The sequence below is a fragment of the Ipomoea nil genome, unplaced genomic scaffold (genome assembly GCF_001879475.1).
Source record: "Ipomoea nil cultivar Tokyo-kokei standard unplaced genomic scaffold, Asagao_1.1 scaffold2848, whole genome shotgun sequence".
Taxonomy (NCBI): domain Eukaryota; kingdom Viridiplantae; phylum Streptophyta; class Magnoliopsida; order Solanales; family Convolvulaceae; genus Ipomoea; species Ipomoea nil.
In genome coordinates this window covers 2,641,049-2,713,137 of record NW_017619276.1, presented here as the reverse complement: position 1 = coordinate 2,713,137, position 72,089 = coordinate 2,641,049, and the positions used below count along the sequence as shown (strand labels likewise).

The following is a 72,089-nucleotide window of genomic DNA, read 5'->3' as shown; positions in this document are numbered from 1 at the left end:
GCGGGTGGGGCCACGGGTGGATCTCCACTCGTGGGTCCACCCGCGGGTACACACCCACGAGTGACCATGTACCCCGCGGGTGGGGCGGCGGGAAGGCCTCTGCCTGCCATTCTGCCCGCGGGTACGCCCTGTACAACAAATAATCCCTTCGGGGATTTTCAACAACAAGTCCAAATTCATGTCCAAAACACCCAAAATCTCACACACAACAATAATATGACTTGAACCCAAGAAATAGCCAAGCAATGGCATTCAGGAACCCTAAGAACAAGCTCTAAACATGCATCACCACAAGACAATGCATCAAATCTCACAATTCAACACAAGAATCACAAGTAGAAGCCAAGAATCATCATATAAGTAAGAAAATATGTTTTGTAAAGCATGGGTTACCGCTGTAGCCTACTAACTTCTTCTTTTCACCCCTAGAAATCTCTTCCTAAAGCTCCTCTTCCACACCAACTTCATACACAAACCAAAAGACAACAAAGATTCTATCTTTAGAAAAAGACACCTAAAAGGAGGTTAAAAACACTAAAAGATCAAGGATCTTACCCTCCGCTATGCTCAAGATGAAGAAAGTAGGAATCTTGGAAGACAACTTGCAAGATTTGGGATGCCCAAATTCTAGCTTGGAGAAGAAGCTACACTTTTTAGAGAGAAGCTAGAGATTTTTGTGTTTAGATTGTAGAGTGGATGAAATGAGAGTGTATGGCTAGGTTAGCTTGAATCCCAAACTTTAGGTAAAAATATACTCCTACCCTTACTAAGGTTGGAATGGTAAAGGAACAAGGGCACAACCCAAGAAGCACAAGGTACAATCCTTTCACTTTAAGTAGCTAGTCAAAATCTAGTCCTTCAACTATCAAATTTCAGGATTTTTAGGAATAGATTAACAAAGAGGCTAGGATTAATTTTCTAATTAATCCTTGACTATAGTTTGGATTTACGGGGTGTCACATCCTCTCCCCCTAACAAGAAGCTTCGTCCCCGAAGCTTGGGTACGCCGAGTTCAAGCAAACGGGTAACAACGAATCAACCATGTGACAAAAGGAAGACAAGAATACCATTTAACCAAAACTTCAAGGATCCAAAAGGTGTAAAGTTTGCAAAAGTAAAGAAATGTAAAGTTTCGAAAAGTCACAAAAGAAATTCATTGAGCAACACAACCGTTAAGGCCAAGACAACGACAACTAGAAGCCTTCTAAACCACGCCTGAACTCAAATAACTGAATTCTAACTAGGAAAAACACTAAACTAACTATCCAAGCAACAAACTAACAAACAAGATAAACAAGAAAGAGCAACAAGAACAACCAACAAGCAACAACTACTAAACGGCAACGACAAACGAGAAAAGAAACGAGCTTACCCCCAACTCCGGACTAAAAGGACTCACTCTCCGACTCCTCGGCATCCTCGTCCGAGTCTTCCTCAGCTCCACCACGGCAAGAACCGGCCTCCATTTGGTCCAACCTCTGGTTGATAGCTACGAACTGAGTCCTCATGAAAGCGAAACCTTCCTCAATCATCCGGTTGTGTTGACCAAGAAGGGTGACCAAACGCTCCTCGTGTGTCATAACATCGTGCTCCTTTTTGGTTCTCACTTCCATTCTCCTTATGTTTTCTTCACTTTCAGAGTCGCTCTCCTCGACCTCCTCTACTTCTTTTACTCCTTCTTCCTCTTCCTTTTCTCCTTCATCTTCGTTCTCAACGTCTCCTCCCAAGCTCTGAACTGCGAGGTTCAACTTCCCAACATGAATCTCAAGCTCTTCAACCAACGAACTCCTCACGACAGGGTCTTTTCTGGCGACCTCTTCAAGAGTGATGTATTCACCATCATCCAGTTGGAACAGGTTGCAACTGCGGGGGTTTGTGGCATCCAGAACCATCTTGCCCATCGGCTTGGGCACACAACCATCAACACTCACTCCTTTCTTAGCAAAGATCCAGCTTAAAACCATGCCATAAGGCAAACTCTTGCGGTTATGGTCTCGACAGTAAACCATATGCTGCAACATCAACGCAGGCAGATTGAACTTCACCTTATTCTTCAGACAAAAAGCAAACGTGCACTCCAGCTTACCCAACAAACGACTCTTATAGTTATTGGGCAACAAGCAGTCAGAAACGAGCATGGCCAACATCTTTTGCTCGGCAGATAACCATTTCCTCTCCGGCCTCGTGGCCTGGGTGAACTCACTAGTTCTTCCCAACAGGTAACTCAGATAATTCTGATAGCTCATGTTGTTCATCTCAATCCAAGAGTCACCACTATACTGCGAGACTCCCGTGGTGGTTAAACTCAAAAGCTGAGCCAACCGTTTCTCGGTCAAGACAATCTTTACACCTCCCACCTTAGAGGTAACCTCCAACCTTCCACTATCTTTAGTCACACTCAGGTGACGACAGAACTCTTTCACCAAGCTTGGGTAAGTCTCGGTCCTAATGACGAGAAACCCATCCAACAACCCTTGGTAGTTCAACAACTCCAACAAGGAATCCGAAAAAGAGTCGGGATCAAAAGCTTTACCTTCCAAAACTAGGTAGTGGGCATCCACCCATTCCATTCTTCTTGCGAACTTAGACCTTCTAGGCATGATTCTGAGATGTCCAAAAAAACCCAAGGTAGACCCAACACCAAAGGTAGCCCCAACTTTCTCTTCTTCTTCTTCTTCTCTTCTTTCTCTTTTTCTTCCCTTCCTCGGCTTCTCGACGAATCCAACAGCAAGACACGACGGCGGCGGCTTCAGGCAGTGACAGATGGCTCACGGCGTCGAAGCTCGGTGACGACTGGTGTGCTCCGGCTACGACGGGTAGAGGTCAACGACGGGCAGGGGGTTCTTGGGTGCGACTTGCGGGGGGAGGGAAAAGAAGAGGAAGGGTTTGGGAATTTTGGGGGAAATTTGGGAAAAGAAGATTTTAATTTGGGGATTTTTGGGTAAGATGGAAATTATAGGTTAAAAGGAATTTAGGTGGGATAAGGTTCGAGAAATATAATTGATTTAGATGGTTCAAAGGTTGGGTTGGGAACTTGGACACCCAGGTTTGAAACTTTGTGGTTATGAATTAAACTCTTTTAGCTTTTTAGGCTTCACTTGAAGGGATTTCCTAATGGTTGACTATTATAAATTTTTAAGTTAACAAATTAGGCTTAGACGACCCGAAAGAATGAGGTTTGAATTAAAAGTATACTCGTAAAGCTTCGGGATTAGAACTAACATTAAACTACTCAGAAATAGCAAGCAAATCACAAGGAAAAACTCACTCGAAAGATACAAGAGGATCACACAGCAAAGGATAAGGAAAACACAAGAAAGGCACGCTCTCAAGGTAAAGGTAAGCTTAAGAAAGGTTACCTGCCGTCTCTTCCTCCACCAAACCCTCAGACTCGGCCTGAGACCGACCCATGACGAACACTCGGCCCGAAGGCTTCGCTCCAGCTACACCTCGACCGGAACTCCCTCCTGAGGGCCTACTAGGTCTCACACCGGATGGCAAGGCTCTCTGACTAGCTTGGAGAGGGCACACAAAAGCTTTGTGGCCTCTTTCCCCGCACTTGAAACATCGAAGCGCTTGTCCTTGGCAATCCTTCCCTACATGGTCCTTCCCACATCTCTTGCATGCAAACGTCCTCTCTTGAGCTCCACTCTCGACCCGAGTTGATCCTTGAAGCGGAGAGGGTGCGGGTCTTGCTTGGAAGTCTTGTCTCGGTTTCTTGAAACTGTGGGACCCACTTCCTTCATGTCTCTTCTTGGCGAACTCAAAAGACCCTCGCTGCAGCTGTTACACTCGATACAGATCGGTCGCGCTCAGATAAGCCTCCTTCAAGGTTCTTGGATTGCTCACGGTTAACGCCTTCAGGGCTTCATAGTTGAGCCCTGCCACAAACTTCTCCACCTTTGCTAGCTCGGTGGGGACCAGCTGTAACACCCAAAAATTTCGGAACTTTTAAAGCTTATATAATAAAGGTGAATTCTCATTAAATCTCGAAACCAAACAAAAGAGTGCGGGGTGCTATGCCACATCTGAGCTGGAGAGCTCAGATGCACAGGCTAAACTAACTAAATATCCTCAAAGCAATGTCAATACAAAATCATGGCACACAAGCCAAAAAGGGAAACTAACTAATCTACGCTTCGGATCTCTAGCGCGCTCCGGGCTCTACTCATCTGTGCCTGAAAGCCAAATATAGCTGTTCAGCGAATGATGCTGGTAACCCACTCCAACGCGTTGAAATACAATATAGGTAGATATATATATATATATAGATATATGAAAACCATTTTGAAGCAGGAAGATATATACTTAGGAGACTCTAGTTTTAAAACCAGGAATAGACTCGACAGATAGGGATAAGCACATTCAACAATGATAAACAGTTATATAGAAACAATATCATAAAGAACATGTATCTAAAGTCACAGTTCACTTTCAAATCATTCACATCATCATTCGATCATCATTCAAGTCACACAAGCACACTTTGGTGGCGCCACGGGACCAATTGCATGCCCCGAACATGAAGGTTAGTACATATAGTACTTAACACGGCCCCGCAGCACCCTACCTCATACCGCAGCATGAAGGGGTTGATCGCAACCAACCGTAAAGACCGTTGACGATTTCAACGGCGGATCACAGCCCTACACACCGCTGACGCGCTTAGTCGGCGGACTGTGATCCTCTTTAGGAGACTGCGACCCTACACACCGCTTGACGAACTCAGTCGGTGAGTCGTAGTAGATCAAAGCCCTACACACCGTCTGAGGGACTCATTCGGTGGGCGATGATCTTCGGAGACTACGACCCTACACACCGCTGGTCCATACACTCGGTGGATCGCAGCCGACCATAGCCCTACACACCGCCTGATCACTCATTCGGTGGGCTATGGCCTTCCTCGGGCTAATGGCCCTACACACCGCCTGGCGCGTCCAGTTGGTGGACCATAGCACACGAGGCCCATGTGGATCGCAGTCCAAGAAGTGAATCACTGACCGCAGCCAGGAAAATGAACCGCAACTCATAAGTAACCAATTTGACCGCAACCAACTTCTGAACCGCAGCTCAGGAACACCCAATTTGATCGCAACCAAATTGGGGAATCATGCATCACATAACACATAGTAGCACGTAATAGCACATTGGGAAGGGGGAGACGTATAAGTAAGCTTACGTGTGATCATTCACATACTAAGAATAGTCCTAAGGGGTTCATGCATCTTCCTCCTAGGCCAACGAGTTACCGATTAAACTAGCATGCAATACCTGAGACTCTTCTAACCTATGAATGGTACCCGAAACACCAAACCAGACTCAAGCACGACAAACGGGGTCTGTTGGGACACCACGGGGATTGGGGAACATCAAACGGGGAAGCCAAAGTCCCGGGGTGGGCGACGACTAGTGGGCAGCCGGTGGGTGGAGGACCACCCGCCGGCGACAGACTTCCCGGCAGTGGGTGCCTGGCGGGCAGTCGCCTGCCCGCCGGCTGCCCGCTGCCTGGTGGTGTCTCTTTGGGCAGCGGGTAGGTGGCGGGTCCCCCTACCCCACTGACTCTTTATCAAAATAAACGTCCCGGGATCCTTTGTGGAACCCGAAACCATGCTTAGACACTTTTAAACGCAAATAACGACACCACATAGGCAATTAACGGATCAAAAGCAACAATCACGTAGAACACGACCTATCATGATTTCTAAACATAATCAACACCCGAACATGTGAATTCCCACCCAAATATACCAAGAAAATCCCAATACGAAATTCATTATGCAACCTAGGGCTCTAATCATATTTAATTTAACAAGATCATAGTTTATCTTTAAAATCAAGAAACATCAAGACTTATCAAGAATATCACACAATCATCAAGATCCTTTTATCATCATCAAGATTATCAAGATCACACATAGAATCATCTCATCAATCATCAAGATCACATCATAATTATCATATCAAGACACAAGCATATAGAGGAAGCCAAAGAAGGGGATTATAGTAAAGAAAATAGGTTTTGTTGATACATGGGTTACCTCTTAGCCTTAATTAAATTCCTTGGCTATGAAGGATCTTTCTTTAAGATTTATTCTTTTTGATTTCTCCTATGGGAATTCTTGGGAATTCTTGTGTGGTGAAAGTTATTGTGGTGTGAGTTCTAGGTGCCTCCTATGTCTCTGTTTATATATCTAAGAGTCCCAATTAGGGTCTAAATGGTATGGGTTTGCTAATTCTATTTCCTATAGGACTAAGGGATTGGTTTTAGGGATAAGGGTCCATGGGCTTATGGTGGACTCTTCCTAATTAATTAATGAAATTTAATTCTTTCTTTTGGGTAATGATTAAATAATTAATTGGTTTAAAGGCCATAACACGGGGTGTTACACCAGCATCCTAGCGAAACGCGCAAGCTCTAAGAAGCGCTTGTGGTACTCCACCACAAATGACGACCCCTGCTGAAGATGTAAGAACTCCTCGTACATGGCGGCTCGGACGTGCAATGGATAAAACCTTTCCCTCATCATGTCCTTCAAGGCTGACCAGTCGAAACCAGGCTCTTCTTGACACGCGGGACCCTCGTGCACCCACCAGAGATCAGCCTCGTGACTGAAGTAGAAAGAAGCCAGCTCCACTCGGCGATCCTGAGGACAACCCACAATAGCGAAGATCTTATCGAGGGACCGGATCCACTCCTTGAGTATCACGGGATCCTCCTCTCCAGCGAACACTGGTGGCCTATGCCCCGAGACTAGACGTCCCACATCCCGATTCCCGGCAGGCGGCAGAGGAGGAGCGGGGTAGTTGTTGTGCAGAAGGGCTTCACTAAGGCTCTGCACATCTGCGTCAGATGCTGCAGGTTCTGAACAAGCTGCTCGTTGGTCGGTGTCTCGGGCGTACGGGCGCGATGACGAGGCGGAGCCATGACGAAACTTCTACAACAACAACACGGTTACGGAAGGCACAGGCAAACAATGCACCCTTACCCGACGCTAACTACGAGAACGCTAAAATGAAACAGAAGCAACAAAGCAAACATAACAAACGGTAAACAACACACAGCTCACCCCCGCGTCCTAAAAGTCCTAAGCCTTAAACACTTAGATACTTAAAGGTCATCCTATGCTCTCAAACCACACTTAACTTCTTAAAGTCCAAACTCTAACATCCTAGGGTCAAACCTAGGCTCTGATACCAACTGTAACACCCCCGATTTTACCTTTTTTTAAAACGTAAACGCAAGAGATAAACATCATAATCAACCATTAAACATTAAGCGGAAGCAAGTCTAAACGGGGATATTATGCCACATCTTAAAGTACTAAAGATGCATAGGCGGGAAAACTAAACAGTATAGACAAAACAAAAAGATTCAAGGCACATAGGCCGCTCAAAAGGTTCACATGCCATCAAAACAAAACGTCTAGGCAAGGTGACTAAGCTATCAATCGCTCCAAGTCTAGCGCTCTCGGGCATCTACTCAAAACCTGTAGAACAAGGAAAACATAACATGGGGATAACACCCGGTCAACAAACATTGCTGATAACCCATCAATACACGTTAAATAGCATATATAGATAAGTATAAGTCAAAACCATTTTGAAATGGAATAGAGTATATATATCATTTCAAAAGCCATAGAGAGAAGTAAACTTCAAGGACTCATTCACACTCTCAAAAGGAAAAGGGATCACCATCCTTACAACATTAACAAGACAAGAAACATGAAAGACAGCACAACTCAAGATGCATTATACTGATCACAAAGTAGAGTACATCAAGACATGCTCATAAGCAAAGAATCACATTCACACGGTGACAACTACATGTCACAAGTTGCATAGTTCCAACCTTATGGCTACCCACGGCCTTATTTCAGTTCCAACCATTACCTCCTAGTGCCACCCTGTACTTCTGAGTCCAACCTTATACCACCAGGACCCGTCGTCCCCCCTCCAACAACCTCCAACATACCACCTATATATCAGTACACGAGGGTACGATTCATTTCATTCACACAACCACCTACATGTGAGCAAAGCTCAAGTAAAACCCACCCACATTTAATCATAGTCACACAAGTCATCATCATTACCAAGAAGACTAAGGTTCCACAATAACCTTAATCAAGTATCAATCAAAGGGTACAACGATTAGATACGTACATATCATAGGAATCAATAAATAGATCACAACAAAGACATGAAACCATACTCAACAACGAAGGATCACAATCCGACACCAAGCGATGGTCAACACAAGTTGCCAATCCCAATAAGAAAGAACAAACCGCACATACTAGCATTTCAACATCAAACTAGCATGCTTATCAAACGGGTAAACCAAAATTAGTTCCATAGAACATTCAAGACTCACAATAGTCCAACGAATCACAAAGTCGGACCCTTAGCACGATTCAAGACACCAAATCCTATATGGATTCCTAACATACCGTTCTAGGCATACGAAACATCAAGAAGACTCACAAATAGCCCAATAAAACAATATCGAGATGTCAAAACATCAATACTGAGTCAAAAGAATCACGGGGAACAAATCCCCGCCATGAATCACCGACGTACCCCGCGGGTGGGGCCACGGGTGGACCTCCACCCGTGGGTCTACCCGCGGGTACACACCCTCGAGTGACCATGTACCCCCGGGTGGGGCGGCGGGTAGGCCTCTGCCCGCCGTTCCGCCCGCGGTTACGCCATGTACAACAAATAATCCCTTCGGGGATTTTCAACAACAAGTCCAAATTCAAGTCCAAAACACCCAAAATCTCACACACAACAACAATATGACTTGAACCCAAGAAATAGCCAAGCAATGGCATTCAAGAACCTTAAGAACAAGCTCAAAACATGCATCACCATATGACAATGCATCAAATCTCACAATTCAACACAAGAATCACAAGTAGAAGCCAAGAATCATCATCTAAGTAAGAAAATAGGTTTTGTAAAGCATCGGTTACCGTTGTAGCCTACTAACTTCTTCTTTTCACCCCTAGAAATCTCTTCCTAAAGCTCCTCTTCCACACCAGCTTCATACACAAACTAAAAGACAACAAAGATTCTATCTTTAGAAAAAGACACCTAAAAGGAGGTTAAAAACACTAAAAGATCAAGGATCTTACCCTTCCCTATGCTCAAGATGAAGAAGGTAGGAATCTTGGAAGACAACTTGCAAGATTTGGGATGCCCAAATTCTAGCTTGGAGAAGAAGCTACACTTTTTAGAGAGAAGCTAGAGATTTTTGTGTTTAGATTGTATAGTGGATGAAATCAGAGTGTATGGCTAGGTTAGCTTGAATCCCAAACTTTAGGTAAACAGACACTCCTACCCTTACTAAGGTTGGAAGGATAAGGGATCAAGGGCACAACCCAAGAAGCACAAGGTACAATCCTTTGACTTTAAGTGGCTAGTCAAAATCTAGTCCTTCGACTATCAAATTTCAGGATATTTAGGAATAGATTAACAAAGAGGCTAGGATTAATTTTCTAATTAATCCTTGATTATAGTTTGGATTTACGGGGCGTCAGCAGCCATGCCGCATCGTTTGGAGTTATCACCTCCTCTGTGCGAGGACGGCTGATTCTGCCTTTTCAGGCGAGCAATTTGTTGGGCGGTCATGTCACCGCGTTCAAAGTTATCACCTCCTCTATGCGAGGATGGCTAATTCCGCATTTTCAGGCGAAGAGTTTGGTGGGCGGTCGTGCCGCGGCGTTCGGAGTTATCACCTCCTCTATGCGAGGATAACTGATTTCGCCCTTTCAGGCGAGGAGTTTGGTGTGCGGTCATGTAACACCCCGTGTTACGGCCTCTAAACCAATTAATTATTTAATCATTTACCCAAAAGAAAGAATTAAATTTCATTAATTAATTAGGAAGGGTCCACCATAAGCCCATGAACCCTTATCCCTAAAACCAATCCCTTAGTCCTATAGGAAATAGAATTATCAAACCCATACCCTTTAGACCCCAATAGGGACTCTTAGATATATAAATAGGGACATAGGAGGCACCTAGAACTCACACCACAATAACTTTCGCCACACAAAAATTCCCATGAATTCCCATAGGAGAAATTAAGAAAGAAGAAATCTTAAAGAAAGACCCTTCATAGCCAAGGAATTTAATTAAGGCTAAGAGGTAACCCACGTCTCAACAAAACCTATTTTCCTTGTTATAATCTTCTTCTTTGGCTCCCTATTCTATACTTGTGTCTTGATGAAATCTTCTATGATAATTGTGATATGATCTTGATAATTGTTGTGGTGATTTTATGTGTGATGTTGGTGATCTTGATGATGATAAGAGGTTCTTGATAATTGTGTGATGTTCTTGATGAATCTTGATGTTCTTGATTTTTAAAGATAAAGCTTGATTTTGTGATTTAAATATGATTAGAGCCCTAGGTTGAATCATGAATTTCGTATTGGGATTTTCTTGGTATATTTGGGTGGGAATTCGCATGCTCGGGTGATAATTATGTTTAGATGTCATGTTAGGTTGTGTTCAACGTGAATATTGCTTTTGATCCGTTAATTGCGTACATGGTGTCGTTATTTACGTTTGAAAGTGTCTAAGCATGGTTTCGGGTTCCACAAAGGATCCCGGGGCGTTTATTTTGATAAAGAGTCAGTGGGGGGTAGGTGGGGGTAGGGGGACCCGCCACCTACCCGCTGCCCAAAGAAGCACCGCCGGCAGCGGGCAGCCGACTGCCCGCCGGGCACCCGCTGCCCGGAACTCTGTCGCCGGCAGGTGGCCTTCCACCCACCGGCTACCCGCTGGTCGTCACCCACTCCGGGACTTTGGCTTCCCCGTTTGATGTTCCCCAATCCCCGTGGTGTCCCAACGGACCCCGTTTGTCGTGCATGAGTCTAGTTTGATGTTTCGGGTGCCATTCGTAGGATAGAAGAGTCTTAGGAATTGCATGATAGTTGAATCAGTAACCCGTTGGCCTAGGTGGAAGATGCATGAACCCCTTAGGACTATTCTTAGGATGTGAATGATCACACGTAAGTTTATTTATACGTCTCCCCCTTCCCAATGTGCTAATACGTGCTATTATGTGTTATGTGATGCATGATACCCCAATTTGGTTGCGATCAAATTTGGTGTTCCTGAGCTGCGGTTCAGAAGTTGGCTGCGGTCAAATTGGTTACTTATGAGCTGCGTGTCATTTTCCTGGCTGCGGTCAGTGATTCACTTCTTGGGCTGCGGTCCACATGGGCCTCGTGTGCTATGGTCCACCGACTGGACGCGCCAGGCGGTGTGTAGGACCACTAGCCCGAGGAAGGCCATAGACCACCGAATGAGTGATCAGGCGGTGTGTAGGGCTATGGTCGGCTGCGATCCACCGAGTGTATGGGCCAGCGGTGTGTAGGGTCGTAGTCTCCGAAGATCATCGCCCACCGAATGGGTCCCTCAGGCAGCGTATAGGGCTTTGATCTACTACAACCCACCGACTGAGTTCGTCAAGCGGTGTGTAGGGTCGCAGTCCCCTAAAGAGGATCACAGTCCACCGACTGAGCGCGTTAGTGGTGTGTAGGGCTGTGATCCGCCGTTGAAATCGTCGACGGTCTATGTGACACCCCAAAAATCCACACTCCAATCCATAAATTAATTGAGTAATTAATTCTAATTCTTTTGAGGAATTGATTCTTAAAATCCTGATTTTTAATACTCAAGGACTAGTATTTGACTAGTCAATCTTTAAGTTGTGTTGTACCTTGTGCTTATAGAGGAGTTCCCTTGTTCCTTACACTTTCTAAGGGTTAGTAAGGGTAGCTTTGTCTTTTCACCAAGAGTTGGTATTGTATCCTAACCTAGAAGACTTCTTCATTTCATTCCTTACAATTCCTAGAAAAATATCTCTACCTTCTCTCTAGAATAGAAGTGTAGCTTATTCTCCAAGCCAAGTTGAGACCCTTGTCAGGATTCCAAGTTTTGCTTCCAAGATTCAACCTTTAACCTATTTGGGCATCTAGGAGGGTAAGATCTAAGCTTGTCTTGTGTTTTTGGTTCCATCTTAGTTGTCTTTTTCTTAAAGATAGGATCTTTATGATCTTTTGGATTGATCTTGAAGTGGGTTTGAGAAGTGATCCTAGTGGAGAGCTTGTTGTGGTGTAAAGTGAAGTCTTTTGGTCTTCAAGAGGTAACCCATGCTCTACAAAACCTATTTTGCTTACCTATATGTGATTTCTTGGATTCTACTTGTGTTTTGCTATGAAATGTGAGGGTTTATGCATTTATCTTGTGATATTACATATCTAGAGCTGGTATTTAGGGTTCCTTTATGCCATTGCTTGGCATTTTCCTTGGTTCAAGTCATTTTGTTGTGTTTGGTGAGATTTGGCATGTTTTGGACTTGAATTTGTGTTTGGAGAAGAAAATCCCCAAAGGGATTTGTTGTGGAACAGGAATGTTCCCGCGGGCGGAACGGCGGGTGGGGCACCACCCGCCGGCCTACCCGCGGGTACAGGCCTCGTGGGATGGTGTTCCCACGGGCAGAACCAAGGTTGGGGCACTACCCGTGGGTCCACCCGCGGGTGCACAGTGGTGTTTGGTTCGGGATTTGTTCCCCGTGATTCGTTGTCTTGGTATTTGATCTTTTGGCTTCCCGTTGTTCTTTTGTGGAACTATTTGAGTGTCTTCTTGATGTTTCGTAGGTCTAGAACTATATGGTAGGTATCCATGTAGGACTTTGGTGTCTTGAATCGTGCTAAGTGTTCAACATTGTGTTTCGTTGGACCAAGAGGTGTCTTGTGTGTTCCTCAGAACTATCTTGAGTTTCCCCGTTGTTAAGCATGCTAGTTTGTTGTCTTAATACTAGCATGTGTGTGGTTTGTACCTTCCGTTTGGTTGATGATAACTTGTGTTATTCATCGTTGTTGTCGTTGGGTTGTGACTCGTTCCTTGATTGAGTGTGTTTCATACCTTCGTTGCAATCCTTTGATTGATTCCTGTTGAGGTGTGGCGTGTGTGGCTCTACCTGGATTGCACGATTAGTGGTATGGGACACTAGTCACCAAGGTATTGCAGCGGTCCTCGTGGTGGTTGTGACGTGATTATGGAGTTGTGGCCTGAGTGATGGGTCCACGTGATTGGGGGATAACATGTGTTATCCGGGCATGTGTTGCCGTGATTGGTGGTGGTTCGTTGGTGGTTATAGGTGGGGAACGACGGTCCCGGGGGAATAAGGTTGGACTTGGGTGTACAGGGGATCCCGGAGGTAATGGTTGGAAAGAAGGTACAAGGTTGGGGGTAGCCATAAGGTTGGAACAGGGCATAAGGAAGGCATACCAACTCGCGATGGGAGATGTTGCGAGGGCTTGTAAAGCCGGTGTTGTGTGATCTTCTCTCATGACGTGTGTAGTCACGGAGGCTTGTGTTGTTTTGGCATGTGTTGCCGTTGGGTGAGTCTGTATCCTTGTGTGTGGTTAACCTTTGTGGTTTGGGATGTGTTCCCGTGTGGTCTTGAGAGTGATGAGTCTTGTGTTGACTGGTGATCTTGGTTTTTGACTTATATATATGTATTCCGTTTCGAAAATGGTTTTTATATCTTATATCTACCTATTTATGATACTTAACGGTATTGGTGGGTTACCAGCATTATTCGTTGATCGGGCGTCGCCCCAATGTTTATCTTTGTATCTTTCAGGTTGTGTTTAGCCGAGAGCGATGTCTAGAGCCTGTAGCTTAGCACCTTTGTGTTTTTGTGGCCTGTGCGCCAATGTTTTTAGACTGTTTTAGATTGATGTATTGGGATAGTATTATACACTTGCAGATTGTTGCCTTAGTGTTACCTAGTGTGGTATACGTGGCATAGCACCCCTTTTTGGATTTCTTTTATCCAGTTTCCGTTTATCTTCCGCTGTGCTAGTTTTGTTGTTAATCTGCTTATGTTAAGGCTTCAATTGGGCCTCGTTTTTGGGGGGTGTTACTGTAACACCCCGTGTTACGAATCCTAAAACCAACTGATTAATTAATTAATAACCCAGGAGAAAGAATAAATTATAATGATTAATTAGGAAAAAGGCCACCATAGCCCATGGGCCCAAATATATAAACCCAACCCCTAACCCCAATAGGATTAAACTCTAAATAAACCCTTGGATCTATAAATAGGGAACTTAGGGAGAACCTAGAACCCCCCACACGCCTAGACGCCCCACCACCCTAGGAGAGCTCCAAGAATTCCCTTAGAAGAAATCAAGAAAGCTCGAAGAAAGATCCTTCATAGCCAATGAATTAATTAAGGCTAAGAGGTAACCCATGTCTCAACAAAACCTATTTTCATAGCTATGATTTCCCCTTATGGTTCCCCCCCCCCCCCCCCCCCCCCCCGTATGATTGTGAATGGCGAATTACTATGATTATTATTGATGTTGATTTAATGATTCCATGGGGAATCTTGGTAATCTCGATATTGGGAGTTTCTTGATAATTGTGAGGATCTTGATGATTAATTGGGATTCTTGATGATTATGTGTTGTTCTTGATGATTATGATGTTCTTAATGATTAATTGGTATCCTTGATGATTATGTGTTGTTCCTACCGAATCTTGCAATTAGAAGGCGAATCGTATTCGTGTTGATATAAAAGTGATTAGAACCCTAGGTTGTACCGTATGCTTTGATTCTTGGATTATCGGGTGGGAAATCGCATGTTTGGGTGTTAATTACGTTCAGAAAAGCATGATAGGCCATGTGCCGTTCGTTTCCCGTATTTGATCCGTTAATTGTCTACTTGTTGTTGTTAATTGCGTTGTAAAGTGTCTAAGCATGGTTTCGGGTTCCACAACGGTTCCCGGGGCGAAAAGTGATGAAAAGAGTCAGTGGGGGGTAGGTGGGTGTAGGGGACCCGCCACCTACCCGCGGCATTCTCGGGCAGCTCCGGCAGCGAGCAGCCGGCGGGCGGGCAGCTGCCCGCCGAGCACCCGCTGCCCGGAACAGTGGCAGCCGGCGGGTGGACCCCCACCCACCGGCTACCCGCTGGAAATTACACTACCTCGGGCTCCCGGTTTCCCCGTTTGATGTTTCCCCGATCCCCGTGGTGTCCCAACGGACCCCGTTTGTCGTGCCTATGTCTAGTTTGATGTTTCGGGTACCGTTCGTAGGTTTATGAGTCTGTTATATCGCATGCTAGTTGAATTGGTATCCCGTTGACCTAGGTGAAAGAAGTATGAACCCCTTAGGGCTATCCTTAGTATGTGATGGATCACGCTTAGGTTTGTTATACGCTTTATCCCCCTTCCCGATGTGTAACGTGGGTTGCATGTGCTTGCTATGTGTTATGTGTGTGTGCTACCCCAATTCGGTTGCGATCGGATTGGTTATCCTGAGCTGCGGTTCAGAAGCTGGCTGCGGTCAGATTGGTATTCCTGGCTGCGGTCAGATGACATTCTCTTGGGCTGCGGTCCACCGTTTGGTTGCGATCAAACGTTTCTATACGAGCTGCGGTTCGTCCTTTATCCTGGCTGCGGTCAGATGACACTCTCTTGGGCTGCGGTCCACTGTTTGGTTGCGATCAAACATTATGATGAGCTGCGGTTCATCGGTCGGTTGCGATCGACCTCCCCGTGTTGCGATACGGGGCATGGTGCTGCGGGGCTGTGTCAGAGCTATATGCGCTGATCCTCATGTATGGGCATGCGATCAGTCCCGTGGCGCCAACAATGTGCGTTATGTGTGTGATATGGACGAGTTGTGACTATGAGTGCATTGGGATGTGACTATGGGTTTCATATTGGGGATTGTTTATGATGGGATTGTGATTACCGTTTATGCCTTGTCGTAACTGCTTTATCTATTGTGAAATGCTTATGCTTGCGATGTCTACTGCTGGTGTCTAGCCTTAACTGTTGAGTCATTCCCGGTTTTAAAAGCTAGAGTTCGTAGGATATATCTTCATGCTCATAATGGTTTTCGTATATCTATATATATCTCTATATGTATTGTATTTCAACGCGTTAGAGTGGGTTACCAGCATCTCTCGCTGAACAGATATATTTGGCTTTCAGGCACAGAAGAATAAGTCACTGGAGCGCGCTAGAACTCGGAACGTAGAAGTAGATAGTTCCCTTTTCGGCCAGCGTACCATATTATGCATTTACATTATTGAGGATATTAGTTAGTTAGCCTGTGCACCTGGGTTCTCTGGCTCAGGTGTGGCATAGCACCCCGTACACTTGTATTATGTTTTGGGATTTAATGAGATAATACCTTTATTTATAAGTTTTAAATGTCTTGAAAATCTGGGGTGTTACAGTTGGTATCAGAGCCTAAGTTTGACCCTAGGAAAAGACTCTTAAGACCGGACTTTAGGACATTAGGCTTGAACTCCAGGTATCTAGGAACATAGGCTTCAGGAATCGTAGGATGCGCAGTGAGATTGTGAAACCTACACATCACCCCCGCACTTCATCCCTCTCTAATATTAAAAAAAAAATCTCTTCCCCACTTATTATATCAAGGTGCAACACAAAATAACATCAACCTTTAATCACCAGGATGGCACCCAAGAAGAAACAGTCAGGAACGCCGAGACACCCCTCTCAAGAAATCTTGACTCAAACCCTACAACGGCTGACCCAAATTGCCCAGGCACTAAGTACTATCGTTCCCCGACCTCTGCCAACAGATGAGAACTTGGAAATCCACCACCAAGTCTCGGCACATCAACTACCCACCCTCTCGGGATACGAGGACCCCACAACCCTCGAGGAATGGATTGAGACATTCAACAAGGTGTTCAGGACGACCCAATGCCCCGAACGCCACCGGGTCAGGGTAGCCTCCTTCTACTTCAGGCACGAGGCCGACAGCTGGTGGGCCCGCGAGGGACCTATGTACGAACAAGACCCCGGATTCAACTGGGAGGGCTTAAAGACGCAGTTACGAGAACAGTTCTACCCCAACCACCTGAAAGCCGCCATGTGCGAGGAATTTCTCAATCTAAGACAGGGGACGGCCCCGGTCTCAGAATACTACCAACGATTCTGCTGACTGGCTCGCCTCGCCCCCGAGCTAGTACTCACCGAAGGGATCAAAGTCAGGAAATTCCTAACAGGCCTTAAGCCCGAACACCAGAGGGCCTTGGCCACCCAAGAACCGAAGACCCTCGGAGAGGCCTATGCCAAGGCATGTCAGCTACAACAGGTAGCGAACTCGCCTCCAGGGACGCAACTAGGGTATAAAAGGAAACCCGAAGGAAGTCGTCCAATTCTCGCCAAGGAACCTAAGAACCCCAAAACCGCCCCACTTGACCAAACCATCGCGCCGACTACCCGGGGAAGGATCCTCACCCTAAGCAAGGCCAGGATCGGAGATAGCAACATAGTCTCCGGAACCTTCCTAGTACACGCCACCCCAGCCATCATATTATTTGACTCAGGGGCTACCAACTCGTTTATAGCAACCGAGTTCGCCGCCCAGCTCGGCCTTAACGCCACCACCAAGGTCCGACTCCAAGTCAAGGTGGCCTCAGGCGAGGTCATAAAATGTGATCGCATACACGAGCATGTAATGATCACCATTCAGGGAGTGGAATTTCCCAGTAACCTGATCCAGTTTCAATTAGATGGGATGCAAGTAATCTTGGGCATGGATTGGCTAGGGAAGTTCCAAGCGCAAATCCTGTGCGGAGAGCAGAAAGTGGTCCTACGAGGGCCAAACGGTAAGAGGGTGTCGTACCGCAGTGCCCGCCAGGATCCCGGGATCAAGCTGATAAACATGATGAAAATTAAGAAGTATCTGGGCCAAGGAAACGAGGCCTTCTTATGCTCAGTCGAAGACCTCAACGCCAAAACACTCGAACCACAAGCTATCCCAGTGGTAAACGAGTTCACCGACGTCTTCCCAGACGAAATTCCCGGGGCACCCCCGGCCAGAGAAGTCGAGTTCACCATAGACCTCATACCGGGCGCCGCCCCGATCTCTAAACCACCCTACAGGCTAGCACCAAAGGAAATGAAGGAACTGAAAACACAACTCCAAGAACTGCTAGATAAAGGTTACATCCAACCCAGCACCTCCCCATGGGGAGCACCGGTACTATTCGTTAAGAAGAAGGGTGGGAGCATGCGCCTGTGCATCGACTACCGGGAACTCAACCAAGTTACTATAAAGAATAGGTACCCCCTTCCCCGAATAGATGACTTATTTGACCAACTCAAAGGGGTAGGAGTATTCTCAAAGATCGACCTAAGATCCGGGTATCACCAAATCCAAGTGGCCAAACCAGACATCCAGAAAACGGCCTTCCGGACACGTTACGGCCACTACGAGTTTACCGTAATGCCTTTCGGCCTCACTAACGCGCCTGCCATATTCATGGACCTCATGAATCGAGTATTCCGACCTCACCTGGATGACTTCGTCATTGTGTTCATTGACGACATCCTAGTCTACTCCCGAAATAAAAAAGAACATGAGAAGCACCTTCGCATATCTCTGCAAACCCTCAGGGAGAACCAACTCTACGCTAAATTCTCCAAGTGCGAATTCTGGCAAGACAGCGTAGCCTTCTTGGGCCACGTGATAACCAAAGAAGGGATTAGGGTGGACCCCGCTAAGGTTCGCGCCGTTCAAGAATGGACCACGCCGAACTCACTCTCGAAAGTCCGAAGCTTCCTAGGTCTAGTAGGCTACTACAGGAGGTTCGTACCCGACTTCACCAAGATATCCCAACCCCTCATTAAGCTCATGAAAAAGGAAACCCCCTTCCGTTGGGACAACGGCTGCATCTCGGCCTTCCAAGAATTAAAGGATAAACTAACCACTGCACCCGTGCTAACCATACCCTCCGGATCGGAAGGGTTTGAAGTCTACAGCCACGCATCCAAGAAGGGGTTAGGATGCGTACTAATGCAAAAGGGCAAGGTAATAGCTTATGCATCCAGGAAACTCAAAACCCACGAAGAGAATTACCCCACCCATGACCTCGAGCTAGCCGCTATCGTATTCGCACTGAAAATCTGGAGGCACTACCTGTATGGGGTACAATGCAAGATCTACACCGACCATAAGAGCCTGAAGTACATCTTTACTCAAAAAGACCTAAACATGAGACAACGAAGATGGCTGGAACTCATAAAGGACTACGACCTAGACATTCAATACCACGAGGGAAAAGCCAACGTGGTGGCGGATGCCCTAAGCCGAAAGACGAATCATTCCCTTAACACCACGTGGGTCCTACCGGACCATCTGTACAGGGACTTCCAAAGGCTACACTTGGAAATAATAGAGCAGGGACAAACTCGCCCCAATGCCTATCTACTCAACACACAGGTCGTGCCCACCCTCTTCGAGGAAATCAAATCGGGACAACAACAGGACCCGGAACTAGATAAAATCCGCCACGACCTAACCCGAGGGAAAGAGGGCCCCTTCGAAGCACACCCAGACGGCAGCCTCCGCTACAAGGGGAGGTGGTGTGTACCCTCAACGCACCCCCACTTGAAGCAGCGGATCTTGGAGGAAGGACACAACTCCCCTTACTCCGTCCACCCAGGCGGTGACAAATTATACCAAGACATAAAGAAATCGTTTTGGTGGCCGAATATGAAAAAGGAAATCGCAGACTTTGTGGCCAAGTGTCTGAATTGCCAAAGGGTAAAAGCCGAACGATGCAAACCCAAGGGACTCATACAACCCCTTGAAATACCACAAGGAAAATGGGATTCCATATCCATGGACTTCGTCGGAGGACTACCCCCAACGAAAACCGGTAAGGATAAAATCTGGGTCATAGTGGATCGACTAACCAAGACAGCGCGATTCATTGCCATGAAAGAAACATGGACGATGACGCAACTAGCCCAAGCGTACGTAAACCGGGTAGTGAAATACCACGGAGTTCCCCGAAACATTGTGTCCGACCGAGATTCCAGGTTCCTCTCGCAATTCTGGAAATCACTACAAGCGGCGTTAGGGACGCAACTAAAGCTAAGCACAGCCTTTCACCCCACCACAGACGGCCAAACTGAAAGAACCATCCAAACCCTCGAAGACATGCTAAGAGCCTGCACCCTCGACTTCCGAGGGACGTGGGAAGAACACCTAGACCTCATCGAGTTCTCATACAACAACAGCTACCACGCGAGCATTCGCATGGCACCCTACGAAGCACTATACGGTCAGAAATGTAGAACCCCCTTGTGTTGGGAGGAAATGGTCAACCCGGTAACACTGGGCCCCCAATACCTACAAGACACCATAGCCAAGGTTAAACACATCCGGGAAAGGATGAAGGCCGCCCAAGACCGCCAGAAGTCTTACGCCGACCTAAAGAGGAAACAAGCCGAATTCAACCTCGGGGACAAGGTTTGGCTAAGGATCTCACCCACCCGAGGGGTAATGAGGTTCGGAAGAAAAGGAAAACTCAGCCCCCGATTCATCGGCCCTTACGAAATCGTGGAGAGAATCGGAGAATTGGCCTACCGCCTCGCCTTACCTGTCGAGCTAGAACGAGTACACAACGTGTTCCACGTATCTCAGCTAAAGAAATACATACACGATCCAAGCCACGTACTCCAACACGAGACCGTAGACCTCGACGAGTCACTAGTGTACGAAGAGAAACCCGTAAGAATCCTGGACACCAAAACAAGAAATACCTGGAACCGAGTCATAGAAATGGTGAAGGTCCTCTGGACCAATCACGGGACCGAGGAAGCAACATGGGAACTTAAAGACACGATGAAGGAGCAGTATCCCGAGCTGTTCACTCCAGGTAACTAAGAGAAAACTTTCTTTTTTTCACTCGGGGGCCAAGCTTCGGGGACGAAGCTTCCTGTTAAGGGGGGGAGAATGTAACACCCCGTGTTACGAATCCTAAAACCAACTGATTAATTAATTAATAACCCAGGAGAAAGAATAAATTATAATGATTAATTAGGAAAAAGGCCACCATAGCCCATGGGCCCAAATATATAAACCCAACCCCTAACCCCAATAGGATTAAACTCTAAATAAACCCTTGGATCTATAAATAGGGAACTTAGGGAGCACCTAGAACCCCTCACACGCCTAGGAGCCCCACCACCCCAGGAGAGCTCCAAGAATTCCCTTAGAAGAAATCAAGAAAGCAAGAAAGCTCGAAGAAAGATCCTTCATAGCCAAGGAATTAATTAAGGCTAAGAGGTAACCCATGTCTCAACAAAACCTATTTTCATAGCTATGATTTCCCCTTAGGGTTTTCCCCCCCGTATGATTGTGAATGGCGAATTACTATGATTATTATTGATGTTGATTTAATGATTCCATGGGGAATCTTGGTAATCTCGATATTGGGAGTTTCTTGATAATTGTGAGGTTCTTGATGATTAATTGGGATTCTTGATGATTATGTGTTGTTCTTGATGATTATGATGTTCTTAATGATTAATTGGTATCCTTGATGATTATGTGTTGTTCCTACCGAATCTTGCAATTAGAAGGCGAATCGTATTCGTGTTGATATAAAAGTGATTAGAACCCTAGGTTGTACCGTATGCTTTGATTCTTGGATTATCGGGTGGGAAATCGCATGTTTGGGTGTTGATTACGTTTAGAAAAGCATGATAGGCCATGTGCCGTTCGTTTCCCGTATTTGATCCGTTAATTGTCTACTTGTTGTTGTTAATTGCGTTGTAAAGTGTCTAAGCATGGTTTCGGGTTCCACAACGGTTCCCGGGGCGAAAAGTGATGAAAAGAGTCAGTGGGGGGTAGGTGGGGGTAGGGGACCCGCCACCTACCCACGGCATTCTCGGGCAGCTCCGGCAGCGGGCAGCTGCCCGCCGGGCACCCGCTGCCCGGAACAATGGCAGCCGGCGGGCAGCCGGCGGGTGGACCCCCACCCACCGGCTACCCGCTGGAAATTACACTACCTCAGGCTCCCGGTTTCCCCGTTTGATGTTTCCCTGATCCCCGTGGTGTCCCAACGGACCCCGTTTGTCGTGCCTATGTCTAGTTTGATGTTTCCGGTACCGTTCGTAGGTTTATGAGTCTGTTATATCGCATGCTAGTTGAATTGGTATCCCGTTGACCTAGGTGAAAGAAGTATGAACCCCTTAGGGCTATCCTTAGTATGTGATGGATCACGCTTAGGTTTGTTATACGCTTTATCCCCCTTCCCGATGTGTAACGTGGGTTGCATGTGCTTGCTATGTGTTATGTGTGTGTGCTACCCCAATTTGGTTGCGATCAGATTGGTTATCCTGAGCTGCGGTTCAGAAGCTGGCTGCGGTCAGATTGGTATTCCTGGCTGCGGTCAGATGACATTCTCTTGGGCTGCGGTCCACCGTTTGGTTGCGATCAAACGTTTCTATACGAGCTGCGGTTCGTCCTTTATCCTGGCTGCGGTCAGATGACACTCTCTTGGGCTGCAGTCCACTGTTTGGTTGCGATCAAACATTATGATGAGCTGCGGTTCATCGGTCGGTTGTGATCGACCTCCCCGTGTTGCGATACGGGGCATGGTGCTGCGGGGCTGTGTCAGAGCTATATGCGCTGACCCTCATGTATGGGCATGCGATCGGTCCCGTGGCGCCAACAATGTGCGTTATGTGTGTGATATGGACGAGTTGTGACTATGAGTGCCTTGGGATGTGACTATGGGTTTCATATTGGGGATTGTTTATGATGGGATTGTGATTACCGTTTATGCCTTGTCGTAACTGCTTTATCTATTGTGAAATGCTTATGCTTGCGATGTCTACTGCTGGTGTCTAGCCTTAACTGTTGAGTCATTCCCGGTTTTAAAAGCTAGAGTTCGTAGGATATATCTTCATGCTCATAATTGTTTTCGTATATCTATATATATCTCTATATGTATTGTATTTCAACGCGTTAGAGTGGGTTACCAGCATCTCTCGATGAACAGATATATTTGGCTTTCAGGCACAGAAGAATAAGTCACTGGAGCGCGCTAGAACTCGGAACGTAGAAGTAGATAGTTCCCTTTTCGGCCTACGTGCCATATTATGCATTTACATTATTGAGGATATTAGTTAGTTAGCCTGTGCACCTGGGTTCTCTGGCTCAGGTGTGGCATAGCACCCCGTACACTTGTATTATGTTTTGGGATTTAATGAGATAATACCTTTATTTATAAGTTTTAAATGTCTTGAAAATCTGGGGTGTTAGAGTTACAGTCTATACGGTTGGTTGCGATCAACCCCTTCATGCTGCGGTATGAGGTAGGGTGCTGCGGGGCCGTGTTAGTACTATATGTACTAACCTTCATGTTCGGGGCATGCGATTGGTCCCGTGGCACCACTGAAGTTTGCTTGTGTGACTTGAATGATGATAGAATGATAATGTGAATGATTTGAAAGTGAACGGTGACCTTAGATACATGTTCTTTATGATATTGTCTCTATACAACTATTTATCATCGTTTAATGTGCTTATCCCTATCTGTCGAGTCTATCCCTGGTTTTAAAGCTAGAGTCTCCTAAGTATATATCTTCCTGTTTCAAAATGGTTTTCATATATATATATATATATATATATATATATATATATATATATATATATATATATATATATATATATATATATATATACCTATATTGTATTTCAACGCGTTGGAGTGGGTTACCAGCATCATTCGCTGAACAGATATATTTGACGTTCAGGCACATATGAGTAGACCCCGGAGCGCGCTAGAGATCCGAAGCGTAGATTAGTTAGTTTCCCTTTCGGCCTGCGTGCCATGATTATGTATTGACATTACTTTGAGGATGTCTAGTTAGTTTAGCCTGTGCATCTGAGTTCTCCAGCTCAGATGTGGCATAGCACCCCGCACTCTTATGTTTGGTTTTGGGATTTAATGAGAATTCACCTTTATTATATAAGTTTTAAAAGTTTCAAAATTTTGGGGTGTTACAGTTGGTATCAGAGCCTAAGTTTGAACCTAGGATAAGACTCTTAAGACCAGATTTTAGGACATTAGGCTTAAACTCTAGGAGTTCAGGAACATAGGATTTAGGAATCATAGGACGCGCGGTGAGAATGTGAGACCCCTAAACTTTCCCTCACCCTAATTCACACTTAATTTTAAAGAACTTCCCCTACACTCATAGCATCAAGGTAAGGATGCAAAATAATATCGGCCTGTAAAGCCCCAGGATGGCACCAACTAGGAAACAGGCAAAAGCACCAGGACTCCCCACACATGTATACTTTATTCAGAATCTGCAACATCTGGCCCAAGTTGCCCAGACATTAAGCAACATAGTCCTTCAACCATCACCACCAAACAGAAACTTGGAAATCCACCGCCAAATCTCGGAACACCGACCGCCTACCTTCTCAGGGGAAGAAAACCCCACAATTCTCGATGAATGGATCAGAACCTTTGACAAGATATTCAGAACAACAAGATGCCCGGAAAATCACCAAGTAGAAACATCCTCCTTCTACTTCAGGCATGAAGCCGACATCTGGTGGGTCCAGGAGAAACCCAGTTGCGAACGAAGCCTGGGATTCAACTGGGAGGCCCTAAAAACACGATTACGGGAACGAATCTACCCCAGTCACTTGAAAACGACCATATACGAAGAATTCCTCCATCTAAAACAAGGAGCAACCCCAATCGCAGAATACGAACGGCAGTTCCTCAAGCTAGCTTGCCTCACACCCGAACTGGTACCCACAGAGTCAATCAAAATCGAGAAATTTATAACGGGCCTCAACCTCGAAAACCAGGAAGCCCTAACCATACGAAAACCAAGAACTCTCGAAGAAGCCTATGCCAAGGCATCCCAACAACAACAAATACCGAGCAAGCCATAGAAACACACCTGGGACACAAAAGAAAAATCGAAGGAAACCACGCAAAACGCCCTCCGGAAACCAAAAACTGGCAGGGCCACCTCACCCCACAAAGCCATAACACTAGCCCCCACAAAGAAAGTGGGGACCACTCAAGGAAGGATCCTTACCATAAGCAAAGCCAAAATCGGAGATAGCAACATAGTCTCCGGAACCTTCCTCATACACACCACCCCTGCCACCGTACAATTTGACTCATGGGCTACCAACTCATTTATAGCAGCCGAATTCGCCGCACAACTCGGTCTAAACACCAACACAAGAGTACAACTGCAAGTTAAGGTGGCATCCAGCGAAATCATAAAATGTGACCGCATGTACAAGGATATAATGATCACCATCGAAGGAGTGGAATTCCCTAGCGACCTAATACAATTCAGACTAGATGGGATACAAGTGATCTTGGGTATGGACTGGCTAGGGAAATTTCAAGCACAAATCCTATGCGGTGAACAAAAAGTGGTCTTGCGGGGACCAAACGGCACACGGGTATCCTACCACGGAACCCACAAGAATCCGGAAATCAAATTAGTAAACATGATGAAAATGAAGAAATATCTGACCCAAGGGCACGAGGCCTTCCTATGCTCAGTCAAAGATCTCAACACCAAAATAGCCGAGCCCCAGACCATTCCAGTGGTAAACGAATTCACCGATGTCTTCCTAGACGAGATCCCCGGGGCACCCCAACCAGAGAAGTCGAATTCACCCTAGATTTGATGCCTGGCGCTGCCCCAATCTCGAAGCCACCCTATAGACTGGCGCCAAAAGAAATGAAGGAACTAAAAGCACAACTTCAGGAGTTACCAGATAAAGGATACATACGCCTCAGCACCTCACCATGGGGAGCACCAGTGTTATTCGTCAAGAAGAAGGACGGGAGCATGCGTCTATGCATCGACTACAGGGAACTAAATCAAGTCACAATAAAGAATAAGTATCCTCTTCCCCGAATTGATGACTTGTTCGACCAACTTAAAGGAGCAGGGGTGTTTTCAAAAATTGATTTAAGATCCGGGTACCATCAGTAAAAGTGGCCGACCTAGACATTCAGAAAACGACATTTCGAACCCGCTATGGCCACTACAAATTCATGGTAATGCCCTTCGAACTCACCAATACACCCGCTATATTCATGGACCTCATGAACCGAGTATTCCGGCCCCACCTAGATGACTTCGTCATCGTGTTCATCGACGACATCCTGTTCTACTCCCGAAATAAAGAGGAACATGAAAAGCACCTCCGCATGACCTTGCAAACCCTGAGGGAACACCAGCTATACGCCAAATTCTCCAAATGCGAATTTTGGAAGGACAACGTGGCCTTCTTGGGTCACGTGATAACCAAAGAGGGGATCAGGGTGGACCCAACCAAAATCTACGCCGTCAAAGAATGGCCCACACCAAAATCACTTTCAGAGGTCAGAAGCTTCCTAGGGTTAGCAGGCTATTATAGAAGATTCGTACCCGATTTTACCAAAATAGCCCAAACCCTCACTAAGCTCATGAAAAAGGAAACCCCCTTTCGATGGGACGTCAACTGCACACCTCAGCCTTCCAAGAATTGAAAGAAAAACTGACCACAGCACCCGTCCTAGCCCTTTCCTCTGGAGTGGAAGGATTCGAAGTTTTCAGCGACGTCTCCAAAAAGGGGCTAAGATGCGTACTAATGCAAAAGGGAAAAGTAATAGCATACCCATCCAGGCAACTCAAAGCCCACGAAGAAAACTACCCCACACACGACCTCGAGCTAGCTGTCATCGTATTCGCCCTGAAAATTTGGAGGCATTACCTATACGGAGTGCAATGCAAGATTTATACAGACCATAAAAGCCTAAAGTACATCTTCACCCAGAAGGATCTAAACATGCGACAACGAAGATAGTTGGAACTTATAAAAGATTATGACCTAGATATTCAGTACCACGAGGGGAAGGCTAACGTCGTGGCAGACGCCCTAAGCCGAAAGACTAACCACTCCCTCAACACCACCTGGATCCTGTCAGACGAGCTATGCAAGGACTTCCAAAGGTTGAATTTGGAGGTAGTAGAGCAAGGACAAACAAATTCTGAGATCCACCTATTCAATGTCAGAATCATACCCACACTACTCGAAGAAATCAAAGCCGGGCAGCAACAAGACCCAGAACTAGATAAAATACGGCTCGACCTAACTCAAGGAAAGGATGGACCATTCGAAATATGTGAAGATGGTAGCCTCCGCTATCAAGGAAGATGGTGCGTACCCACGATACACCCCCGCCTAAAACAATAAATCTTGGAAGAAGGGCACAACTCACCATACTCGGTGCACCCCGGAGGCGACAAATTATACTTAGATGTGAAAAAGATGTTTTGGTGGCCCAACATGAAAAAGGAAATCGCAAACTTTGTGAGCAAATGTCTAAACTGCCAAAGGGTAAAAGCCCAACGATGCAAGCCCAAAGGACTCGTACGACCCCTTGAGATACCACAAGGAAAATGGGACTCCATATCCATGGATTTCGTTGGAGGATTATCCACAACACCAACAAGTAAAGATAAAATCTGGGTAATAGTGGACCGGCTAACCAAGACAGCACGGTTCATTGCCATGAAAGAAATATGGACAATGACACAACTAGCCAAGGCCTACCTAAACCGAGTAGTGAAATACCACGGAGTCCCCCGAAACATTGTGTCCGATAGGGATCCCAGATTCCTCTCACAATTCTGGAAGTCACTACAAACAGCCATGGGGACACGACTGAACCTGAGCACTGCCTTCCACCCCACTACCGACGGTCAAACTGAGAGAACCATTCAAACTCTCGAGGACATGCTAAGAGCCTGCATGTTAGACTTCCAGGGGACATGGGAAGAACACCTAGACCTCATTGAATTCTCTTACAACAACAGCTATCACACGAGTATCCGCATGGCTCCCTACGAAGCACTGTACGGTCAAAAATGCAGAACACCCTTATGTTGGGAAGACATGGTGAGTCCAGTGGCACTGGGACCCCAATACCTACAAGACACCATAACTAAAGTCAAACACATACAAGAAAGAATGAAGGCCGCCCAAGACCGCAAAAAATCTTACGCCGACCTAGGAAGAAAGCAAGCCTAGTTCGCCACCGGGGAAAAGCTCTGGCTAAGAATCTCACCCACACGAGGGGTGATGAGGTTCGGAAGAAAGGGGAAACTCAGCCCCCGGTTCATCGGCCCCTACGAAATCATAGGAAAAGTCGGGAACCTGGCCTACCGCCTCGCCCTACCCGTCGAACTGGAGCGAGTACACAACGTATTCCACATATCCCAACTAAAGAAATATATACACGATCCAAGCCACGTGCTACAACCCGAGGCCGTGGACCTTGACGACGCACTAACTTACGAAGAGAAACCCGTAAGGATTCTGGACACCAAAACAAGAACCACTCGCTAGCGAACCATAGAAATGGTAAAAATCCTCTGGACCAAGCACGAGGCCGAAGAGGAAACATGGGAACTCAAAGACACAATTAAAGAACGCTACCCCGAACTCTTCACACAAGGTAACCAAGGCGAAAGCGTAGGATAAGGGAAGAGGTCAACTCAGCAAAAACCAAAGCTTCGGGGACGAAGCTTCCAGTTAAAGGGGGGGGGGGGGGGAGAGTGTAACACCCCGTGTTAAGGCCTCTAAACCAATTAATTATTTAATCATTTACCCAAAAGAAAGAATTAAATTTCATTAATTAATTAGGAAGGGTCCACCATAAGCCCATGGACCCTTATCCCTAAAACCAATCCCTTAGTCCTATAGGAAATAGAATTAGCAAACCCATACCATTTAGACCCCAATTGGGGCTCTTAGTTATATAAATAGGGACATAGGAGGCACCTAGAACTCACACCACAATAACTTTCGCCACACAAGAATTCCCAAGAATTCCCATAGGAGAAATCAAGAAAGAAGAAATCATAAAGAAAGACCCTTCATAGCCAAGGAATATAATTAAGGCTAAGAGGTAACCCATGTCTCAACAAAACCTATTTTCTTTGCTATAATCTTCTTCTTTGGCTCCCTATTCTATACTTGTGTCTTGATGTAATCTTCTATGATAATTGTGATATGATCTTGATAATTGTTGTGGTGATTTTATGTGGGATCTTGATGATGATAAGAGGTTCTTGATAATTGTGTGATGTTCTTGATGAATCTTGATGTTCTTGATTTTTAAAGATAAAGCATGATTTTGTGATTTAAATATAATTAGAGCCCTAGGTTGAATCATGAATTTCGTATTGGGATTTTCTTGGTATATTTGGGTGGGAATTTGCATGCTCAGGTGATAATTATGTTTAGAAGTCATGTTAGGTTGTGTTCTACGTAATTGTTGCTTTTGATCCGTTAATTGCCTACGTGGTGTCGTTATTTACGTTTGAAAGTGTCTAAGCATGGTTTCGAGTTCCACAAAGGATCCCGGGGCGTTTATTTTGATAAAGAGTCAGTGGGGGGTAGGTGGGGGTAGGGGGACCCGCCACCTACCCGCTGCCCAAAGAAGCACCGCCGGCAGCGGGCAGCCGGCGGGCAGGCGACTGCCCGCCGGGCACCCGCTGCTCGGAACTCTGTCGCCGGCGGGCAGCCTGCGGGTGGCCCTCCACCCACCGGCTACCCGCTGGTCGTCACCCACTCCGGGACTTTGGCTTCTCTGTTTAATGTTCCCCAATCACCGTGGTGTCCCAACGGACCCCGTTTGTCGTGCATGAGTCTAGTTTGATGTTTCGGGTGCTATTCGTAGGATAGAAGAGTCTTAGGAATTGCATGCTAGTTGAATCGATAACCCGTTGGCCTAGGTGGAAGATGTATGAACCCCTTAGGACTATTCTTAGGATGTGACTGATCACACGTAAGTTTATTTATAGGTCTACCCCTTCCCAATGTGCTAATACGTTCTACTATGTGTTATGTGATGCATGATACCCGAATTTGGTTGCAATCAAATTTGGTGTTCCTGAGCTGCGGTTCAGAAGTTGGCTACGGTCAAATTGGTTACTTATGAGCTGCGATTCATTTTCCTGGCTGCGGTCAGTGATTCACTTCTTGGGCTGCGGTCCACATGGGCCTCGTGTGCTATGGTCCACCGATTGGACGCGCCAGGCGGTGTGTAGGGCCACTAGCCCGAGGAAGGCCATAGCCCACCAAATTAGTGATCAGGCGGTGTGTAGGGCTATAGTCGGCTGCGATCCACCGAGTGTATGGGCCAGCGGTGTGTAGGGTCGTAGTCTCTGAAGATCATCGCCCACCGAATGAGTCCCTCAGGCAGTGTGTAGGGCTTTGATCTACTACGGCCCACCGACTGAGTTCGTCAAGCGGTGTGTAGGGTCGCAGTACCCTAAAGAGGATCACAGTCCACCGACTGAGCGCGTCAGCGGTGTGTAGGGCTGTGATCCGCCGTTGAAATTGTCAACGGTCTATACGGTTGGTCGCGATCAACCCCTTCATGTTGCGGTATGAGGTAGGGTGCTGTGGGGCCGTGTTAGTACTATATGTACTAACCTTCATGTTCGTAGCATGCGATTGGTCCCGTGGCGCTACTAAAGTGTGCTTGTGTGACTTGAATGATGATTGAATGATAATGTGAATGATTTGAAAGTGAACGGTGACCTTAGATACATGTTCTTTATGATATTGTCTCTATATAACTGTTTATCATCGTTTAATTTGCTTATCCCTATCTGTCGAGTCTATCCCTGGTTTTAAAGCTAGAGTCTCCTAAGTATATATCTTCCTGTTTCAAAATGGTTTTCATATATCTATATATATATATATATATACCTATATTGTATTTCAACGCGTTGGAGTGGGTTACCAGCATCATTCGTTGAACAGATATATTTGACTTTCAGGCACAGATGAGTAGACCCTGGAGCGCGCTAGAGATCGGAAGCGTAGATTAGTTAGTTTCCCTTTTGGCCTGCGTGCCATGATTATGTATTGACATTGCTTTGAGGATGTTTAGTTAGTTTAGCATGTGCATCTGAGTTCTCCCGCTCAGATGTGGCATAGCACCCCGCACTCTTATGTTTGGTTTTGGGATTTAATGAGAATTCACCTTTATTATATAAGTTTTAAAAGTTTCAAAATTTCGGGTGTTACAGGTCATGCCGCGGCGTTCGGAGTTATCACCTCCTCTGTGCGAGGATGGCTGATTTCGCCTTTTTAGGCGAAGAGTTTTGTGGGCGATAGTGCTGCGGAGTTCGAAGTTATCACTTCTTCTGTGCGAGGATGGCTGATTCCGCCTTTTCAGAAGAAGAGTTGGGTGGGCGGTCATGCCGCCGTGTTCGAAGTTATCACATCCTATATGCGAGGACATCTGATTCCTCCTTTTCAGGCGAGGAGTTTGGTGGGCGGTCATGTTGCGTTCGGAGTTATCACCTCGTCTGTGCAAGGACAGCTGATTCTGCCTTTTCAAGCGAGGAGTTTGGTTGCCGGTCATGCTTCCGCGTTCGGCGTTCACCTCCTTTGTGCGTGGATGGCTGATTCCGCCTTTTTAGGCTAGGAGTTGGGTGGGCGGTCCGCGTTCGAAGTTATCACATCCTATTGGATGACTGATTCCTCCTTTACAGGCGAGGAGTTTGGTGGGTGGTCATGCTGCGTTCGGAGTTATCACCTCCTCTGCGTAGGGACAGCTGATTCTGCCTTTTCAAGCGAGGAGTTTGGTGGGCGGTCATGCCGCCGCGTTCGGAGTTCACATCCTCTGTGCGAGGATGGTTGATTCTGCCTTTTCTGGCGAGGAGTTGGGTGCGCGGTCATGTCGCTGCGTTTGGAGTTATCACCTCCTCAGTGCGAGGATGGCTGATTTCGCCTTTTCTGGCGAGGAGTTGGGTGAGCGGTCATGCCGCTGCGTTTAGAGTTATCACCTACTCTATGCAAGGACGGCTGATTCCAACTTTTTTAGGCGAAGAGTTTGGTGGGTGTCCATGCCGCCGCGATCGAAGTTATCACCTCCTCTGTGCGGAGACGGCTGATTTCGCCTTTTCAGGCGAGGAGTTTGGTGGGCGATCATGCCGGGAGAAGACTTGAAGCCGTTTTGTCTCTCAAGGGCTCGTATGCAGTCAGCCTCGCTCAACTTAGGGACTCGGTTGCATGAAGTTTGCCCATTTCTCAAGGGCTCGCAGGTAGTCAGCCTCACCCACTGTGGGAGTTGGCTGTATTGGAGCTTGTTTGTCCCTCGAGGGCTCGTAGGCAGTCAGCCTTGCCGACTACGGGACTTGGCTGTATTGAAGTTTGTTGGTCTCTCAGGGGGCTCGTAGGCAGTCAGCCTCGCCCGCTGAGGGACTCTGCTGTTTTGGAGCTGTTTGTCTCTCGGGGGCTCATAGGTAATCAGCCTCGCCCACTGAGGAACTCGGCTGCACGAAGTTTGTTTGTCTCTTAGGGGCTCGTAGGCAGTCAGCCTCGCCCACTTAGGGACTTAGCTGTATTTGAGTTTGTTTGTCTCTCGGGGACTCGTAAGTAGTCAGCCTCACCCACTGAGGGACTCGACTGTATTGGAGCTTGCTTGTCTCTCGAGGGCTCGTAGGCAGTCAGCCTCGCCCACGGAGGGACTCAGCTGCACGAAGTTTGCTCGTTTCTCAGGGATTCGCAGGCAGTCAGCCTCGCCCACTAAGGGACTCGGCTATTTTTGATATTGTTTGTCTTTGAGGGGATCGCAGGCAGTCAGCCTCGCCCACTAAGGGACTCGGCTGTTTTGAAGATTGCTTGTCTCTCGGGGGCTCGTAGACAGTTAGCCTCGCCCACTGAAGGACTCGGCTGTTTTGAGGTTTGTTTGCCTCACGAGGGCTCGCAAGCTGTCAGTCTCGCCCACTAGGGGACTTCGATAACATCCGGATCCTTGGTTGCTCGAGGGCTAACAGGCAGTCAGCTCCGCCCATTGAAAATCCGAAGGCGGACAAATGAGGCACACAAAAAGGACTTAACAAAATAGAAGCGAAGGCCAAAAATCCCGACGGGCAGCGATTTATTTCAAAAAGCCTCGAAGGGAAGTCGGATTACATCATACAAAAAAGGGGGAACGAACAAAAATAGCTACTCTAAGTCTACCCGCTCTGATGGTCCAGTGGGGGCGTTCTCGGGAACAGCCACGGTGTGTGCTTGACGACGACGCTGCAATTGCCCAACCAGTTCCACCCCGTCCTCCTCTCCGTCCAGATCCAGCAGCACTGGCCCTTGGTTCCCTACCAAAGCATTGGGGTCATTGGCTAAGCCATCTTGGCTGCCTACCCTTCCGACCACCTGATGGTCTGGGACGGCCGCCCCCTATTCATGCGCAGGGGTAACAGGGTTCGAAGTCTCTTCATACAAAGCAGCCGGGAGTCCATAGCGATGTGGGCTGAAGTCGGCATACCTCCCGCCCAGGACGCCGTAGATCTCCTTCTGGATGTCCGCCATCCCGGCCTGGTAGTCCTCTGTCCCCGCATCTGCCAAGTAAGCGTGACCGGCCGCCGAAGCCAGCCACTCCAGGGCAATGCTTTCAGCGTTGGCCCTTGCGTGCTCATCCACCTGTAACACCCGCAATTTTCAACATAAATTAAAAACCATTATAGCTTGTGAAATAAAGGCAAGACTATCATTAATACCCAAACAGAGCGAAAGCTAAACAATCAGAGTTGGGGTGTTATGCCACATCTAAGCTAGAAAACCTAGATGCACATGATAAACTAACTAAACAAAGTATAATCTATAATCATTATCCGAATACAAGCATGGCTTACAGGCCGACTAACTAAGCTAATACTAACTAAGCCAGGAATCGCAGCTCCTTCTAGCGCGCTCTCGATCAACTAATCAGTACCTGAAAAACATACGGTATTACAACCGTTAGCGAATAATGCTAAGAAATCAACTCCCACACGTTGAGTACAATACATATAGATATAAGAAATCATTTTGAGACTTGGGAATACATAAATATAGTCCTAAACAACTCTAGCTTTAAAACCAGGAATAAGACTCAAGACAGGCTACAAACTTGCCACAACAAGACACATAAAGATCCTAGCATGCCACTACGACCACAAGACAAGACAACAATAAGACTCGATGACAACAAATAACACAAACACGTCCATGTTCAAACCTTATGTAACACCACAGATTTTCAAGACATTTAAAACTTATAAATAAAGGTATTATCTCATTAAATCCCAAAACATAATACAAGTGTACGGGGTGCTATGCCACACCTGAGCCAGAGAACCCAGGTGCACAGGCTAACTAACTAATATCCTCAATAATGTAAATGCATAATATGGCACGCAGGCCGAAAAGGGAACTATCTACTTCTACGTTCCGAGTTCTAGCGCGCTCCAGTGACTTATTCTTCTGTGCCTGAAAGCCAAATATATCTGTTCAGCGAGAGATGCTGGTAACCCACTCTAACGCGTTGAAATACAATACATATAGAGATATATATAGATATACGAAAACCATTATGAGCATGAAGATATATCCTACGAACTCTAGCTTTTAAAACCGGGAATGACTCAACAGTTAAGGCTAGACACCAGTAGTAGACATCGCAAGCATAAGCATTTCACAATAGATAAAGCAGTTACGACAAGGCATAAACGGTAATCACAATCCCATCATAAACAATCCCCAATATGAAACCCATAGTCACATCCCAAGGCACTCATAGTCACAACTCGTCCATATCACACACATAACGCACATTGTTGGCGCCACGGGACCGATCGCATGCCCATACATGAGGGTCAGCGCATATAGCTCTGACACAGCCCCGCAGCACCATGCCCCGTATCGCAACACGGGGAGGTCGATCGCAACCGACCGATGAACCGCAGCTCATCATAATGTTTGATCGCAACCAAACAGTGGACCGCAGCCCAAGAGAGTGTCATCTGACCGCAGCCAGGATAAAGGACGAACCGCAGCTCGTATAGAAACGTTTGATCGCAACCAAACGGTGGACCGCAGCCCAAGAGAATGTCATCTGACCGCAGCCAGGAATACCAATCTGACCGCAGCCAGCTTCTGAACCGCAGCTCAGGATAACCAATCCGATCGCAACCGAATTGGGGTAGCACACACACATAACACATAGCAAGCACATGCAACCCACGTTACACATCGGGAAGGGGGATAAAGCGTATAACAAACCTAAGCGTGATCCATCACATACTAAGGATAGCCCTAAGGGGTTCATACTTCTTTCACCTAGGTTAACGGGATACCAATTCAACTAGCATGCGATATAACAGACTCATAAACCTACAAACGGTACCCGAAACATCAAACTAGACATAGGCACGACAAACGGGGTCCGTTGGGACACCACGGGGATCGGGGAAACATCAAACGGGGAAACCGGGAGCCCGAGGTAGTGTAATTTCCAGCGGGTAGCCGGTGGGTGGGGGTCCAACCGCCGGCTGCCAGGCGGGCAGCTGCCCGCCCACCGGCTGCCCGCTGCCGGAGCTGCCCGAGAATGCCGCGGGTAAGTGGCGGGTCCCCTACCCCCACCTACCCCCCACTGACTCTTTTCATCACTTTTCGCCCCGGGAACCGTTGTGGAACCCGAAACCATGCTTAGACACTTTACAACGCAATTAACAACAACAAGTAGACAATTAACGGATCAAATACGGGAAACGAACGGCACATGGCCTATCATGCTTTTCTAAACGTAATCAACACCCAAACATGCGATTTCCCACCTGATAATCCAAGAATCAAAGCATACGGTACAACCTAGGGTTCTAATCACTTTTATATCAACACGAATACGATTCGCCTTCTAATTGCAAGATTCGGTAGGACCAACACATAATCATCAAGGATACCAATTAATCATTAAGAACATCATAATCATCAAGAACAACACATAATCATCAAGAATCCCAATTAATCATCAAGAACCTCACAATTATCAAGAAACTCCCAATATCGAGATTACCAAGATTCCCCATGGAATCATTAAATCAACATCAATAATAATCATAGTAATTCGCCATTCACAATCATACGGGGGGGAAACCCCTAAGGGGAAATCATAGCTATGAAAATAGGTTTTGTTGAGACATGGGTTACCTCTTAGCCTTAATTAATTCCTTGGCTATGAAGGATCTTTCTTCGAGCTTTCTTGCTTTCTTGATTTCTTCTAAGGGAATTCTTGGAGCTCTCCTGGGGTGGTGGGGCGTCTAGGCGTGTGGGGGGTTCTAGGTGCTCCCTAAGTTCCCTATTTATAGATCCAAGGGTTTATTTAGAGTTTAATCCTATTGGGGTTAGGGGTTGGGTTTATATATTTGGGCCCATGGGCTATGGTGGCCTTTTTCCTAATTAATCATTATAATTTATTCTTTCTCCTGGGTTATTAATTAATTAATCAGTTGGTTTTAGGATTCGTAACACGGGGTGTTACACCTTATACCAAGTTCCAATCTTTACACATCTCCAACCTTATAACAGTTTCAACTTGTACCTCCAGGCCACCCTACACACCACATCCTTATCCCTATGGGGCACCGCATGCCCCCGCCTACAAGACCTCCTACATAACCGTCGAACTCATAGCATCCGCGATGCCTTTAAATCACACACTGGTACCGCAGTACCATCACACACAAGCACGCGCAGTGCATCAACCACCAATCATAGTTTTTACCACAAATCTCATATCTTTTCTTTTCACCATGGACAACAACACACAAGCAAGACTTGACAATGACTCCACAAGGGGTAATCGGGGAAGGGCACATTATGCACATTGACTCTCAACAACAAGCGCCCTCAAGGCGACCACAAGACACATAAAGGCCACTATAGACCATACTTTGGCATCACACAATACAAGTATGGACCACATGCAAAGACACGACTCACGATTCACATTACGGTACACAAGACATCATGCTAGACCCAAAAACATCGACGAAGACACCTCGGGATACAGGGTACGACCCACGGAGACCGAACGACTCCGCACCGGTCCGTACCCGCGGGGGGTACGGCGGGAGGACAACCTCCCGCCGGCGGAACCACGTCGTTCCAATGGGTGGACTGGCGGGTGGCTGTCCACCCACCCGTCCTCCCGCTGGAACATTACCCTCTTTCCGACGGGTGGTCGAGTGGGTGTACGTCCCCTCACCGACTACCCGCTGGAACATGTTCCTTGGCCAATTTCCCATCCCGGGAATTTCTCCAATTTCACGCAAAATCAAGTCCCAACACGCCCAAACACATATCAACAATCGTAGGGATTCGAACGCATAGAATAAGCCAATAAACAACACAATCGATCCCTAAACGCAAACTCTAAACATGCCAAGACTCAAGGATAAACACATAATGATTCAAGAGCATCAAGAACCTCAAGAACATCAAGAAACCAATCATACAAAGCCCTAATTACAAGCCCTAAACCTTGAACAACACCCGAACATGCATAAACCCACCCAAGAATGGCAAGAACGTTACCAATAACAAGATTCACAATATAAATCCTAAGGACAATCTCTAAACATAATTAAATTCAATAACATGCCAACCATCACACAAGATCATCAAGATCATCAAGAATAACAAGAATCCACCACATAAATCCTAAAGACGAGCTCTAACAAGACATACATTCAAAATTACACTTTCAATCATTCAACGGAGCCAATTAATAAAAGATAGCAAGGAAAATAGGTTTTGTAAGACATGGGTTACCTGGTAACTTTAATTAAACTTCTTACAACTTCTAGGGTATTTTCCTCAAGGTGCTCCTCCTGTTAGTCTCTCCTAAGCTTGGTGACGGGGAATTCCATGTCTGATCCCTGGGACGGGATTTTCCCTTGAGTGTTCCTCCACCCCCCCCCCCCCCTCCTCCTCTGGTACTCGGGGGATTGTTTGAAGGCTGCCATGGTAGCTTCCCGGTCTTGTTGGAGTTCGGTCGTCAGCCGCTCGCTCTTGCGCTGCTTGGCTTCCAGGGCGGAAGCAGCCTGGCCGAGCTTCAGGTTCAGGTCATCCACCTGGGCAACATGGTTGACCCGGATGGTGTGTAAATCCTTGAGCTCGGTCATCATAACCCTCAGCCGATGGCGAAGAGCAAGCTGGCACATCAAGGCCTACGAGCAAAGCAGAATGTCAGAAAAGCCAAGTAGGAAAGAAGGCAGTCATGAGCTAAGCGTATGGAAGTATTTTTACCTGGTAGCTGCGATGAGCAACCCCGTCCAGTAGCAAGTCGGGATCTCTCCCTTCCACGGACTCGAGGTCCTTGGGGAAGATCACCTTGCCAAGCCACTCACCGACCGGGTAACTGATGGACAATTTTAAATAAAGTCCTCGCAACTGCACGAGTCAGTGTAGTGATAGTGTGCAAAGGCAATGGTCGATCCCACAAGGAATTGATATTATGCAATTTAATAACTTAAACTTAAGAATTAATTGACTTGATAATGTAAAGTACTGAATCAAATGCCAAGATAACTTCAAATGCAACGTAATACGAAAGAAAGTAAACGGATAAATCACCAAAAACAATAATATCAAATTAACAATCATAATGGATTAAACTAAATGAAAATAAATAGGTAACAAGACCGAACTTAAAATTAAAAGGCATGGTGTATATTCTATAACTCCCTCAAGTGGACTTAATAAGAATTAAATTGGCCAAATTGAACTCAATTAATCTCGACACAAAGCTGTAAGATAAATCATAATTAAATTGATATAAATCATAATTAAATTAAATTGATAACATTAAAACTCTTGTATCATGTTCTTAGCAAAAGGAAACTAGCAGCACATTCTAAAGAAAAGCTTCACAATTAGAGTCTTGTACTGTCATAAAACACAAGGCAAATTAAATATTGAAAAGCTAGATAGTAACCTAGAAAGTAGAAACACAAAGCAAATTGAAATCTTATGCCAAATTGCTTGATTAAGTATGCGATAATCCAAACTTTAGGTACTAAACATAGTCATTAGCATTTCAAACTTTCAGAATGAATTGGAATGGTGATTACAAATTACAAGATTGCAGCTCAAATTAAGGACAAAAGAAAAGACCAGAATAGCGATGTTGGCTACTAAAAATTAACGATGTTACCAACCAGTTTACTGTCCAGATGAATTGTTGTCGCCGAATAGAAGTTGAGGCTGCCGATCGGAATTAATTCACCATCAGAAATAGTTTCCGCCTCCGGAATTGGTCCGGAGTTAAATTGATGATCCTCTTCTCTATTATTGCATTTCTTTTTATACTGTTTAGCTTCAAACTGTTTCTCTGAGCTCCGGCTGATCAATCGGAATTCCCAATTGAATAGGTTAGTCCGCGCCGATCTGCGATCCGTCTATTTCTCTCCACCGACTGCTTTGTTGACGGACTCTTATTTGAGAATAGAGATCGGCTAAGCTACTAACCTAACATAATAATAATATAATAACAACAACAACAACAACAACAACAACAACAACAACAACAACAATAATAATAATAATAATAATAATAATAATAATAATAATAATAATAATAATAATAATAAACTTATTAGAAACCATATATAACTAATCTACATTTATTAAACTCCTATTGAACATGTACTACTAAAGTTATTAATATTATAATTAAATTAGGATCAATGAATTATTAAACTGACAGAATTCAAATAATAGACAAATTTAATAATTAAAACAACCTAAAATTGAATAACTCTCAAAGCTACTAATAATAACAATAATAAATAAAAATAAATATAAAATTAATTAATTATTTCAAATTAACTATAAAAAAATTATTAAAAATAACACTAAAAATAATGTGTATCAGTAACGACTACGGTGGATGCCCTCTGTCCCATTGGCCTCCGGGCCGACTAATATCCTTTTTGCGACCGGGGCCTCCACGTGTGTCTTCTTCTAATGTGCCAAAATATAGTGTAACTATTTATAGTGATTCAATCAATATAGTGTGTGAAATAAATTTATAACGAAAGTACATTCACTATCATTGAAATATTTTTTTTTAGAGAAACTATCATTGAAATATTGTGAAGAAAACTAACACTTAAATGCATGCATGAATATTCATACATTAGGAAACAATTCATACAAAAGAAACCAACGGCTCATACTTCTTACACTACCTTTAGGAAGTAAGAAACAACTTGATTTGCCTTTCAATTTTCAACATAATTTGAGTTGGTATTTATACGGAACATGAAATCGAATGGTATCATTGAGAAGTATAAGATCATCATATTTGTGATCAAGGGTTACATACAATATGAGGGTGATGATTATTTTGAGATACTTATTCTTGACAAATATAAATTACATTAGGATGATACTTGATCTTGCCACGTTGTAAAACTTGAAAGTTTATCAAATGGATGTAAAAATTAATTACTTTTTAAAATTGTGAATTACATAAAGACAGGGCCTTGCATGCGCGAGAAATAAAAATTTCTGTGATATACAATTCAAATTCCTTAAAAAGTTGAATTGTATTTATATTAGTATAAACTCACATTTCCAATACGAGACAAAGGGTACTTAAATTTTTTCTCAAACTTCATTTTTTCCAACTATTCCATTATTCATTTTGTGCGTATTATATATCAAATTCATCATCTCAACTAGGATAATATGAATCCACTTTGACTTAACCAAATCAAGAGTAGTAGTGGACCTCCACTCAAAATTATACTTCAAAATGATCACTTTAAATGTCATTTTGTGACAAAATTGTGCTTTTCTCTAATTTTATCAATATGAAACTTGGACACGATACTATTGTAATTAACCAAAGCATCATGGTAGACATCGTATAGTCAAATGAAAAAAAATATTTAACCTCTCAAATCCAAAAATAAATAAATAAATAAATAAAACATATATTATAATATACGTATGTATAGGGAATCCTTATCCATATATCCAATGCAATTTACTTCAATATGCATTGAATACAAATATGTTAGAGTTAATACCCAAAATAGTCCTCGACTATGGTGACTTTTCTCGATTTCGTCCTAAATGACTTTTGTGACACAATATAGTCCCAGACTTGTGTGTTTTTGCTCAGTTTAGTCCTCCGTTTACATTTTCATCCATTTATTGTTAAATCCAAGGATATTTTTGTAATTGAAGTAATCCATCCTTTAAGAGAAAAGGAAAAAACTTCAAAACTCCATGGCCAATGTTTATGAGGATTTGCATAAAGAATTGTGAGTGAAATATTGAACCGTCCATTGTTTGCATGTGAACCACAGATAGCTTTCCTTACGTTTGACAGATTTACATTAAAAAATTCAACAATCTTGACCATAATCCTTTCATCATAAATCAGTCTATGGCCAACAATGTTCAGAAACAATTTGGCAGCCCAACATTTTGCATCTAAGATATCCATCTGTGTACTTCTCAATTTCATAAAACGCCTAAGGGTAGATAAAATCGGATGAGAGAAACCTTCATAATATGAGTAAATTGAGTTTTTGTTCGGATATCAAATAGAGTTAAGAATTAGTTGCAGAATATTAGCCTAAAAAATCAAAAAAAAAAAATTATAAACCCTAGGAGGGGGAAGAAGCCAAAAGCTTTTGCTTAGCCAGAAATGGCTGTGGCTATTTACCCTCTCGCTAACTCCCTCCTCAGTGTTTCATGGGTTTTTGGATTGTTGTACTGAGCGGCGAGGGGACATTGGCCATGGAGTTTTGAAGCTTTTTCATTCTCTCTTGAAGGAAGGATTATTGCAATTACAAAAATATCTTTGAATTTAACAGCAAATGGATGGAAATGTAAACGGAGGACTAAACTGAGCAAAAACACACAATTCTGAGACTACATTGGGTCACAAAAGTCATTTAGGACGAAATCGAAAAAAACCACCATAGTCGAGGACGGTTTTGGGTATTAACTCTAATATGTTATTGAGAAGAGAAAAGAGTAAAAAAGAAAAATTTGAGAGAATATGTATCAGTATATATGGTGCACACCTAGAACAACTTTAGCCTTTTAAATTTTTTTTTTTTTTTTCGGGGGGGGGGGGGGTGGAGGCGTTCTATTTTCTTTGAAGCTAGAGTACAGTCGTCATTCATGGTCACATGTACATGTATTTGGAGATATATACTTTAATTTCCATAAAGAATAAAGAATATGCCCTTATTTTGTGAGTATTGGACAATATTACTTTGTAATTAGTTAAGTGTCAAATCATGAACAATCAGATCGATAATAAAACACGTTACGCTTGTGTCAAATAAAATTTGTTCAAATATGTATAATATTACTCATAAAGAACGTAACACATATATTTATAAAAAATAGTTATTCAAAAACAATATTCCTTGTTTTGTTTGCCATTCGGTAATATCGCGTTATGATTAGTTAATTGTTAGATCATGAAACTCCTTGACTAAACAAGAGTTCTACTACATAGACTCCCAAAATTCTACTTCCTCATTTATATTTCTTGAGGTGGCAAATTAAGATTGGTTATTTTCGGAAAATACTTGGTGTACTCCCATTTTAAACTCCCAACTTGTACTCCCTCTCACATGCTCTTGATATAGACATTTTTCTGTGGACCCACATAATGAAAATAACCAATCCTGATTTGCCACCTCATGGAGTATAAATGAGGGAGTACAATTTGGGAGTCTATGTAGTAGAACTCGGCTATATTACCTGTTGAAATTAATTCACAAGTTCTATACTTTACATTTATATCGTGGACCAGGTCCACATAGCATTCTGGACCCGGATAAAAAATACGTCGTTTTAATATTTAAGTTTTAACAGATTCTGTAGTTTCTCGTTTATCATATTTGAACAATAAACAATCATCATTAAAATTAAAATTTAAAACTACGTCATTTAGGACCAGTGTCACTATGGACCTGGTCCATGGTATAACGATTGTCTATACTTCGATTGGGCCATTTATACCTTAGTTTAATCAACCAATACATCAAATTACAAAATGACACCTCAATGTAGTCAAATATATGCAATTTTGTTTCTTCTACCAGTGTTAACACCAAGGACAAGTATGGACAACGCTAAATGTCCCTACATCGTTTATCACTCACAAACTTACCCTGATGTGGTACTATACGTATATACGTTTTAATAGGTTGAAATTTAAAATTAAAAAATGAAAAGATAATTAAAAAAAAAAAATTAAAATTGTTTGGTAAAATATTAGCCTATCACCTAATTTTGACTTATTTGACAAATATTAATTGTTTGTTTTGGTTAAAAAATCAACTCCAAAATGCTAAAATTCAAAAAGCTGCTCAAAACAACTTTTTCAATTAGTTTTTTGAGAAAAGAAATCAGGTGTTATGCCATGGAACCGTGTTCACCATGGTTGGTGAACACGGTTCCATACGACGCCGTTTTGAGTGAGTGGGACTAACGGTGCCCGTAAGTGGCACCGTTAACTCCCACCACTCATATTTTTTTTTTTTAAATTAAACGCGCCAATAGCGTTTGTAGTTCCCACTACACCATTTCACTTCCTCTCCACGCAACGTCCATCACTCTGCTCTCTGAACTCCACTCTCGAGCTCTCTTCTCTCACTTCGTCTTCCACAGCCATTTCCTTCGATCACTCTCAAACACTCTGCTCCACAGCCATTCCTCTCTGCTCTCGCATTTCTCGTTCTCGCATTTCTCATTCTCGCATCTCTCGAACAAAACTTCGCGTTCTCCCATAGCTATCAAAGGAGACAGCCTCTCCATCGCTCATTCTCAACGTTGATTCACTTGTCTTACAGGTATTTTGTATATGGTGTGTTTATGATTTAGGGTTTTTGTATTCCGTGTACATATTTTGAAATTTTAAAATGGGGTTTTGAATGTAATGTTATGAGCTTATGAATGTATATCTGTAGCATTATATATGTGTAGATTAACCATTATGAATTGATTCGTATATGGTTTTTACTGCTGTTTATTCACTTTCTATGCAAGCTTTGAATGTCCATAACGTTTATTCACTTATGTATTTTATGTCATGCAAATATGTATTTTATGTCATGCAAATATGTATTTTATGTCATGCAAATATGTATTTTCTGTGTGAGATTATGAATTTTCTATTGTGCCTATGAAATTACGGTTTTGCTGTTATGAACTTTCTTATATGTGGTTATGTATTTTCTGTTAGAGATTATGAATTTTCTCGTAGGAGAGTATGAATTCTGTATTGTGAGTTGTGAATTTTATGTTCTGTAGTTATGAATTTTCTGTGTTGCAGTTATGAACTTTCTGTTCTGGGGTTATGAATTTTCTGTTCTGAGGTTATGAATTTTCTTTGTGGGATATTATGAATTGCATGTTACTATACTATGAATTATATGTGACTGTTATTGATGGACAATATGGAATTATGGATTTTCTCATATGAGATTATGAATTCTACAATGTGAGTTGTGAATTTTCTGTTCTGTATTGTAGTTATGAACTTTCTGTTCTAAGGTTATGAATTTTCTGTTATGATATTATGAATTTTCTTTGTGATATTATGAATTTTATGTTACTATATTATCAATTATGTGTAACTGTTATTTTGATGGACAATATATTCTTTTCGGTAGAGCATGGCTGGATTTATTCGGCACTCCCCATCCCCCCTCTACTGAAATAATGAATATATTTTCCATCAATACATAATGACATAACAGAAAATACATAATGACATAATAAAAAATACATAATTGTATACTGTGAATTCATTATCTCATATTACAAAGTTCATAATCATATAACACAAAATACATAATGACATAACAGAAAATACATAATGACATAACAGAAAATACATAATTGTATACTGTGAATTCATTATCTCATATTACAAAGTTCATAATCATATAACACAAAATACATAATGACATAACAGAAAATACATAATGACATAACATAAAATCCAGAATTGTATAACTGTGAATTCATAATCTCATATTAAAAAATTCATAAATCATATAACAGAAAATACATAATGACATAACAGAAAATCCATAATGACATAACAGAAAATTCAGAATTATATAATGTAAATTCATAATAACATACCTTGTCCAGTAAACCTCAAATTCAGCTTCAGTCTCGGTGTATTTCAACACACAATTGAACATATCCAGAAAATCCTTATGATTCCTCAATGCCTTGATATGCTTCTTCGAATTCTCACCAATATGCCATATGCAAAGACGGTGGCGTGATGTAGGAAACACCATGGAAATGCCAGCAGCCATAGCTGAACATTGATCCGTCATGATAGTCTGTGGACACTTGTCATCCATGGATCTTAAAAACACTCTAAACAACCACGCAAATGACTCTATCCTCTCATTCATCAAAAAACCACAACCAAACATTACATTCATGCAATGATGGTTCATCCCTACAAAAGGACCACAAATCATATCATATTTGTTAGTGCGGTATGTTGTATCATGCACTAACAGATCACCAAACACCTCATAATCCCTTCTCATTTGACCATCCCTCCAAAAAAAACTACACAATCTTCCATCCAAATCAACTTCGAAATCAAAAAAGAAATCAGCCTCATTAGATTGCCTCCTCCTGAATATCTCAATCAAAGAATTGGAATCAGATCCATCCAAACACTTCAAACTCACAGAAGCCATCGAATTGTAAGCATCGCGGTTGGTAAAGCCAACCAATGGAGAACCCCCTGACTGATGTTTCAAAAACCTCATACCATCTGCCAATGCAACACCACTACTCTTCATGTCTTTTAAATATTCAAGCTGATTGTTTCCCACTCTTCTATGCGACCGAAGCAGATGACTCTTGCCAAATGAACATAACTCGTGATTGTGCTCTTTCAAGTGTTTTGTAACTGTCCACATCCCATCACCCCCCACATCAAATTGAACAAATGCACCACATCCAGTCCTCATATCAATCTTTGAATAAAGCTTAACACCACTGTTTGGTTTCTGCTTATACCCAGCCTTAGCACAGAAGAACCTCTTCATCTGAATTGACTTAGTAGATGCCTTATAACGTTGTTGGCCTTTCCTCACACTAAAACCAACTCTGTATGCATATCCATTATATAACTCAAAAGCTTCGTCAACATTTCTTACTACAACACCCACCAAGTCTTCATCAACTGCAATTGCAACAAAAATATAACCACACCTATACCAACTACTAAAATATGAATGTGGATTTCACCTATAATGAATATAATATGCTACACTATAGAATTCATAATCTCATGTGAGAACATTCATAATCACAAAGAATAAAATTCATATCATATAAGAAAGTTCATAACAAAGACCGGGTATCAATAACATTTGTGACATTATGAGCATTCAAAGTTGCATAGATACTCATGGCATGAAATGCATAAACTCATAACATAAAATTCATAACCTCATATGGAAAATTCATAATCTCATATAGAAAATTCATAATAACATAACGGAAAATTCATAACCTCAAAACTGTAAATTCATAACGTGAACAAATTATTAATACCAATCACAACATTCAATTTGCATATAATCACCATGAATCAGTACCTACACCTACCAGAAACAACATTCATGATACACCAACTAATAAAAAGAACCTGGACTTGAAGACGAGCCATCAATGTCAATGTTTAACTCTGCTTGATCATTGCTTATTGAATCACCAACGCAATCTTCATTCACTGAGTATATGCAAGCAGTGTAACATACCAGTTAATATGTTATGGACATAGTACTATTACATTATGAATATTCATATCACATGCATGAACAGAGTATCAAAATTCATAACTCTGTAACAGAAAATACATAATTGCATTATGTAAAATTCATAACAGAAACATGGAACTAATACACATTTACGGCCATTATGAACATTCAAACTGCATAGATACTGAACAAATACCAATAAAAATAACTAAATCTTCAACAATCCATGATCTCATAAATCAAACAAAATCAAACGCATAAAATCGAACGCAACCTGGAATCGCAGAAATCATATCGGTTGAATCTTCTCCTCGAACCGTCGTCTCCTCCATCGCGAATAGGAAAGAATCGCGAATGTCGGATCACAATTGCCTTCAGAGATTTGCGAATAGGAAAGAATCAAACGCAAAGAGTTGTCTGATCATAACTGCCTTCCTAACGCCGTTAATAGAACAATGTTTTTTTTTTTTTTTTTTTTTTAAAAACGACGCCAAAAACGACGTCGTTTGGAAGCGTGTTCACCAAGCATGGTGAGCACGTTTCCACGGCATAATTTACGAAAGAAATTATACCTAACAACTATCAGCTAATAACTAATTTATCAAACATCTTTCTACAATCAGCTAATATTATCAACTAGTTATACCCTCTAATTAATCCAATCAGCTAACAGCTAACAACCATTTACCAAAACAGGGCCCAAAACTTTTTTTTTTTCATAAAATTAAAAGTGTATTCTATAATGATTAAAAGATCATATAAGAATTGCTAACTACCTTGTGATCTGATGCCATCGTTGTTATCATTTCAAACGGAAAAATCTATCTTTCAATAGAATTAAACCTTTGGTGTTACACAAGACGTTACGCATAATACTAAAGCATCCAAACAAAGAATTAGAAGACCATATAGAAATTTTTTTACTTATTATATATTTCATGAACAGAATGTGTTGTTTGTTTCTTGAAAGGAAAATAAAAATAAAAAGTAGGGAAAAAGAGAATATTTCTTTTTCATCATGCAATAGCATTATTGGTATGATTGAGTCAGCTTTTGAATATAATGCATCCATCTTCAGTTTCCTCCCAAAAGGAAATATTTCTTGGAGTTAATCACCATTTTGGTCCCGGCATCAATTGTTTCTCAGCTGTCAATGTAGTCTCTATAGCTAGTTTTTAATTTCAACTAATTTGATCCTTGAATTGTTTAAAATTTTGTCAACTAAACCCTTTCAGGAACCAGAATGGTGATTTTTACATTTTTAAAATTCCATCAATTTGGTCCTGAAATGGTTTAATTGACAAAATTTTAAACAATTCTATAATATAATCGAATTGGTTGAAATTGAAAATTAGGAACTAAATTGACAATTGAGGAACCAAAATGTTGATTTTCCCCTATTTCTTACCGAAAATGAATTGTCATGAAAACGTGTAAGTTGCAACTGCACATCTTTTTTTTTTTTTTTTTGAAAGGACTGCACATCTTGTTGGTAGTATTATATTATTGACATTTTAACTGTATTTTTTGTCTTTGTTTTTTCTTTTTTTATGAATTTAATTGAATTGACATTGCAGTGTATACAAAATGAAACTGAATAATAGAGTTACTTTTAGCGAAACGACGCAAAAAGGGTGTCGTTTTTTTTCATTAAACAAAACGACATCATTTTGAAGCTCGGTGCATAATAGATTATGCATCACGGTGCACGATATAATTTGCCATTATTTGGTTAGTCGAGGTACCAATTGATGAGTCTAATTCATCTAATTATTAGGTTGGGCTAATTAATTTAAGGGCATTTGAAATTGTGATGTTTTGGCCTAGTTAGTAAGCAAGGGCAAATTACTAGACCATGATCCACATAATTGTGTGGATCATGAATATCAGGAACATTTTTAATATATGAAAAGTATATTATTTTTGTACTGAAGATACATTATTTTTATACTGAATAAAAAAAAATGTACCCTTAGTATATTAAAAATGTAATTTCAAAAAATATACCTTACGTACATAAATAATGTACCCTTAATATATTAAAAATGTACTTTTTATTTATGGTCCACACAATTGTGTGGACCATGGTCCATGTAATAATGATTGCTAAGCAAGCTTCATTCTCTAAAATTATTATTCTAAAAGGTGTTTTTATTTCTTTTAATTTACGAGGAAATATGTGAAATATTATTTTTTTTTTAGAAAAACGACACGTGTCAAATATGTGAAGATTTAACCCGCTAAACAAGTCACTTTGGATTTAATTGAACAATTTTACAAGTTTAGGAGATCTGAGTGAAGCTTATTTTTAGTTAATGGACCCAATTTCACTATCCGGTCGACTTATGGGGCCAATTTGACCCTTTTCCTTAATTTTATTATATAAATATATAATAAAAATTTTTATATGTGCATTGCACGCACACTGCACAGATAATTGGGTAATTATTTGCTCGAATTCAAGCAATGATAACATCAAAAATACAATTCATTTCATCAACTGCACTACATAATATTCGTTGTTATAATTTATATTTGTATATCGATCCAAATATTCTTAACGATTATAACAAATCTATTTTTGCCAAAAATAGCGCCTTTCAGTCACTATGCTAGGACTTGGGAGTAAAGGGATTGAGTCATGTTGGAAAAATAGCATTAAAATGGCATTTTAAGCCGGTTATTTTGTGGTACAATTATTAGTGGGGTCCATTTCCGATATGAGTCGGGTAAAAGTGAATTCCGATTCTTCATAGTGAGACGAAGAGATTGATATATTGTATGCTCAAAACGAAAAATGGGTGAATGAGATCTTGATTCTCAAAGTAGACCCATTGAGTTGGAAAAATGAAGGGAAAAAGATTAGCTTTTGTCCCACATTGGTTTGGGAAGTGGATTTGCACAACTATTTATATAAGGGTCTTTTATAGGCTTATTGAATTGTATAGCATAGAGGTTCTCTCTTGCAGGGGGGTGGGGGCAAATAAAATTCCAAACTGAGCTTGATAAGCCATTCAGGATTGACCTCGTGTATGTTGGCAACTTTCGGTATCATTTTTCCAACACAATAGCCACTTTTGAGTTGAGCTCGGTGAACCAATCGTTAGTTTGGTCTATCAGATTTATTCTGGACTGTTGTTACGGAATTAATTTTGTATTAATTCTAATTTTAAATTATGAATTAAATCTCTAATAATGGTTGTTGTTTCAGGTAACACCTACGTGGTTATGAATGCCATCATGAATGCTATTAAGTACTCCATCTCCTATAAAAGCTTGTGTAGTGTAACACCCCCATTTTTCAAAACTAGAATCTGAGGAAATTTTAATTTTTTTCCTTTTATTTAATTACAACATATTGTTTAAATTGCGGAAGCTAAAAACAAAACGAAGGCATTCATAACCACGTAGCTAATCGCACAAGCTAAAATCGATACTACTAAAAACAACCCAAAATTAATTATATTATAAAGCATTAAATACAATTGTCTAAAAATTAACTTCTAAATTTTTCTAAAATAATATAAACCTTCTAAACTTAAAATTAGGATGGTGAATCGCTCTCATGCTCCAGATACTCATGCAACAAGACCTGCAAAATAACTAAAGAGGGGACAAACTCAGCATACAACAGCGGGTAAGACTTACTCCACCCCGTAAAACATTTGCACATAGCACATAACACATAGGAGCATGTAATTGCACATAATATACCCCTTAAACATTTTACCTTCTCAACAAGGCCAATAATCTTTAACTTTAACCATTTAAAATATATATATTGAGGAAACCACACATTCAAGTTCAAGTACAAAAATATGCATAACAACTTCTAGCAAATCGACTAAGGCATTGCCTATCTCTAATCCAAAATCATTCCACAATTATTCTTTCCTGAAGATTCATCACATAACAATTACCTCAACATTTCAATATAACCACATCCTCAAAATATTTCATAACATCCTCATTACTCAAAATTTCTTTAAACCATAATATAATCACCAAAATAATTTCCAATAATAACTAAATAAAGTTTCCAAACTCTCAAAATAATAACCAAAGAGATAATTTCAATCTCTCAAAATGATCTCAAAATATATTACCAAAGAGAGAATTCCTACCTCTCAAATTATCTCTTTCCAAGAGAACATCTTCCGATAGTACATTTGAATTTCTCAGATCAACTACACTTGATATTTATAAATTGCCAAGAAGAAATGGGTACCAAATGGAGGATTTCAAATTCTCAAAAATAGATTTTCATAAACAGAGAGTTTTCTCAGTTCCCTAGTGAGTCAGCTTTTACGTCACTGCTCACTCCACGTCACTGCTCACTCTTCAAAATAACAGGGAAGTTAATATAAACCCCCTAGCGAGTCAGTATATTTCAACTGCTCACTTCACAAAACAGAGATCTTTCAGGCTCCCTAGTGAGTCAGTATATTCCAACTGCTCACTCCACAAAACAGAGTCCCTAGTGAGTCAGTATATTCCAACTGCTCACTCCACAAAAATACCAGATGGCACCATTTTTCATTGACAAAATATATATATCTATAACCTCAAAAGGTTCACCTCTTAAATTAAAAGCCTTTTTTACCAAAGTAACTCATTCGGTATTGTACCTATACATATAACCTTTATAACCGAATAACTCATTACACTAGTGGAAATTATGCAATTTTCGACCACCTGAAAGTGATCTTAAATCAAGTTGATACCAAAAGTGGTCGGACAAGACTTTTGACTTGATTTAAGATCACTTTCAGGTGGTCGGAAATTTCTTAATTTCCAGTAGTGTTATACCATACACCATACTCAGCATTTCATGATTACACGCCACACATATGTTTCTATACACAACATTATTTGATACCCTACTACTATTCTCACTACAGAACATAATATGCACGTATATACATACAGTGCACCAATTAAACATACATACGTATCTGCACACGCATACTATAGGATGCACAGCTTGTGAATTTATCTACAGTATAATATTCATATGCATATAAGTATTATAATATAGTCATGTATTATACATACCAAATACATATATACACAGCACACTAATATATCCCACGTTTATATATGCACAGTACATGTATCAATCTCAAATTCCAAATTTTCATCTTCAAAATATCACAAGTAATACAAATTCAATTCATGAGTCACATAGCAAATATAAAAAACAGCAAAACAAATTTTAAAAGGAAAATGTTTTCACATAAACACTTAGGAAAAGTCAATTTTTGATTTGAGGTAAAAGGATTTTGAGTGAACATAAATCTTACCTAGATTTTAAGTCAATCCTACGATCCCTCCTCTGTAAACTCTCCTTCAAATCGATAAGAAGATGTGTGAATTGACTATGATGATTGACGATGATTTTTCCCCAGTGAAGTCGAACGAGAAAAAGAGAAGTGAGTAGGCTGACGAAGAGGGGAAAGGTTTTGGAGTCGGCTGACCAACAATTAGTTTTTTTTTTTATCTTTCTTTCGTCTGCCATACTGCTGACTATATATATATATATATATATATATATATATATATATAGGGACAGAGCCAGAAATTCGGTTGAGGGGGGGGCCGAAACAGTACAGACGGATACAAAATTTTTTTTCAAAAAAAGCGAAACATTAAAACAAAAGAGATAATTTAAAAATAAATAAATAAACTACCTAAGAAATATAATTGTAAATATTGTTGGATATGGACGAAAAATAAAACACATCGAAACTTTATAAAAATATTCATAACAAAATATGAAACATAATTAATAAAATAATTTGAATAGAAAACACATTATAAATTACACATCTTATTATAGAGTGTGTGTAATATTAAAAAAGCTATTAAAAAGAATTGTAAAACAATGTTGATGCTAAAATTGGAATCCTTAACCTCATTATTACCAAAGATGTGCTCTACCACCTACTCTAACTCACTTCTTGTTAATATTTTATAATTGTTTTATACTAATACTAAAACATGTATTATATATACATATATACATACAAATACTATATATGGGGTGGGGTTGGGGTGAGTAGGGGGCAGCTGCCCACCCTGGCCCCCTCTCCCTCCGTCCCTATATATATATAGAATTACATTCAGGTGAAAACACATCTTAAAATACAAACCTGTGGACAATTTAGGGACGTTGGATTATGAGATTGGAGGGGTCTGATTGCTCCGCGTGGACATTTGGTTTTTACGGTAAGTTTGCTTGGTTTTTATTTTAAGTGGGTTATTTGTGGTATTTTGCCATAAGTTTGTAACCTAGTCAAAATAGTCTAGAGACTTCCACGCGCATCACACTTCATTATCGTCTGTCCGCTTCTCGCTCTCCATCCGTGCATTGTAGACACTGCCGATTGTCGCGTTGATTTCGCTGATTCGTCTATCGGTATTCACTTCCACGTAGCCATGGTAGTTGGTGGGGACCGCGGCGCAACTAAGAGGCGGGGACCACCGGTGGGAGCTGACGGCCGAGGTATGTGTTCCTTTTGCGTTTTCTGGTTTTTTTTTTTTTTTTTTTTGGTTTGTTTATTATGTTTTTTGTTGTTTTGTTCTTCTTTTGTTGGGGGTTTGTTTGTTTGTAGGCATGGCAGGGGTTTTGTGGGTGGTGGATTGGTGTGTTCGCCGGATTTTAACCGGAATTGGGGATCTAGGGTTTTTTATTTTTGGGGATTTGTTGCATGGTTTATAGGTTTAGTTATCTGTGTTTTGAATTTTTTTTTTTTTTTTTTTGTATTTGATTATTTCCCTACGTCTGTTTTCTCCATCCTTATCTAGTGTTTTTTTTTTATTTATTTATATGGTGCATTGAAGTAATTCATTGGTATGGGTGTAAATATTGTTCTTAGATGATGTTAGTCCTTTTTTCTTTGGTTTTTCTGATGCCGAGGCAACCGTATTCCTGTTGTGGAATTTTAGAGTATGTGTTTGTTGTTTTTTTTTTTTTTTTTTTTTTTCCCCAGTATGTAAATGGGTGTTCTTTTCTTTCGTTGTTTATTTGCTATTTCCATTTCCAGTTTTAGAGTAGAGTGTAAGCAGTAGGAGAGTTGTTGTTCTTGCATTCTCTGTTTTTTTTTTTTTTGAAGAAACTAAAATCCCATGTTTTTAGTTTTGGATTATATTGGTATATATTGATCTGTATGGTTTAGCTAAGAAATTAGAAGCAAAAACACTATACACCCCCTCAACAATGGCCAGCAAAATGTACAAAACCTTCTTATGCAACAGCACAACAGAGTGGGCATCTGTGATCATCACTGGGAATTGGCACTTACCATCAGATGGATCCTCATCTGTCACCACAGCCAACCCGGAAAATCGCAATCCCACGCGTTCTACTCGATGAATAGATGGTGGGGCTATTCATCCCTTGTAGAGAACCATTGTTCAGTAAGTTTTTCAATGTGGTAACTCTCTACTGTTGGATGAGAGCTGTACATATGTTTGATACCCTCGCTTCTTTTTCATATTGGAAATGTATTGTTGGGTTCTACTACTTTTTCATTTTTTATGCAGCCAATTAGCTATCTTCAATTTAAAAGTTAGCATCAACTTAAAACTCTCAGCCCACCTCACTTACCTTAGCAATGATTGCACGAGGCCATTTTTCATATTTGCTTTCAATGTGAAGCAGCACCACTTTGTTGTGTTTTTTTGCCACAAAATATTCAGCTCCGGACATTTGTCATATTGTTATATTGTTTAATCTCTTTCTCAACTCTTGGAAACCATTATAAGAATATATATTTGTTTTATATATGCACATGCACTGCAAATAGTGTTGTAACTGCTGATCTGAGGGTGAATGTGTTTCAATTCTGGATATATGGGTTCCACAAATTGAAAGAAAATATATAAAAACTACTGCTACTTTTTAAGCTACGTACTCATCATTGATTCTGCCAGACTATGTTCACAAATAATGAAAAAATGCCAAACTATATGCACAATGAAATGGGGACCTATGATTCTGGCAGATGGAATAAGATGTTTGAGTAAAAATGTGAAACATATGGTTTGATTTTTGAGCACTGTATTTTTTATTTTATTTTAAGTGTGGTAGTTGAATCTTACAACCAATGCAAATCCACCTTTTCCCCTTCCTAGCTTGGTTACCATTCTATCTATCTTCCGCAAGTGCGTGCAGTGCGAGGACCACAGGCTCACTGATGATGGTGAGACCAACCAACTGAAATGTTCTCTCTCCAGTATTATTTCAGTACCCGGCCGGCCGGCCAGAATATTGTGATAGATTCATGCCCATTGAAATAAAAGTAGAGGGAGCTGAGCTGAGCTAGGAAGCTAAGAAGGCTTAGTTAATAAACACGTGTGTGCACAGTTGCATTGAATTCTGTGCATGGATACAAACTAGATATATTTCACAAAAGAGACTAATTCAAAAATCTCTTATACGCTTAGTTTTTAATATGTGTGTGCATAACTAAAAAAATTCCAACCATGGATTAAAACTAAATAAATTTCACATAAGTGAGTAGGTCACTATTAGCTTATAGGCTTCGTAATTACAAACTTGTGTGCACAACTGACTATTGAACTATTAACTTGTAGGTTTAGTTAATAAACACGTGTGTGAACAGTTGCGTTGAATTATGTGCATGGATACTGAATAGGTAAATTTCATAAAAGAGACTAATTCAAAAATCTCTTATACGCTTAGTTTTTAAATACATGAGTGCACATTGGGTTTAATTATGTGCGTGCACAACTAAAAAATTCCAACCATGGGTTAAAACTAAATAAATTCCACATAAGTGAGTAGTTTACTATTAGCTTATAGGCTTCGTAATTACAAACATGTGTGCACAATGGCGTTATATAGTGTCCAAAGTTCTACTAAATAATTACCAACCATGGGTAGAGTTTAAAACAGACTAGTTCAATATTATCGTATACGCTTAATTTTTAAATACGTGGGTGCACATTTGTGTTAAATAATGTGCATAGCTCAACAAACTAAATAAATTATGTGTGTGCACAACTAAATAAATAAATTTAACAATACTGAGTAGTTCACTATTGGCTTATAGGCTTAGTAATAAAAAACGTGGGTGCACAATGGCGTAAAACAGTGTGCATGGCGCAACAAACTAACTTCCAACGATCGGTAAAATTCAAAAGTTTGACGAGTATTTAATTCAACTTCAAATGAAGTTAGTATTCGTATTGCTTTAAACCATAAGGGACTATTCGTCTGATAGGTCTATTTTGTCTGAACAATTCTGGCTGTCGTGGCCTGGCCTGAACATAACGCACCTCTTATTATTGTCCACTCCCGTAAATGGTATAGAGACAAGTCTGTATCTGCAGAGTCAATATTGTTTGGTTATTAGTGTACACATAAAATAGTAATAAAAGTCAAATTTTTTGTCCCACCGCGCTTATCAGTAAAAATTCAAAAAACTAAGGGATTCATCCATGCACATAAAATTACTTAGGTGTGCACCCAACAACGAAAGACTAAATAAGACCGCAATCATCAAAAGTAAGGCTCAATAACTCATATATATGCGTCCAGTATTACCTGCAGTGTCATCATTTTTTTTTAGAGTTAATAGTGCACACATATCTGGTACGTATAACACAAAGGTATATAATTAAGAACAGACTGTGTGACTATGTGTGTATTGTATATTGCGGTCAACTGTGCACACTTACAGTATAAAGCATGCACACATGTTACTACTATTTTAAATCTGCCCAGTTCTCCGATGCGCACACGATAATCTAAACTCGTGCACACACGCGGAATCTAAACAGACCAATAATTCAACCATTCAAAATAATAATTTTACCGTGGGTTGTAGGTCTGTTTTGCTTTGGTCTACTCCTACTATAATTACTATTCTTTAATTTAGGTTACATATCAAAATAATAATTTTACTGTAATTAGACTACCATTCAATTGTCTTAATTGCCCTTTTATTCTTAATTAAGGATCCTACTATATATTTTTCTTCTTAAATCTCAACCATTAATCTAATCTAATCTTATGGCCCATATTTGTCCACTAGTTTGTATTTTAAGGGGGTTTGCATGTGAATGCAACCCTATATATATATATATATATATATATATATATATATATATATATATATATATATATATATATATATATATATAGGGAAGGGATCAGGTGCATTTGTTGTTTCCCATGCGGTTGTACGGTTGATTAATGTGTGTGAGTGTTGTGCTTAATGTGCCTGAGATTTGTACTTAATGTACGTGATGTTAATATACGTGAGTTTTGTACTTAATGTGCCTGAGTATTGTGTTTAATGTGCGTGAGATTTGTGCTTAATGTGCGTGAGTATTTCAGAATTACGAGCTCAGAAGGAAGCAGAACAGAAACTCACGCACATTAACGCCCAAGCTTCTTGTTACTTCCCTTCAATTTGGCCATCGATTCTGGATTATCAGCTACCTTCAGTGCAGTTGAATGTTTATATAAATGACGCACTCACAGTAAAATTTGCACAGCTGCATCATCATAATTCTTAACCACAATAGCCCGCCTCCGCATCATCATCATCTGGGAGGGGCATCATCATCATCGGGGAGGGAGCAATGGCTACTGGGGATGGGGAAGAAGCTGAAATCCATATTTTCTGCTGCATTTTACACATTCACGCACATTAAGTACAAATCTCAGGCACATTAGACACAACACTCACGCACATTGAGTACAAATCTCACGCACATTAATAACCGCACAACCGCACGGGAACCTTTCACTATATATATATATATATATATATATATATATATATATATATATATATATATATATATATATATATATATGTATATATATATATGTTTAGTCAGTACACAGTAGCTTAGAGTATGGTATATATATATATATATATATATATATAGAGTTGCACTCGGGTGCGAACGGCTCGCCCAGGCGCGAAATAGGAATGGATTCTATTCGTCCACGTGTCCAGATCTAATGGATGAGAAACACTGATTTTTTAAAAAAATGCGGTGGCATTTTCGTAAATAATTGAACATCGAAGTGCAAGTAAAATGTATTACAAGTGCATGTAAAATGTATTATAGGTGCAAGTAAAAATTTACACTGAGCATCAATACTTAGTTGCACTTATAGTTCTAAGTAGTTGCATCTATAGTTCTAAGTAGTTGCACACATAGGTATAAGTAGTTGCATCTAGGTGTATGAATGTGTGCGAGTGGTTTTTAGGAGTATTACTACCCGCTGAACTCAGATCAATGAATGTTAACAAGACAAAATTACATGCACTCATAGGTGAAAGTAGGTGCACAGATAGTTATAAGTAGTTGCACCTATAGTTATAAATAGTTGCACAGATAGTTATAAGCACACCCAGGTACATGAATGGTTGCGGAAAGTGAATGCTAACAAGGCAAAATTACATGCACTTATAGGTGAAAATAGGTGCACTTATAAGAGATTTTACTTGCATTTCGATGTTCAATTATTTACGAAAATGCCACCGCTTTTTTTTTTTTTAAGTTATTAGATCTGGACACGTGTCACACGCTGATTCGTTCGCATTTCCTTCCTGGGCACTTATTCGCACCTGAGTGCGTCCATATATATATATATATATATATATATATATATATATATATATATATATATATATATTAAAACTTAATTTAACAAAGTTTAGCCGTACTGGACATAAACATATGTACTAAAACTTAAGGTTTTCTTTTTAATATAATAATAATATATTAGTTTTAGAATTTAAAGTCTAGTTACTACTTTATATTAGTATTGGTTTAGGAAGATATTAGAACGATCCCAAGTAATAAAATAAAATTTGGATACAAAGATTAAGTGATACAGTGCCTAAAAATATGAGATATTACACTCTACCACCCTTAAAAGATGCTTTGTCCCCGAAGCATAACCATAGAAAAATATTGGGTATTACATGTAGGGGCAGTAGGTTTTCAAGTAGTAAAAAAAGGTAGAAAGAAGAAACACAACACACGACAGAAATGACATTTTGTTCTCCAAAACTCTGCTCCTACTCCTTGAAATTGTGTTCTGCTTGTGCTCTTGTTCGCCGGGTTCTTCGTTTGGGTGCTCAAACGTTGAACCGTAGTATGTTTTATCCTGGGAAACCTAGGCTACAACGCTCCTAGAACTTTTGGGAGGTAGCAAATAAGGTTTTAAGGAAAGAGTGTTTTGCTCGACTCGTACTTACCCTCTTTCTTCATCTTCTTCTTTTGATTTTGAGATTATGCTTTTAAGCAACAAATCCTTTCTCCTTTCTTGTTGGTTGGAATTATAATCTGGAAGGATTATAAATTTCATTTTGGTTGATATATATATATATATATATATATATATATATATATATATATATATATATATATATATATATATATATATCAACCAATGAAAAGATGAGAGAGATTATTGCTATTGCAATCATAGTACATGAGCGACCATTTAGCATCGTAGAGGATGATGTGTTCATGTGGGCTTTTGAATATGCAAATCAAAATTTTAGAAAAATCACTCGTAAAACAACAAGAAGCGATTGTTTGCAATTGTATGAAGTTGAAAAGAATACTTTGAAAAAGATTTTGAGTAATGTTAGTAAGCTTAGCATTAGAATAGACGTACATGTGGAAGTCAAGTCACCAAGTAGTTGAATTTTTTTTTTAGTATTCTTTTTGAAATTAATCATGATTTTAATTTTTAGTATCTTTGTCGGACATAGCACGTTATGATAAAAAATAATAATAATAATAATTTGGCTCCAGTACATTAAAGAAAGAATGATCTATACGGATAAACCGAATCACAAATTCTGAGATCTCTTCAATCTCTACGAATAAAATTCAGAGGTCTCTTCATACTGAAAAGTGAAATCAATAAATGAAGTCATACACCACCTCAATGTCAAATCACAAAGACGTGAAAATTATCAGTAAAAAAAAAAATGGTTAAGGCGTCTGGCTACGCGTTCTTGGTGCACCTCGCGCACTAAGGAGTTCATTTGTTTTTTTTTTTTTGTGGGGCTCACTAATCAAAGTAAAAATCGGCCTCTCCCGCAAAGATTTAAAACATTCTCTCTCCTATTTCTCTCTCCTCCACATGTGTTTTGGAACCTGCAAAAATCATTGAAGAACTTCCTATTAGGGATGCTCTATTTTGTGTTAAGAAAATAATTGGACCGAATTGTAATTAGAGCAATCAAAGTGATATATAACTTCAATTACAAAAGTTTTAATTTCAAGGTCATTTAGATGAATTGTAATTAGAATGAATAAAGTGGTGGATCATTTTCAATTATGAAAATTTTAACCAGAAAGATAAAGGTACCGAGGAAGTGGCCTAATCGTTTCAATCTCATCAATATTGTTCTAACCGTTATAATTTTATTAATCTCTATAAGTGAGCATCAATGTTTTATTTTTATTTTTATTTTTTGCATTTAAAATCATGTTTTAGTCCCTCTATTGTAAAATAGTGTATTATTCTCTACGTCTCAAGTACTTGTGTGAAACAAATTAAATAGTTAGATTTCATTTAACTTATTTATAATTTAATTTTAGTAATATATAATTTAATTTAACATTATTAAACAAAATTAATATAGTTACAAACTACATCAAAAATTTTTGTTAAGCACAAAATACCGAATTTAAAAGTTATAAAAATTAGTTAAATAAAAAATAAAAAAATAAATTAATTTGGCCAATGAATGTTAATTATATACTATAAATTAATTTTTATTGCAGAAAAGCAAAACCTTGTAAGAGGTAAAGTTTATCCAATCTTTCCTATAGAGATAAGAAAATAAGATCAAAGTTGCCCTCGGACTTGATCTCACGACTGAAAGTGACAGTGTGGAGTTATAATTCCATTGGAAACATGAATGGAAAAAAGGTCCAGGATGATGGAAGGTAGATCTCTTGTGCGCACATAAAGACTAGGGTCTGATCGTGTAATTCACAATTTACTTTTGCTGTGACTCTAGGGGTGAGGTCCTGTATGTGAGCTCAAGATTAGTCCGACAAAACTGGATCACCTAAGTAAAAAAAAAAATAAAAAATAAAGAGATCAAAGTTGAGAGTGAGAGTCCGGGAGGTAAAAGATAATGTACAAGTAAAATGTGAGAGAGGGTCTTTATATTGCGCAAGAAAACAAATATAATATAAATTTAAGATAGAGTTAATTCACAAAATGGTCCTCTGACTATGACCTTTTCTCAAATTGGTTTCTTGACTTTTAATTGTACTCAAAGTTGTCCTCCGACAATTGAATTTTAAGCTAAAATAGTCCTCTGTTAGCTTTGGTGTTAAGTGGGTGTTAAAATGAAGAGCAAAAGGGATAATTTATATTGTTTTTTGTTTATACCTTCAAAAAAAAACATCATACTACATTTGATTCATGAAAAAAAAAAAAAGAAGAAGCCATAATCTTTAAAATTCACAGATCTTGGCTTAAGCAATCAATACAACTGTCACATTAAAAATCAACTATGTATAATGAACCAAGCCTCCTCCCATTAATCTTCATCATAACTATATCCCAACCTAGAGATCAAATAGTATGGATGATGAAAATGATTGGGATCTTGCTGTAGTAGTGAGAGGCTGAACCGCAATGGCAATTCAAGTTGCCAAGATGTTCATGAACATTTCAATGGTGGTTTTCCTAGCCAAGCCTATGACTCAATCCCTTACTCCCAAGTCCTAGCATAGTGACTGAAATGCGCTATTTCGGGCTAGAATAGATTTGTTATAATCTTTAAGAATATTTGGATTGATATACGAAAATAAATGGATTGTATCGATTATGTTTTCTTATGTTATCCTTGCTTGAATTCGAACAAATAATTACCCAATTATCCGTGCAGTGCGCGTGCAATGCACAGATAAAATTTTTTATTATATATTTAGATAATAAAATTAAGAAAAAGGGTCAAATTGGCGCCTCTAATTTGAACGGATAATGCAATTGGGTCCCCTAACTAAAAAAAGCTTCACTCAAATTCTCTAAACATGTAAAATTTTCAATTAAGTCTTAGTGACTTGTTTAACAGGTTAAGTCTTCACATATTTGACACTGTATTTTTTTAAAAAAAGTATTTCACATATTTCCTCGTAAATCAAAAGAAATAAAACGTGTGGCATCAATTGTGTGATGCAAGACACAAAATAACCAAACCTTAGAATATCCTCAAAAAAGAACCGTGGAAAATGACGCATTACTCTTTTTTTTTTTTTTGAAAACCAGAGAAACGAGATTTAAATTTCTTAAACCAGCATAGTCAGCAAGTACATAGGAGGAAATTAAACGTGGACGAGAAATAAAGAAATCATGCACCCCCTCCCCAGAATTACATAACACATATTTTGCTATGAAATGAGCTAGAACGTTCGCATCCCGCTTTACAAAAACAAAACGAGCCAAAGGTAGCTACATCAAATGCTTTCGAATTTTGTCTATAATCGCTCCAAAAGGGGTGAAATTTTGGCCTGCGAACACTGCATTTGTCACCATTTGTGCGTCAGTCTCTAGGACAACCCGAGAGCATCCTCTCCTCTTTATCCAACTCAAAGCCTCACGAGCACCAATGGCTTCAGCCTCCTTTACAGAATAGATTCATTCAATCATAGTGGTTGAAGCTCCCATAACCACTCCCTCTTTGTCACGTAGAATCCATCCATAACCCATGCGGTGGTGCTTAAAATCCATGGAGACATCAATATTTAACTTATAATAGCCTGGCGGTGGGGGCTCCAAGAAGCATCATGAATATGCGGTTGAACAGCATGTGGCGTGGCAGTGTGTGATGACTGGACAGCCTTTCAGTTTTGCACATAGGCGAAAGCCATGCGAACCATTGTTCTTTGATCCATACTTTGAGAGTTCCATACCATTGAATTTCGATTTTCCCATATAGCCCAACAAAGAGTTACCACCTTTTCAATCATGTGGTTAGGCAAGTAGTCCACATCTCCTCAATCCATAGCTGAAGTGTGCCAAGCGAGTACATAGACCACCCATGGTCTACTTCTTTCCAGCATAAATGTGCAAAGCTGCACTCAGTAAACAAATGGATCGCTGTCTCAGGTTCTACTGCACACAACAGACACAATGGATCGCAAGCTACCTGTTTTACAATCAATACATCTTTAGTTGGCCGCTTCAATGTGCACATGGCCCAAAAATACTATTTTATCTTCGGTGGTAGATGTAAATTCCAAACAGCAGCCCACGGTAACTTATGATCTTGTTCCAAGTTACCAAAGGCTAATCTAAAATGCACTTCTAACCGAATACAGCCCATTGCTCTCCCTTCCCCAATACGTCTTATCAGGCATAGAATCTGAAGGTAAAGGCAGGTTCATAACCAAAAGAGCATCACGGGGGTTAAAAATATCCCTTAGCATATTTGTGTCCCATTGTTTTGTATCCACACTGAAAAGGTTTCGAACTAATGGGGCATTTAAACAAACATGTTCAGGAGTCATAACATAAGGATTATTTGGATCAGGGAGCTATGCGTCACCCCAAACTTTCACTTTACCACCATCCCCTATCCTCCACCGTAAACCCTTCCGTACTAAATCTTGAGTTTCCCTAATGCTAGACCATACGAAGGATGGATTTGAGCCTAACCCCGCTTCTAGGAAAGAACTTTTTGGGAAATAATGAGCCTTAAACACCCTTATTACTAATGCATCCGGGTCATTTAAGAATTTCCACCCTTGTTTCCCCAACATAGCTAGGTTCATTTCTCTCACTCTTCTAAACCCCATTCCACCGTGTTGCTTGGGTTTGCATAAGTCACTCCAAGTACTCCACCGAATTCCTTTACCCCCTCTCCCTTAACAACCCCACCAGAAAGAATTCATTAAGCGCTCAATATCCTCACAAATCCTCTTACGCAATAAGAACACATTCATAGCATAATTTGGGATGCTTTGGAGAACTGTTTTTAAAAGAATTTCACGCCCAGCTCGAGACAAAAAGTGAGTCCCCTAATGCGTGATTCTAGCCTGAACCTTATCTTTTACGAACCCCAAAATCTCCTTTTTTCCGTCTCCCTACAAAACCCGGCAACCCCAGATACCTCCCCCTACCCTGCTGTTCGTGAAATCCCAGGTTCTCACAAACAACCTCCTTCTTCTCCCTATGCACATTATTTCCAAATATAATTGAAGTTTTAGCAAAATTGACCTGTTGCACACTCGCACTCCCATACTCCTTTAAGGTAGCTTTTAAGACTCTCGCTTCAAAACTGTTAGCCCTAAAAAAGAACAGACAGTCATCTGTGAAAAAAAGGTGAGAGATAAACGGCGCATTTCGCGCGACACAAACCCCATGGAACACCCCTTAACCCTCCAGAACTCTCAGCATGGAACTCAAGCTCTCAGCTACTATAATAAAGAGACACGGTGAAAGAGGATCCCCTTGCCTTAGCCTTCGCTCAGGAACAATCGGACCCCATTCCTTCCCATCAATCAAAACCTTATAGTGGGTAGTATAGACGCATTCTTTCATCCAACCAATCCATCGGGCACTAAATCCCATTTTTTCCAAAACCCGACACAGGAAACCCCATTCCACCCGATCAAAAGCCTTACTCATGCCAACTTTTAAAGCATAAGAGCCACCCCTAATCCCCCTGTTTCGGTTCAAAGCATGGGTAAACTCAAACGCAATCAGAACATTATCAATAATAGAACGACCCAGAATAAAGGAACTTTGAGCATTTGAGATAATAGAATCCAGCACCCCCCTAAACCTATTTGCCAAAAATTTTTGCAAGTATGCGATACAACACATTGCAGAGAGAATTGGGCGAAAGACTGACATCAACTCAGGGTGTTTTGTTTTAGGGATCATGACAATATGGTTTTCATTGATAAAAGCAGGTAACTGACCCGAGGAAATAAAATTTTGACAGAAATGATATACCTCGTGTCCCAGAATATCCCAGTGGCGTTGGAAAAAAGCTGGAGACAAACCGTCAGGGGCGGGAGATTTGTCGGGATGCATAGAGAACACCGCTGCCCGCGCCTCATCATGGGTTACCGGCTGCTCTAGAAGCTCATTCTGCTCCCTGGAAATGTTGTGATGAATACAGTCCACCACCGGCCTTATATCCCCTTCATGTCTCCTGAACAACTGTGTAAAATAGTCCATTGCCACACCCCCAATACCATCTTCATCTGTGACCAATACCCCTTCCGGATCTCTTAACTCCATAATCATATTTCGACGTCTTCTACCATTTATTGAGTTATGGAATAACCAGCTATTGCAAGCCCCCCACCCCTTGTACCACCATTCTTTTGCTCTCTGTTTTAGTCTTTGACAGTGAGAATTCTGGAGCATTAAATAATGGCGTTGTGCCTCACCAAACTCCCTCACCCCCTCAGGATCGATAGTCCCCCCTCAGTAGTCTCATCCGCTGTTTACATTGCTCAATCTCCCTCACCCCCTGCTTATCTGATCTCTACCCCAGTCCCATACCTATTTGCCGTAAGCAGCTAACCGTTCTAAAATCGGGCAGCCTTCCAGCGAATCCCAAGTCGTTTTAACCACCCTGTCATGTCAGGGCTATATGCGCTAACCCCTTGATATTGGCACTAGAGGTGTGGGTCATGTGAATGGCACTGCGGCACCATCTTGATATGTTGGTGGTTGATAAGTGGTTTGTCGGTGGGGGTATGTAGTTGCCGGAGGAATAAGGGGAGGCGATATAAGGGTGGCCTAGAGGTATAGGTTGGAACTGATATAAGGACGGAGGGGGGCTACAAGGTTGGAAGATGGATTGTGTGCTTTGTTGATTACTAGCTAACTGTCTTGAATGCCTTTGTTGTCTCTAATTGCTATTTATATGCTTATCTGTCTGTCGTGTCTTGCAACGTGTTCTTAGGACGCATGCTAGTCTTTTTGATTATTCTATAATGTCGAGTCTGTTAATGTATCTTGAGTCTTGATCTTGGATATAAACTAGAGTCTCGTAAGTATATATGTATTCCAGTTTCAAAATGAGTTTCTTATACCTACCTATATTTTACTTAACGCGTTGGAGTGGGTTACTAGCATTATTCGCTAACGGTTGTTACACCGAATGTTTTTCAGATGATGAGCATTAGCTGCGGAGCGCGCTAGTCAGAACCTTGGACTTTGCTTAGTTAACTCTAGTATAGTAGATGGCCTGCGTGCTTTGGGTTGTACTTGAATATTGACTTACAAATTAAATATGCATTGGTTAGTTTAGCCTCTGCCCTAGGTTCTCAAAGCTAGGTGTGACATAGCACCGCGACTCTTATGGATAGTTTTATGCCCTGTTTGGGATAATTAATGTTAGTTGCGTTATTTATATAAGCTTTAATTATTTTAAAAATTAGGGGTGTTACAGTTGGTATCAGAGACTAAGTTCGACCCTAGGATAAGGTCCTTAAGACAAGACTTTAGGACGTTAAGCTTGAACTCTAGGTGTTTAAGTTCTTAGTATATAAGAGTCTTAGGACACGTAGTGAGACTGTGAGTTTATTTATCGCTTTCTGTTAAGTTCCTTATACTTGGTCTTTGTTTTCTACGCTTGCTCCAAAGTTGTGATATCCTTGCATACTTTTACATGCTTTGTCACATATCATTCTTTGATTATTAATAATTTACCTTGACATGTTATTGATTCTGTTTCTTTATAAATGATGGACTTGATTATTTGCTTAAGCATGAAAGTTGGGTTATTTCCCTAATTAATTCATTCTTTATGGTCAAGATTGTTTAATTGGCTGTGCATTTAATCCAAATTAGTAGTTGTCAATCGACTTACGTAACAACTTGCTTGCGGTGCAAACTATCTTACTGATTTCGCTCATTTTAGGTCCTTAACCTTTAGTTGGGGTTTCATCACTAAAATAAACATTAATTATCAACCTTAAAAAAGTTACAATTCGGTTGTATCTTCGATCCTAAAAAGTAATCTCCTTGTTGTCATTTTTGTTTCTCAAATTCTTCCTCAATCCATACAAACAAGTATTTAGCAAAGATTTTGCGATAAGAGTAATGTATATATGAAGATTCATAGAGGGAGTTTGGAAAAAATTTACAAAATGTTAACTATGTCCTTTAATAATTTGGAAATTCAAAAAAAACGGTTAATGTTAACAAAATATAAGAAAATTTGTAATTTATGTCCCTCTATAATATGTCAATTATCAATGTCACTCTTGAATTATTAGTGTTGTAAATGTTGTCTTTCAATTTTTAAAATGGTACATATATTTCCCCTTAAATACTGTACGAGATGAAAATTGGAGGGCAACATTTACACTACTAATAATTCAGAAGTAACATTGATGGAATGATATAAATTACAATTTTCTCTAAAATATATAAGTAATGGATTGAAAATGACACTTTTAACATAATTAAAAGGGGAACATTGGTATACGATAATAATTTACGGACTAAATTTACAATTTAAGTATAATTAATGTACTAAAACTTTTGTTTTCAATAATTGATAAATCAATCAATACCCAAAAAAGCTGTCAAAATGTACCCACTACTATTCTATTCGAAGGTGTTCATATTCATTTTGAAAAAATCCCTAACTACTACACCCTAATTTATTACATTCAAACAAAACCTCTAACCAATTCATGTAGTCAGAATTAATGCTCCAAGCTTATCCATTTATAAATTGCATTTTAACTTGATATGGATTGTGTCAGCGTAAGGATGGAGCGGCGGCGCACGGTGGCATATAGTTTTTCTTTTTTTTTTTTTAAAAAAATATTTATAATTATTTACAAGATAGTATCTTATTTATATTTTCTTAAACGTTTTTGCCTCAAAGAATCTGAACCCTCACTACCAGTGTTCAAATATATGACTATCTATTTAAAATGATAAATGAGATGTCATTACATTACATGGTAGTTAGCCCGTGGCATATAGTTAGTGTCCTTTTCGTCTTGTTAATCTCAATTATTGATTTTGTCAAGTTTTCGACATTTGTTAATGATTTGACCTAGCAATGTCGTCTATGAAAGGTTAAACCTTTTCACGGGTTTTCCGTTTAGGCGTTTACTAATTTCTATCATTCATGCATTAAGAGGTCTCAGTCTACGCCAATAATGGAAAGTCAAATATTACATGATGATATCTCATTTTTAAATGGATTCGAATTTAAAGTGGTTATTGAATCATGAATATATATATATATATATATATATATATATATATATATATATATATATATATATATATATAGAGAGAGAGAGAGAGAGAGAGAGAGAGTAAAAATTTTGGTTCTTCATATTCCACTAATATGAACCCAATGTATTAAGTTTATGAATCAAATTTGTCCATCTCAATAACAAACCAATTGTTATATTATTACCCTTAAATTTAATGTTTACTAAATATATATTTAACCGGATGACCAAATATGGAACAAAAATAATAGTGAATGCACTATTTTATGGTCAAATTGAAAGTCGAGGAAAAAAATTGATAAATATGAAAAGTTAAGAGACCATTTATGATTCAATTGAAAGTCGATTATGAAAATTGATTAATATCGATATTCAAAGGACTATTCCTGAAATTAACTCTTTAATTTTATGTTCACATTTAATTAACATGTTCATTTTTAATTTGTAGGTTCAATTAATTATATTTTTTTACAATTCCATTTTTCGTGTAGTACAAGTCAAAAAGAACATATAATACACTAAAAATAAAATTATAGTAGTATACTAAAAACGAACATGCACCAATCTATCATATTTAGCAAGGTAAAAGTGGACTGATAGATCGAATGAAGCCGGCCATCAAAGCTCACCCCACACTTGATTGCAAGATCAGGTGGATTAGCCTAACGGGTTTAAACTGTTTTGACTGCTCTAATCTTCTTCCAAAAGGTTGAATCCACAATCCTAAGGGCCCTCACAACCCGACCCAACAGAGTATTTGAGAGGATGTAAATCATCGGTGACTGCTCTAATCTTGTTATAGCTAATCCCCGATATAAGTATTGATAGATAGAGCTCCCCGTAAAAATCTAAAAGTTTTTGTTTAACCCAATAAGGGTATTTGCCATAACATAGATGAACTAAAAAATATTATCACTTCAAAAATGTAATTAAATACTTGGTTTTCAAAAAAAAATGTAATTAAATACTCAATATGTGAAGTCCCAACTCCCAAGGTACCAATAGAAAGACGTAAAAAAGAATATTTAAAAAAAAAACTGAAATATAACGAATACTATATATTTTTTTGAATGCCATTAGCTCTATTACATTGTAGTATCTGTTCATATACTTTCTCAACCTACTGAAACACAAAGAGCTAATAACACACAAAGAGCTAATAACGCCTCCATTGAGGCTTGAACTCACAACCTTCCTAATGGAAGTCCAACCCGGGTACCATTGGACCACATAGTCCTGGTAACGAATACTATATATGATTTCTCAATAATACACATTTTTTAATACCAATTTTACACTTAGCTTGCATCCTTTGGAAAAAAAAAAAAAAAAAAAAAAACCCAACACAAAGAACTTCACACAAACATTATCCTCCCAAGCTGCTTTTGTGCCATGCATTGAGGATTTCTCAACCTTTCACACTCAAATGCAAATGTAACTCAATTCACATTCCCACAATTCACCCGAATCTGACCATTATTACCGGTCAAAGGCTTAATATTACCCATCTTATGTTGAAAAAAATAGCTTAAAATGGCATAAAATGACGTGTTAAGTGGCTATTTTGTGGTACAATTATCAGTGGGGTCCACTTCCGATTTGGGTCGGGTCAAAGTGGATTCGGGTACTTCGTAGTGAGACGAAGAGATTGATATATTGTACGCTCAAAACTGATAATGGGTGAATGAGATATTGATCCTCAAAGTAGACCCATTTGAGTTGGAAAATGAAGGGAAAAAGTGAGCTTTTGTCCCACATTGCTTTGGAATGAAGATTTTCCCCCCTTATATACAAGAGCTCTTTGAAGTTTGTAGAATTGTATAGCATAGAGGCTCTCTCGCGGGGGGGGGGGGGGGGGGGGGGTGGTGCAAATCAAATTCCAACTACACGAGATAAAAAAAATGCTTGATTCAAGCCCGAGCCGCTCGTGTGTGCGGGCATGAATGTCGTCCGGAAATTGGCTGGCCTTGCGGGCTAAGTTATGCCAAACTTCGGTATCATTTTCCAACTGGTATAGTCACTTGCCTCGGTCGAAACCGAGAGCACCACTCTCGTGCAACAGAGACCACGAAAGGTGCAAGGGCCGAAACTGGGTAAGGTCGAAAGTTGAGACCGAGCCCTGTACGCCAACGGTCTGGAACCCGAAAGTTCTGACTGTTATGGGGATTGAATTCATCTGTTACGGAATTAATATCCTATTAACTCCAATTTTGAATTCTGAATTCAATTCCCAGGTAGTGGCCTGCTGTTATAGCTGTTGGAAGGCAGCTTTAATGTCATTTTTAATTGCCATCATAAAGGCTATTGGCTCCTTCAACCCTATATAAAGAGGGTAGAGGCAGTAGAGTTTTACACACAGAAATATAGAACACGAAAGTTCAATTTTTAGCCTCAAAACCTCTCTGCTTCTACTCATTCTTTAGCCTACTGTGTTCATAACCGTGTATTGCTCGCCGGATTCCTTGTTTGAGTGCTCAAACATTGAATCACTAGCAAGTTTTATCCTGGGAAGCCTAGGCCACAACGCTCCTAGCATCTTTGGGAGGTGGCAAATAAGGTTTTAAGGAAAGAGTGCTGCTCACTTGACTCTTGCAAAAACCCAACACCAAACACTAGCCAAATTTCTTCATCTTTTCTTCCCTTCTTTCCAGAAAATAATAGTTAATTTTATTTGATTATTATTTGTTTTCCTACCAACGGTTCCTACAGTCTTAAAACCTTATTTCTTGTTTTACCGTTGGTTGTTTTCTCGAATTTCCTTGAAGAAATGGAGAACCCGGAGTTGCCAATCGTTAACAATGGGGAAGAAAATGTTGTTGAGAACAACAATGGAGGAAATGGCAAAAATGTTTCTAATTCCCAAGCTACACCAGTGAACGTTGGTTCACAGGATGGTGGGAGCACTGAGGGATATATTCCCATGTCTCGGATACCTTCGGTACCGAGTGGTTCGGCTGAAAAACCGGAGAAACTCACCGGTGTTGGTTCGAACTTCAAGAGGTGGCAACAGAAAATGTTGTTCTACCTAGCAAATCTCGGCTTGGCAAGGTTCTTGTTCGAGAAGGTTCCCGAGTTGAAGGAACAAGATGCACAATCCGTGATGGCAGTTGGCTATTGGAAGGATTCGGACTTCCTTTGCCGAAACTACATCCTGAATGGATTGTGTGACACGCTATACGATGTATATCGAAAGATAAGCACATCAAAAGCGTTGTGGGAAGCTTTGGATCATAAATACCGAAGTGAGGATGCCGGCTCAAAGAAATTTGTGGTTGGCCGATTCCTCGACTTCAAAATGGTTGATTCAAAGACCGTGCTAAGTCAGGTAGAAGATTTGCAATTAATCTTTGATGAGATCCGTGACGAGGGCATGGTGCTAAGTGAAGCCTTCCAAGTGGGATCTGTGATCCATTTGTTGCCTCCAGGTTGGAAGGACTTCAAGAACTACCTTAAGCATAAGCGAAAGGAGATGAATCTGGAGGACCTGATCCAGCGACTCAGGATTGAGGAAGGGAACAGGACGAATGATAGGAAAGTTCCTATCGTTGTTGGCGCTAAGGCTAACATTGTGGAGCACGGTAAGAGCTCCAAGAGGAACCAGAAGGACAAGCGAAAGCTAGGTCCGAAAGGTGGCGTTACCAAGAACAAGTTTCTTGGTGAATGCTACAATTGTGGCAAGCATGGCCACAGAGCATCTGAATGCAAGGCTCCAAGGAAGAAGAACAAGAGTTCTGAAGCCAATGTTGTTGGAGATAGCAATCAGAAGGAGGTCGAGATTAGCCTTTCGGCTATGGTGACCGAGGTGAACCTCGTGGGCTCAAACCCTCATGAATGGTTCATTGATACCGGTGCAACCAGGCACTTGTGTTGCAATCGAGAGATGTTCAACACCTTTGAGACCGTTGAGGGTGAAAATGTGTGGATGGGAAACTTTGCTCAGTCTGCTGTGGAAGGCATGGGTAAGGTGGTTCTGAAGATGACTTCCGGGAAGGAACTGACGTTGAACAACGTGATGTATGTTCCTGAGCTGAGGAAGAATCTTGTGTCTGGCTCACTGTTGAAACAAGCATGGCTTTCGCATGGTGTTCGAGTCAGACAAAGTAGTTTTGTCCAAGTTAGGGATGTTTGTTGGTAAAGGATATGTAACTGACGGGCTGTTTAAGCTCAGTGTAATTCCTGTTATCAATAAAAGCAAAGTTAATTCTGTTTACTTGCTTGAGTCTTCCAATTTGTGGCATGGTAGACTAGGTCATGTTAATTTTAATTCTATGCGTAGATTAATCAGCGTGGACCAT

General features: G+C 40.9%; 1 protein-coding gene across 1 annotated transcript; it reads right to left on the bottom strand.

Moving 5' to 3' along the window:
- Window positions 1-43,350: 43,350 nt before the first annotated feature.
- On the bottom strand, window positions 43,351-46,874 carry LOC109160538 (protein FAR1-RELATED SEQUENCE 5-like). Its single transcript, XM_019308825.1, has 4 exons — window positions 46,817-46,874; window positions 46,431-46,514; window positions 45,364-45,962; window positions 43,351-43,530 (listed from the first exon to the last, which is right to left on the bottom strand). The coding sequence occupies exons 1-4, from the start codon at window positions 46,872-46,874 to the stop codon at window positions 43,351-43,353; spliced, it is 921 nt and encodes a 306-aa protein (XP_019164370.1).
- Window positions 46,875-72,089: the final 25,215 nt, after the last annotated feature.

Coding starts and splice junctions, on each gene's coding strand:
- LOC109160538 (XM_019308825.1), bottom strand. CDS start 46,874: ATGGAGGAGACGACGGTTCGAGGAGAAGATTCAACCGATATGATTTCT. Junction 46,515..46,816: donor TATGATTTCTGCGATTCCAG/GTTGCGTTCGAT, acceptor GCATATACTCAG/TGAATGAAGATTGCGTTGGT. Junction 45,963..46,430: donor TGGCTCGTCTTCAAGTCCAG/GTTCTTTTTATT, acceptor TTGCAATTGCAG/TTGATGAAGACTTGGTGGGT.